General features: G+C 41.6%; 2 pseudogenes; both read left to right on the top strand.

Annotated features, from left to right (window-relative positions):
• The first annotated feature begins 53,241 nt into the window (after nt 1-53,241).
• On the top strand, nt 53,242-53,426 carry LOC102909912 (metallothionein-2-like; annotated as a pseudogene).
• Nucleotides 53,427-61,640: 8,214 nt separating this feature from the next.
• Nucleotides 61,641-63,559, top strand: LOC102910555 (inhibitor of nuclear factor kappa-B kinase subunit alpha-like; annotated as a pseudogene).
• Nucleotides 63,560-72,089: the final 8,530 nt, after the last annotated feature.

Raw genomic sequence — 72,089 nt, 5'->3', positions numbered from 1 at the left:
TTGACCTTCCTCTGGACTTGGTAGCTACCCACTCTGTTTTAATCTGTTTATCGGGTCCCATAGTTCCCTCACCAATTCCTGTCACAGAGTTGGATGGGGCCCCCTCCTTCCCATTTAAGAGAAACCTCAGATGGCCTACGTAGCTAGAAAGCTGTCTTAGTTCTGTTCACATACCCATTCTTCTCAGATCTGATGGTGTTTGATGACCAGGATTTGCCAATCTTACAGCTCTCTCCCAACCTCAAGGCTACAAGCACCTTGGTAGCTCATTAATAAGTTTCCTGTCAAAAGTACAGACAGGTGTGCCTCATTCACAGACTCATGGTACAGGATAAACTGGTTTCATATGTAAATCCAGAGGTTCAAAATGTTAACATTGATAAATGCAGTTTTGATAAATTGATAGAGCACTGACTACAGACAGTCTTGAGTGTCCTTAAATTTCTGTGGATGTTACTGGTCCCAGCTTTTAGAGACAGGTTAGCATTAGAGAGGGTAGGGAAGCCTCCCTCCTCTTCCTTCACTCACTCAACCACTTCCATTCAGTAAATTTCTTCTGGTTATAGAAATAAAGATGTGTTCATTGGGCTAAAACCAGGCCCTAAAAAATGTTCATACCTTTTAACCCAAAGCCATAGCTTTTGCTATGATACCAAGTTGTAAATCTGTTCCAATTGTTTTACAAACATTTGCAGGTTCCTGCACAGATCCACCCCTCCTGCCAGACTCATGCCAAAGCCAGACCCTTAAAGACACGCCAGATATACCACCAAGTGCTGTACGAACCAAGGATACCAAGAGAAACAGCAGATGTGATGGCGCCTGTTCTCCTGATTTGAATGCCACTTCCCCAAGATCCTGGAACATCTCTGCTAGTACCACCTCTCCAGGCTCAAGCTGGCACCTAATACCCAGCAACCTGAACCTGGTTTTTCAAGATGTCCCAATAAAGGGGATATCTGTTCTATTGTCTCACTCATTCATCCTTGACTCTTCTGTACAACCAGGGTACTTCCTTGTTCTATCCTTTCTGGCAGTTATCACTTTTCCCGTGGCTAGCCCTGATGGCCTATGATGACAATCCATTAAAAACCGCTTGGATTGGCGGCAGGTCCGATTTCCCACCTGGGCGGCCCGGCTCCCTAGCTCATTCAGTGATGTTGGTAGTACCACTCTGAAGATGGGGAGAGAGAAATGAGTGAGGAAATGACTGTGGATGGTGTTTGAAAGCCACAGGATCCTAAACAAGGATAGTAGCAAAACAACTTAAGATGAATAATTTGGGGAAGAATATTTTGGTAAAGAGTTTACGTAATTGGGCATGAGGTAGATGGAAAAATAGATATTTGTGAGTATTCATTGTTGGATTATGGAATATATATATTATGGAATATATATATATATATATATATATATATATATATATATATATATCCCTTATATGCATGTCTGACAATCCTTGAGATCATCTTGCTATCCTCTGAGGAAGCAAAAATATAGACAAATAGATAGCACAAATTACAGTTTTCTGTTTTTCTGAGAAAAATTTCCATGGAGGATGTATTTTAAGCAACTGGTCCCTCTGGGTTTTGAAACAAAAACCCCATAAAGCTGACATTCACGGGGCTGGATATGCCTTCTTTAAGAGCATGAAGTGTTCTTAACAGATTGAGTTGATTTGTAGTCCATTATATTCCCCACTGGTTCTAGGAGATCTCCCTTTGCGAGAGGTGGCTGCTGACAGGCTTCATTCTAAAAACGGGGATAAACTCACAAAACAAGGTTCAGCGTAACTTTTCAATATTTCATTATTTAAAGAAATTGCTTATCCATGACAGATCTCAATAATCAATCACCTATGCCTCACAGTGAATAACTGGATAAAAAGATTTGAAATTTATGTAACTTATAATAGTCTAAAAAAATTAAAATATATAAATATAAGTTATAAAGATCTTAAAAATTGATTTAAGATATATAACAAGGTTTAAATATGATACCTGATGTTAAGACTTCAAAATTAGTTTTAGCATATTAATCAATGGAGTTCTGATAAGCTATTAATTGAGCCTTGGGAAAGTACTGGCTCCTAATAATTATCATATTCACAGGCTCAGACTTTTAAATTTTCTTGGTTTATCCTCTAAGGATAGACTTAAAGACACTTCTCATCATACTAAAAACACCTTTGTCCAATCTATGTGTATCTACAACCCCTCAGATAGAGGGAAGAAGGTTCACATTTTAAACCAAGAATCATTTTTGGGTCCCCAAACTTTTGCTATGATTCAAAGGCATGACTATGTTCAAACTGTTTACAGAAACTTGTAAACTGCTTTTTCTACAATGGCATCTCAGTGCAGATTAAAAACAATGGCAATGATAATATATCTAAAACTTTTATTTCTTTTTGTAAACTTCAAAAAGCATGTAAGCTTCAGGTAATCGTGACTGGGATCCATCTGTCACAGGTCAAATGGACTCCAGAGAAATACTCCTGTCAATCAATAGCTTAAGCTTCCCCCTGAAGGTGAGCTCTCTCCTAATGTAAAACTTCCCCCTAAGTTCCTGAAGTTTACATTCTATCCCTAGTCTAGGTCTGTCCCAACAGATTTCCAATCAACTGAAGACTACAAACTACTCCAAACACATTAGCTTCGCATGGTCCTTCAGAACCAACAAGCCCTGGATTTGCTGAAAACGGATGTAAATGAGATGCTTCTGACAGGAATTTCCTGCCAGCTTGAGCCCCTGCTTTGACCCAGCATTCCAGATTGCTCAAAAGCAGCCTGTATTTCACTAGGTCCAGGTGGTGCAACAGAACCTGGACAGTGAACAAGATGTGCCCTGCTCCCTCCTGTCTGTTGATCAGCATCCCATCCTTCCTGGGCCCTGACACAACTTCCTAATTTCCACTGAGAAGCATTTATAGAACAGACTATGTCACCCCTTATTCCCCCCCCCCCCAATGAAAGGCTGAAATATTAAGTCCAAGGGCAGTACTGCCCCTCTACCAGGGGTTCCTTCCATTCTCTCTGGCAAAAGGGACAAATGGCTGCCTGTAGTGCCTAGTGTCATCCCAGGGCCCATGTTGGCCTCCGGACCCCTTCAGTGTCATGAATACCTGTTGAAAATCAGAGACTACAAAACTTGCAAAAAAAGGATACACTTGATGGAGGCTGGGGTCTGACTGAATGACTTACTTCCTGATTACCAATTTTACCTAGGTAAAACAAATGTTTATGTTCTCTATCTCACTGCTTTACACATTCTAATGTTCATTCATGGGTGTCCTGTCAAACACTATAGATATTCGGGGCCTTGAAATTAAATTCCCCAGATTTGACTCATTCTCCTAGAGCCAGTGGGGAATATAATGGACTACAAAACTATAGTTATGCCATCTCCTAAAAAAAATCAACTCTGTTAAAATATTAATTCTACAGGTTCAATATCAACCTGAACCTCCACAGGATCAATGATTTGATTCACATGATCTAGAGTCAGTGGAGAATGTGATAGCTAAGTAAAACTCCATTTTGTGCTAGGCACCAATTCTAAATTCCTAAAATATAAGGTCCCAGCAACTTTAACCCCAGGCTCCCTTCTCCCCTAAAAGTGATGTGAAATAATTAACTGTTTGCTCCACCTTGTGTAAATCCACTTGAAGAGGTTAAACTCTTCCACTTTCTCAACTGAATTTAGGTTCCAGGTCTCTGAGGACAAAGAGGTGTCTTTGCCAGCAAAGGCCCATTTATCCACAATGCCCTTGCATTCAGGGTCGAGGGAAGAACAAACACAGAGGGTCTAAGTCAGCCTCACAGTATCTCAAGGACAAACCCAGCAGCCCCCTTCTGAGTCATGGCCAAGCTTATGCAGATGTGTGCAAAAACGGTAAGACTAAACCTCAGCCAATTAAAAATATACTAATGTAACTGCTGCTTGCCTAACCAATTATGTAGCTGACCCTGAAACTTCCCTTAGCTGTGCTTCAAAGAAGCCTGCATGCTCTTGGGGCCTTTGCCACTTTGTACAGGTGAATGACACACATGTGTGCTGCTATAATAAATACTCTTTGTTCTTGTATACTGTTTGAGTCTGGGGTCTTCTTTCAGTGTTTCCTTAGACCCTACACACTTATCACTGTATACTAGGAAATGCGATAGCTCCTTTCTTGCTGTAGACAGGAGAGAGAGACAGCTCCTCACATCTGAGGGGAGTAAAAGCAGATTTTCACTGGGCAACACACTCCACACAAATGAGATCATTGTGATGCCCACCTTTAAAACTCTTCCTTTAGCCTCTTCTGCATGTCACACCTTTGATTTGGCTTTAAGGCTGTTGGCCTGCTAGCAGTAATTAACAAATTCATTTAATTACAATTTGAATCAAGTCGGTGGTCTTTTTTTACAGTGGATTCAAATGCATAACCCTAGCCCTGACACAATAAGTACGAAAGTGTGATGCCCTCCAGTTTATGCTGATGGAAATTTTGTAAGGTTTGTCTTAAAGGCAGTTATGGGTAGGTTAGAAATTCCCACCACTTGAATTTTATTTTTACTCAGAGGGAGAGAATTTTAACCGTGGTGGGATTTACAGCAGGTAGAGTAGTTTCAGTATCAACTAGGGCCTTTGTTTTTCTCTTGGTTAATAATTATATCTAGTCCTCCTACGGCATTATTAAGGAGAAAAGGAAAAACTCTGGATTCTCTATTCTAGTCTGCCCTTTTGTTTTCAAGATCTCTCTCTCTCTCTTTCTCTTCTCTCTCTCTCTCTCTCTCTCTCTCTCTCTCTCTCTCTCTCTCTCTCTCTCTCTCTCTCTCTCTCGATCTGACGTCTGCTGTCCCATTTGAAAGAGCACCCATTTCAGTCTCTTGAAGCCCTGTTTGAAATGTCCAGAATTTTAACAATAGTACAAATTACTTTGTCTTTTTCATGATGGAAGGAATTGGTAGGTATTTTTGTTGTTTGTTATTTGCCTGGGAGCCCAACTGTTTTAATAATAAGTTCATAATTTGGGTAGTGATCTACTACACAATTTTCTCCTGATAGTTCTTGAAAGTTGATCTGGTGAGGTAAGGATGGTATCTCTGGGAAATGAGACCCATACTATATGATTCCATTTGACTAAAGTGGCCAAATCTTCTTTTAGCCATTCCACAAATGCGTATTTTAATAAGATATCACTTCTTTGATTCTTTGATCTTCAAAGTTCTCAAGAGGGAATTATTGAGTGCTGTTAAATTTTTTTCCAAATTCCAGCCTTATATTGTTATACAATAATATATAATGATAATAATAATTATAATAATAATAATCCATGAGAATAATTTGGGTATTGCAGTAAAGTGATGGTGTCCTAATACATGACAGGAAGTTTTAGCATCTATTTCATTAATGTTCTCTGTACCATTCTGCCAAGAGAAACCATTCCTTTTACTTGCTTCCTGACACTAATGATTGAATTAGGTTGTATAAGTAAGACAACCCTGGTTCACATATAAATACAGTGGTCCTGGTGTTTTCTCTAACAAATCATTAAAGAGCCAAGTATGGGTCAGGGAACCACATAATCAAAGATTTCAGCTCTCCTTTTGTCCAGGGAGTATAGATAGTAACTGAATCCCCTCTCCTCCTGAGTTTTTCCTTAAAAGGAGGTGTGGGGGTTTTGTGGGTTTTTGTAAAGAATGTTGTTCCTTTTTAGAACCACTTAAATCCTTCTGGGCATTGCTAGAAAGAAGGGTAGGAAGGAAAGTTGGTGAGGATGGAGGAAGTTGAAATTCTTTTATTAAAGGATACAAAGTTGATATTTTGTAAGGGTGGATTATTGATTCTACTTTTAAACCAAAACAGCAAGTAGTAGTCTTAGATATTTTACATTGATATGGATTTTTGTATATTGATACAAATTTAAGATCATTTTTGTCAGAACATGCTGTACATATGTTTCTAATCTTGTTCAAGGTGTTGTAACTACACAGTTCATTTAACAACTTATTGCAAATTTCTAGTTCTTGAAAGTTATTATTACCAACTATTTAGGATAATAAGGAAATGCAGGTTAGTAGTTAATCACATATTACAATCAAACTTGTAGTCATATTATGTATGTTTTCAAGGTCAAACAGAGATATGGTTCTTTTTGATAGACAGGTCATCTTGAAACACTTCAGAAATGTACAGAATATGGCATTTAAGATGTTCTAATAACATAGGTTCATTTTTTTTCTTATGACAATGAGACATGTCTGCTCCTGGCAGCACCAATCTACTTCAGGGAAGATAATGGGCATTGAAGAAACTCCACATGGAGCTTACTTTCTTTATGGCAAAAGTTAGCCATTGGGCAAGTAAATGGCCTTGCATCGACTGCTGACAGTATGCTGTCCAAAATGGACAAGCAGGACACACAAGACAAGTTAGGAGGCTCTTTAGAAAACCCTGCTTCACAGATGAGTCTGACAGATCTGCTAAGCCTGGAGGCTGAAGATGGATGCCCCAATGTTACAGAGGAACCTCCAGGCAGCCAGCTGTTTCTGTCATTTCTCACATTTTTTGGAAGTCACTTGCTTACACTTCCCACTTACTCAGGCAATATTATTTCCTTCTTCGGTATCTGATGGAGTTGAAGACTTTATACTTATAGTTTTTTTTGTTACCATATTTAGAAAAGAAATTCATTGAAGAAATGTAAATTGTGTAAGGTTGAGGTACATAAAAAGATAGTTTTGGTAATGAAAGTTAGAATAGAAAATGAATTAGGTATAACCTTTTGGACTCACCAAAATAGGATAGATAATGGAATATCTCTGAATTTGTCAAATGTTTATGGACTAGACATTATTGATGTATTTATTGCCTGTATATATTGTATAAAGTTACTGTATTTATTGTATATAGTTTTTCTTATATTAGTTATCATTCTTTTTTATTTTAGACAAAAATGGGGAAATGTGGTAATATTTTGTTTGTGCTCTAACAAATAAAGCTTGCCTGGATAACAGAGTGCAGAGCTAGCCACTAGAGGCCAGGCAGTGGTAGCACACATCTTTAATCCTAGCAGTTGAGAGGAAGAAACAGGAAGTGATATGGCTGGGTAGAGAGAGGAAGTGAGAAGGCCGGGTGGAGACAGGAGTTTGGCCCTTTCAGTTTGAGGATGCCTAGAGGTAAGAAGTCTTTCTAGTGGCTGGCTGCTCTGCTTCTCTGATCTTTCAACTTCACTCTGCTATCCAAATCTGGGTTTTTATTATTAAGACCAATGAGGATTTACACTAAAACAACGAGTATAGAGGGTGAATTGGCTGGATTTTTGTGTAACTTGACACAAGCTAGAGTCATTAGAGAGGAAGGAGCCTCAGTTGAGGAAATGCCACCACGAGATCCAGCTGTAAGGCATTTTCTCAATTAGTGCTCAATGGGGGAGGGCCCAGACAATGGTGGGTGGTGCTATCCCCGGGCTGTTAGTCCTGGGTTCCATAAGAAACCAGGCTGAGCAAGACAGGGGGAAATAAGCCATTAAGTGGAATGGGAAGGGGAAGTAATAAATGGGGTGAATATGATCATGGCATATTGTACATATATATGGAAATGTTACAATGAACCCTCTTCCTATGTACATCTAGTACATAATAATAGAAAATATATAGTCCTCCTTAAAACCTTAAGTAATTCGGCTTCTTATTCTGAACTGTTAAGCTCTAAAATCTTCTAAAAAAAAAGTTTCCAAACCTGGTACAGGCATGGAGCAATGTCTACTTTAGAGTCGACTGAATTAGCAAAAATTGCTTGGCAAGTAATAAAGAACTTTCGTGGACACCAAGCATCAAGCCTTGGCTAGAGAAGGCCAGGGAGACTCATCAGGCTAGACCTTGGAGAAGGATGTGGGATATCTAGCTGGGTGGACAGGTTGGGTGTGTCACCGAAGAAACTGGTGGGTTGTGGCATGTAGGGTGGGTCCTGCCAGAAGTCTAGAGGTTGGCTATAGTGAAGGCAGGAATGGCCAGACAAAACAGGGACACTGAATGTGGAACCTGGGCTAGATCTGGCAGGCTGGGGAGAAGTTGCTGGGAGGTCAGGGAGACTCACAGGGATAAAAGCCTGGAGCAGGAAGTGGGAGGTCTGCCTGAGTTGGATAATGCTCAGCATCAAGGCTTAATGACTAAAGTGTGGGGCCCACAGAGGCTCTCCAGTAAGACCTTACTCAAGGTCAGAGAATGTGAGCTTGCTTTACCCAGCAGGGCTGCATAATGGGATGATGTGGCCATGGGCGTGGTTACCAGGTGTTTTGAAGGGTCAACACTTGGCTATATGTTGTGCTTTGATCTTGAAAGGGAAAGGTCTTTTGCCTCTACCCTTGGCATTATATGAAAAGCCCATTGGAATAAACCTCCAGGTGGCTGGGTATTGAGCCAGGGCTCCTAAAACTATCCTGTGTCTCTGTCTTTCTTATCATCTCCTTCTGTCTTTCTAATACTTCCTCATTCCTCCCTCTTACCCCCCAAGAACCCTTCCACAGTTCGGAGCTGGACACTGACATAAGGTGCCAGAATGTGAAACTTGGGTACAGAGGATAAAAGAGAAGGAACACAGCAGGTTAAGTGGGCATGCTCAGATAATTAATTGGAATACAGTGATTTTCTTTTCCTGGGAGTAAAATTGTAAATATAGAACAGGGTAATAGTAGACTGCAGCAAGTAACTCTTCTCATTCATTCATTCTCTCTCTCTCTCTCTCTCTCTCTCTCTCTCTCTCTCTCTGTCTCTGCCTCTCTGTCTCTCTGTCTCTGTCTCTGTCTCTCTCTCTTAGTTGGTCTAAAGTTGTATATAAGGAAGTCATAAAAGTTTTGGTGAGGATTGAGAAATGCAGGCTTTAGGTATCGTGAAGGCTTAAGCTTAATAGAAGGTTTAACTTAGAGTAGAGTGTATTTTCCCCAGCATGGGACCTGGGACACAAAAGCATCATCCAGCAGGAGCAGCTACTGCGGAGTTGGCAGTCCAAAAGCAGCTTCAGAAGCCCCCACTGCAAGCAGCAGCATTGCTGAGACCTGTGGGACATCATTGTGTCTTGGCCAGCAGATGCTGAGAGAGCCAGCTCAAAGCAGCGAGGTTCTGCACATTTTCAGCCATGAAGGAGCCATGAACACAGTCAAACAGGTTGTTTGTGAGAACATCGCTGAAGGCTATGCTCTGCAGCCTTGTTGAGAGGAGGCATACAAGCCAGGCAGTGGTGACGCATGTTTTTAATCCCAGCACTCGGGCGGCAGAGGCAGGCGGATCACTGTGAGTTCCAGGCCAGCCTGGACTACCAAGTGAGTTCCAGGAAAGGTGCAAAACTACACAGAGAAACCCTGTCTCAAAAAACCGAGAGAGAGAGAGAGAGAGAGAGAGAGAGAGAGAGAGAGAGAGAGAGAGAGAGAGAGAGAGAGAGAGAGAGAGAGCAGGCATACAAGCAGCAGCGAGGAGGTGGTGAGCTTAGGCAGAGAACCAAGCAGGCAGCTGGAGGGCAAGTGAGCAGGGCAACTTGGCTGCTGCATGAGAAACAAAGGCTCCAGAGAAAGATGCCCATGGGGCACACACCAGGAGGACACAACAGGCACCTCCAAATCAGAGTGTCTTCCAGGGACACCAACAGATCAGGAAAGGGAGCCAGGTTGCAGCAGCCGGGACTGATGGTGGCTGTTTCCCCCAGGACCTGGGGTGCATTGAGAGCCACAGCGCATAGCAGGGCCATTCCAAGAACTGGGCCCATGTGACTGTACACATTGTACATCCATGAAGCCAGCTTATTCTTTTCCCTCTGTGACCTTGACTTTGATTGAATATCATACCCTATCTCATCTCAAACACTTACTTCCTCTAAAGTAAGAATGGCCTTACTTTAAGCTAAGAATGGTCTTTACCATTGTTAGTCAACACACAGCTTACCAGCAGACATGACATTCAACCTTTGATCCTGCCACTATTTTTAGATTGAAAAATTTGAAGGGAAATTTGAATAGGTTAAAAGGCAAGCAAGGCCTGTGGTTTAACATCATACAACTTAGTGATCTTTGAATTATCCAACTTCACAAAGGGGTTTCTGTTAGTTATTTTGGTGGTGCTCTTACCCTGCAAGGAAATGTCACGAAACACAACAGAATCCACTAACAAGAGTTTTATTAAGATAAGAAAGACAGACAAATGTGCTCAGGCCTGCAGAAGAGACACGTGTGTGGAGAAGAAAAAGAAAGCCGGGAATATGGCGCCAGCTTATAAAGGCTGGGTGGCACAGGTGTACACAGGTCCATGTGGCTACTCCATGCATGTGCGCAGATCACATGGTCGCACTGCACGCTCTTATGCAACCATGCAAAGCCATGGGGTCCTGGTCACGCAAGACGCCTTGACCCAGAAATGGCTATTTTGACCCGGAAATGGCTAGGCAGAAGTGTCTAAGTCTGCCGGACATACCCAACTGTGAGGGGCGTGTTGTAAATCTATCATCCCTGACTCTTCTTTTTTTAAAAAAAGAAAAAAAATTGTGGTTGAGTGGGTATGGGGAGACGTTTCTCTCAAAAACTGCTTCCGGCTGAATAGTGGGCATCAGTTGGCTCTTGGGGGAAATGGGGAGTGTAGCTTGTAAAGTGCTGGGATGATGATGGGGGGTCCTGGAATGGAGGTCTGCCATCCCCTTGTTCTGCAGCTATCCATCCTTCATTCTGTGGCTGGGGAACCTTTTTTCTGACAAGATACTGGTGACGTAAAAAAAAGCTTAGAGAAAAAAGAATCATTATTATTTTATTTTTGGAGTTGGCATATATCTGAGGTAGATCTGGCCTTAGTACTCTGCTTGATTTTTATCTGAGACAAGCCTTATTAGAGGTAGTTATTTATGGCACCTCTTTCCTTCATTTGTTTAACATTTAGGAAACGCAGGTGATCAGTTACTGAGTATTGAACAATGATAAACTGTTATATTACATTTTTCCTTACCGCCTGGATATTTCTGATGGTCCCTTTTGCCTCCAGCTCTGTGTGGCTCTAGTTGGGACAGGAAGGGGTGATACCTTATTCCTCTGGAATTGGTGACAAGGCAGTGGATCCTGATGTCCTCTGGAGCTTGAGAGTACAAGGCCCTGTTTATTTCATTATATATGAAGATAGATTTTTCTGGGATGGAAGTGAGATAAAAAGTTTTAGATGAGACAGGTGGACCCAGTGAGGAAAGCCCTCGAGTTTAGCAGCTGTAGGAGTCACAAGAATTACCTTGAAGGGTCCCTGCCACTTAGGGGAAAAGGGTGAGGGGCACTGGCCTGGAGGAAAGAGAAGAACCTGATCCCCAATGTGGATAGGAGGTGGAGAGTTATTGTCACACACCTGAGGTAATGAATAGTCTGTGTAATTCCATAGGATAGACCTTAGGTAATATAAAAGGGGAGTTAACAGGCTATCTGGAACAGTTGGAGGGTTGGATAAAAGACCTGGTGTTAGAACAGGCCTTCCATACATTAGTTCAAATGGAGAAATTGAAAGAGGCTTTTTGGAAGAGCACTGAGCCTGAGAAGAGCTAGAGGCAATAATCTTACCCAGTCAAGGTGAAGTTCCTGTGACATCTTAGTAAGAATAATATTTAAAGACAGGTTGGTACGTTCCACCTTTCCTGAGGATTGAGGATGGTATGGGATATGAAAATGCCAAGGAATGTTAAGAGACTTAGCTAGTGTCTGAGAAATCTGAGAGGTGAACTCCAGGCCATTGTCAGACTGAAGAGAAGCAGGAACCCCAAACCGAGACATAATTTCTCAGAGAAGGAGGTCTGCAACTGTCTGAGCCCGCTTATTAGAAACCGGATATGCCTCTACCCAATATGAAAATGAGTCCACCATCATGAGGAGATATTTAACTTTCCTGATGGTGGGCATATGGGTAAAATCGAGCTGCCAGTCAGTCCCTGGAATGGAACCTCTAGCCTGGTGGGTGGGAAAAGGCTGACTCCTGTACTTGGTATTGGGATCTGTTTTGTAGCAGACCTCACAAGAGGCAGTGATAGTTCATAAGAACTGTAAGTCCTCACAGGTGGGCTACAGTTGAGCTTTTATGAATTGAGACAGAGCAAGACTATTAGGATGAAAGAGCTGGTGTAGATAGGAAATAATTTGTCTAGTGTCTGGAGTTCCCTGTGAGGGTGTAAGTTGTACTGTATGGATTCCCTGTGGTGGGCAGAGTGAGACTTGGCCCTGGAGGGCTGCTGTCCTGGCTGCATGGTCAGCCCAGTTGTTTCCCCTAGAGATGATATAGCTATCAGTCTGATGAGACCAGCAGTGGACAATTCCTATAGCCTTGGGGAGGTGGGAAGCTTCCAACATGGCCATTATTTGGCCTGAGTTAGATATGGATCCCCCTTTTGCTGCGAGAAGGCCACACTCCTTCCAAATAGCAGTGTGGGACAGGAGGATATGAACAGCATATTTGTAGTCTGTGTAAACATTTAGAGATTGTCCCTGTGCCAATTGGAAGGCACAGGTGAGAGCTATCAGCTCAGCCTGTTGGTTAGTGATGTGTGTGGGTAATTCTTGTTCCTCTATTATCTCAGTATCTGACACTATGGCATAACCCACTTTATGGGTCCCTTCATATAAAAAGGAGCTGCCATCTGTCTACCAGGTATAAGTAGCCTGAGGCAATGTGCCCTCCTGTATGTGTGAAGGGTGACGTAACAGTTCCTCTAAGGTTTCAGTGCAGGAATGAGGAGAATAGTCAGCATTAGGTTGAGGGAGGAGGCTTGAAATATTAAGAGGTGGACAAGTCCGGAAAATAAGTGTGGCACCCTCTACTAATGCTACCTGGAAAGAAAGAACCCGGGAAAGAAGTAAAGTTTGTAAACCTTTATAAGTTAAAAGATGGGACAGATTATGATGAGAAAACACAATAATGAGTGACCCAAAGCTTAGCTTCTTTGACTCCCGAATAAGGAGCTCTGCAGCTGCTAAGGCACGGATGCAAGGTGCCCAGCCCTGACTGGTAATGTATAACTTCTTTGACAGATAGGCTACAGGTGCAAAGGAGGGTCCCAGCTGATGCCCTACAGTTCCCAGGGCAAATCCCTCCTTGTCTGCTACATAGAGGAAGAAGGGATGAGTTAAGTCTGGAAGATGAAGCTCTGGGGCCTGAAGAAGAGCCTGTTGGAGCTTTTGGAAAGGTTTGGTGACAGGATGGAGGAGGGGCTCGTGTGGTAAGCCCTGAGCTGCCTCATATAAGGGGTGAGCAAGAAGAGAAAAAGATGGAACCCAAGACCGTAGGAAGCCAGCTATTCCTAGGAAAGACAGAATCTCCTGTTTAGTAGAAGGGACTGTAAGAGACTGGATTAGACGCTTTCTGTCTACAGTAATAGCCTTGTGGGTTGGAGTAATAGTTAGACCCAAATAGGTGACCTGGGGAGTTGACAGCTGAACTTTAGAAGGAGATACTCTGTAACCTCGGCTGGATAAGAAATTTAGGAGAGCAGAGGTGGTAGTTTGGCTAACCTGTAAGGATGGGCTACAGAGTAAAATATCATCTACATACTGTATTAGTTTAGAGCCAGGGAGAGACAGAGAAAGCAGGTCAGAGGCCAGAGCCTGACCAAATAGGTGTGGACCATCTCTGAATCCCTGTGGCAGAGCAGTCCAGGTCAGCTGTGTGGACCGGTGAGTGTCAGGGTCAGTCCAGGTGAAAGCAAACATATCTTGAGACTGAGGACTGAGAGGAAGAGAAAAGAAGGTGTCTTTGAGATCTAGAATTGAGAAGTGAGAGGCTCCCGAAGGGATAGTGGACAGGAGAGTATAAGGGTTAGATACTACAGGATAGAGGGGGACCACTGCAGAGTTAATGAGCCCGAGGTCTTGAACCAGGCGGTAGGATTCATTAGACTTTTTAACTGCAAGTATGGTGGTGTTAAAGGTGAAGAGGTTAGGCGGAGCAGCTTTTTCCTGAGAAGGTCAGAAATGATAGGCTTAAGTCCTCTTAGGCTCTGGAGTGGGAGAGGATACTGAGCTTGGGTGATATATCTGGTAGGATTTTGTAGCTGGATAATAATAGGCTGATGGTGTCTAGCGATAGAAGGATTTTGGGTATCCCAGACTTTTGAGTCTACCTGAGAGGCTGGCAAGAGAAAAGAATTGTTAGAGTCAGTAGAGTGAGTGGCTAGGATAAGGAGGAGGGGAGCTGCTGGTGCATCTGAGATCAGGCAAATGTGAGGAGTGAAAGAAATGGATGCTCCTATCTTAGCTAGAAGGTACCTTCCCATTAAAAGTACAGGACAGCTTGGCACCACTAAGAATGTGTGTGTGAGAGGGATGCCTCTGAAAATGCAATTAAATGGTGGTGTCTGATGAGGTAGGTAAGGCTGTCCCCCAACCCTGACAATAGGGAGATGAGCAGGAGAGGTGGGCCCCCAAAACTCTCTCAGGACAGAGTAGGTAGCTCCGGTGTCCAAAAGGAATGAGATGGGGCACCCATTTCCTTTAATATTACCCTTGGTTCCCTGTGTGAGATGGGAATGGTCAGGGCAGGAACCGGGCAGCGTCAGTCCTCGCTGTAGGCCAAGCCTAGAAGTCAGCTGGAGGGTCGTGGTTGTCTTCGTCTGGCATTCCTTTGTCGCTTGGGACATTAGGCCAGTCAGCTGACCAGTGACACTTTAGGCAACATTTTGGACAAGGCCTTGTCGGTGCCCTTTGTGGGGCGGTGGTGAAAGCCCGCGCCCAATGGCCTTCTTTCCTGCAATTGAAACAGGGACCAGATGGTTTTCGGGGAGCCGGTCAGATGGTGTTTGCCAACATCTGGCAGCTCCTTTTATGGGCTTTTTCATTCCTCCCATGGTACACCTAAATACTATCGCCAGCACATCTGCCTGTGGAGTCAGAGGGCCGTTCTCCAAATGTTTAAGTTTATCCCTCATGTCGGGGAAGCTCTGTGAGACAAAGTGGGTCATTAGGAGCTGCCTGCCCTCAGGGCTCTCCAGGTCTAAGCTAGTGAACTGAAGTAGAGCCTTGGTGAGCCGCTCTAAGAAGTGAGACGGATTTTCGTCCTTATCCTGAATTACCATTTTTCATAGTTTACTGGTTTTAAGGCAGCCTTACAGAGACCTGTCAGGGGACAGGCAATAAACCTATCTCTGGCTAGAGAGACACCCTGGGTGTTATAGTCCCAGTGTGGTTCTTGGTCAGGAACAGCCTCAGCTCCTGGGGGATGTGAGAGGTTAGTCTGGTGAATTTCGTCTGCATGGGTCCTAGCCTGTTCCCATACCCGCCTGCGGTCCTCAGGAAGTAAATATTAGAAAGTATCATGTATATATCATGAAAGGTGAGACTATAAGATTGAGTTATATATTGAAACTGTTTAATAAAGGAAGCAGAATTAGAAGTATAAGAACCCAGCTTAGTTTCTATCTGAGAGAGTTCTGCTAGAGAGAATGGAACATGGACCTTAATCAGTCCATCCACACCAGCCACCTCTCACAAAGGGAGAACAGTGGAAGGGTTTGGATGGCTGGAATCAGGCAATTTAGCAGTTCAAGAACGGGTGGTAGGAGGAGTAAAGGTCAGAGCCAGGGCAGGGCCTTTGGAAACGACCACTGCCGAGGGAAGAGCAGCTGCTGCTGAAGAAGGATTAGCTTTAGAGGAAGAGGAATCCGGAAGAGGAGCTGAAGGAACAGTCGCCCTAGAAGTAGGGGTGGGAGCCGGAGGTTGGATAGGTGGAGGTTTGTTAGCAGGATCTAGAGTCAGAGATTCCAGAGTCAGAGAATCCTCCAGTTTAGGCACAGCTAGGAGCATATGAGCAGGAGAGAAGGAATCCAGAAAAGATGGTTTAGCACTGAGAAAGAAGAAAGCGACTCTTTCCATTTGCCTGCTCACTGACAGAAATTAGAGAACTCCCGTAAAATATCGGGATCTAAGGAGCCGCTCGGCAGCCATTTTTTGTTATTTTCTAAAGCATATTTGGGCCATGTCTTAGTACAGAGATGGGTCAGCTTAGGAATCTTTAAGCAAGGCATTAAGCTGAGAGGTTTTAAAGCTTCAAGAAGACAGCCTAAGGGAGAGGAAGAACTAAAAGGGTTAGAAGCCTTGTTTTCCATGTCTGCAGCAGAGAGGCAGAAAAATAAAAAAGAAAAATATAAAACAAACATAATCCGGAGCCAAGGCCCAGGCATCCCCAAAGGCAAGGACGGATACCAGGCACAGGCTGCTAATTGGCTCATCAGACCCAGAAGCAGGGGCCCCGCCGCATGAGGCAAGGATTCCCTGGGAATCCAGACAGCGTCTACTGCTTCGTCAAGCCATAAGAACATGTCACCCCCACACAGCCCCCAGGACGCACCCAACGGCGGTGGTCCCACCTTGAGAAATATCTCAGGCTGCAGGCGTAGGAGATGGCTAGAAATTTAGGCCTGTGATAGGGGCCGACCATAGGCAATAAAGATCGTGGCTGGGGATTCCCCCGGTTTCAAGGATACTTAGTGAGGCACTGGATGCTCAATGGTCATTCTCACAGATTCAGGAAACCATTTACACTGGCTGAAAAGTGGGGGACTCATCAATCGGAGAAGCGGTGTTAGATGGATATTTTATGCGGCCAGGCTAATGGAGAGTGGTCTGTCGCGTACAGAGCAGAGTCCCAGGTTTGTGTGGAGCAGTCCCGGGTTCATGGGTTTCCAGGTGCAGGGCACCTAGAAGCGCCCGCTTGGTCACAACACCAGATGTTAGTTATTTGGCGGCGCTCTTACCCTGCAAGGAAATATCACAGAACACGACAGAATCCACTAGCAGGAGTTTTATTAAGATAAGAAAGACAGACAAATGTGCTCAGGCCTGCAGAAGAGACACATGTGTGGAGAAGAAAAAAGAAGCCGGGAATATGGCACCGGCTTATAAAGGCTGGGTGGCCCAGGTGTACACAGGTCTATGCATGTGCGTAGATCACATGGTTGTGTTGCATGCTCTTACGCAACCATGCAAAGCCATGGGGTCCTGGTCACACAAGACGCCTTAACCCAGAAATGGCTATTTTGACCTGGAACTGGCTAGGTGGAAGCGTCGAGGTCCACCAGACATGCCCAATCGTGGGAGCATATTGTGAATCTATCAGTTTCATTATGGCATTTACATAATGTACCTTGGTCCGTATCTTATTTCACCCCTTCCAGAATGGCTGCCTACAAGAAAATGAACAACAAATTTTGGGAAGGTTGTTTGGGGAAAAGGAACCCTTACACACTGTTGATAGTCACTGTGGAAATCATTATGGAGGTCCCCCCCAAAAATAACTATCAATCATAAGTGTATTCATATCAGTATATGTATATATGTATATATACATATATTTATGCATATATATAAATTATAATTTTTTTTGTTTTTTTCAAGAAAGAATTTCTCTGTGTAGTTTTGGTGCCTGTCCTAGATCTTGCTCTGTAGACTAGGCTGGCCTCAAACTCACAGAGATCTGCCTGGCTCTACCTTACAAGTACTGGTATTAAAGGCATGTGCCACCACTGCCTGACTTGTAAAATATTTTTAAAGAAGTGTGCTATAGTGTAAATGGGATTATATAGTACCATCTTATTTTCCCAGGGTTAAGATAGGTTTTATTTTGAGTTATATAATTTCATATGTACAACATACACACACACACACACACACACATACACACACACACGTATAACTTATTCAAGAAACATATATAGAGAACACACACAAATATATGTATATATCTGATAGATACAGGGAAATGTACAACAGAGATCCCTGAATACTCATGCTTTCTGTGGTACGATTTACAATATAAACATGTGGGGTGATTTTTAATGTTTTAACAAAATTATTCCAAATTCAGTTATTCCATTTTGATATTAATGAGCATGGAATAAATTTTGCAGTAATTTGTTGCATGATTTTTTCTCTATTTCTAATGTAAAAAGAGGAAATAAATTCATACAATATTACATAGCTTAATGTTATATTTTCAAATATATTGCATGCCTAAAATAAAATACAGGATACATTCATAATGCAACATAATATACTATCAAGTTTGGGGATAAACATTGAATCAGTGTTTGCATTGAAAAAAATTATATTCATCTCACTGCAGTGGCTTTTCTTTCTTCTACTGACAACAGTTGAAACAAACTGTGCAGTCTAGCAGGAAACTAAATTAAAAATGCTTACTTCTTAAAAATAAATACTCTTACCCTAGTTCATTTTTTAAATGACCTCTAAGGTGTTTTAAATAGCAAGAAAATATAAATCTTTTCAAATTAGAAATTAAAATATATTTTAGCCCCCCTTTTTAAAGATTTCTTCAAAAACTCTAGTGACCTTTAACTTACTTTACCAGGCTATACCCAAAATAATTCTACAAGCAGCAATGAGCAGGGGTCCATGCAGAGCAGCATCTCCCAAGGGCGAGACAGTGGCAGAGGCGGTGCTGGGAACCTGAGGGAAACTGCTGGTTGACAGGACACCAAGGTGGGACACAGCCCAGTGTGGAGTGTGCAGGAGAGGTTTTGAAATCCTCCCTGCAATTGGAAAGAGCATGGTCTAAGTCCTTAGTGATGGCAGGCAGTGTGGGAACTGCTGAGGGCAGCAGAGCCAAGCTCCAGGCTGAACAGTGGAGCAGCCTAAGCTCCCAGTGGCAGAGTGTAGCTGAAGCCATGGAGCTGCCCTGGGGGTGGCATTCAGCCATGCTAGCAGGACAGCATGTTGAGGAGGACCCCCAGCAAAGCAGGTAATGGAGCTGGGGTGCAGCAGCTGCAACTGGCTGAGGCTGGGTTTAATCCCAGACCTGAGTTGCTGAGTGAGAGCCATAGCTCATGGCAGCAGGTAGCACTTTGAGTCCTTGTGACATGAAGCAATTAAAAGCCGCTGGGCCTCCAGACACATGGTCTCTAGGCTGGCAGCCAGAGATGAGAGGGATGAAGGGGAAGGAGTCAGCAGCCAAAGCTATGCAGCTTCTCATTGCTGGTGGTGAACAAATATGGAGCTCATTTTAGCGATGACTTCCTGGGTCATGCTGGGTGCACAGAGCTTTTTCAGGGAGTTCTGCAGTGGCTCAGTTACTGTGACAGCTACCTTTGCTCTGGAGCCAATTACCTGGGGAAAGCTACCTGTGTCAAATGGTACGGTAACTTAGAGTGAAGTTTCAGACATTCTTGCATGAACTGGGTTGTTGCATTCAAGGGAACCGCAACAAGTTTTTGGTGTGGGTTTCTTTGTATTTGGAACTTTAAGACTGGTATCAAAACTGACTTTTTGAACTGTTCAGACTTAAGAAATGGAATGGATAGGACTGATTCAATTGCAATGGGACAATTTTGATTTCACCTACAACTTTATTATCTGTGGTGACTCACAAACTGTTTTTTTGTGGAAAATGGAACTGTTTTGTATAGAAATAGAGAAGTTTGTTTTTTTCTACCCAGGTTCAAGATGCAACTTAAAAATTGTAAGGAAAGAGGGGAGTTAATATTCTTCAGTCTCTTTAACATTTAAAAAAATATTTTCTTGTCCCTTGAGTAGATTAATGTTAATATTCATGTTAGAATATTGATGTTATCCTGTTGACGTTAATGGTGATGCTAGGAAATCATCAGATTTGATATGGTTTCATCAGGAGTTTACTGATTTATTTGACGTAGATGCATCAATAGTATATTGATTTTAAAAAAGTCTTGGTGCAGCTAAGACTTCTGTAGACATCTTAGACCCATTCAAAGAGGCCATTCTATCTTGATCATCCTCTAATCCTTTACTAGGAGACAGAGGATTGCTTTGATTATTCCAGCTATTTGCAAGCTCTTAGTGGAAAAATTGCTTCAGAGTTACATGGAGTTAGGCTCTGTACCTTCCCTTGCCAGAGGCTGGTAGTCAAAAATGGTTAAGTCCTTCCTGCTAGCCATCAACCTAAGACAGAGTAGTACACGTGGAAAGTGTATCTCAAAGATGGTTAAGACTGTCTGGTTGAAGAAGGCAACCTAATACAGGTATGGTCCATCTGAGGAGTCTGAGAGGCCCTTTATGTTATTAAAAATGGGGAACTGTGGGGGCCCAAATTACTCAAGGTCAGGGAATCTGGGCTTGCTTTACCCAGCAGGGCTGAATAATGGGATGATTTGGCCAGGGGTGTGTTTACCAGGTGTTTGGAAAAGGTCTACACTTGGCTGTATGGTGTGTTTGATCTTGCAAGGGGGAGGTCTTTTGCCTCTCCCCTGGGCATGTTATAAAAAGCCTTTTTGAATAAAGCTCTGGACAGCTGGGTATTAACCCAGGGCCCTCTTAAAGCTATCCTGTATCTGTTGCTTTCTCCTAATCATCTAGGTCTACCTTTCTATCTGATATTTCCTCATTTCTCTCTCTTCCACCTAAAAGCCCTTTGAAAGGTGGGAGCTGGACTCCCACGCAGAGTAAAACCACCAAAGTAGTGTTACAGGGCAAGATAGTGCGGAGATTCCTCCCTTTTGTATTCTTGCTGAGGTCATTTCAGGTTTAACTAGGATTTGATCTCCTTGATGGAGAATTCCATGGAAAATAACTCTATTCTAGGAAACTAAGGTCAGCTCCAGCTAACATATCCTAGTTTTTGTTAAATTGCCTGCTTGTGCAAACCTCTTCCAGCAGCTGCTGTGCAAGATAATAAGATGTGTTTTTTACTTTTTAAAGCCTCTTGGTCTAAATGCTCAGAGTTACCCTTGGGTCCTCAAATACCCAAGTGTAATCCCAGCTGGCTGGAATAAAGACTTTTAATTTGGTATAAGCTATGTCTGAGTGATCATCTCTGATGGGCTCCCTGCAACACTAGACTACTCTGTGAGTACAAAGAAAAGTTTCTTCAGGGAACAGACTGTTAACCTGCCTCAGAAAGTAGAGGACAGCACCCTTGCCAGTTTTATTGGGGAGGTAGTAGTGATGGCTGAGGGGGGTAGGGGGCAGAACAGCCTAGGGGGTGACAAGGAAACTTTGACCTGTTGCCAGCTGTTTGAGATAATGAGGAACTATATGCTCATGCTGGAGGGATTAACCATTGGGGGCAAATAAAGGAGAAAGCAGTATTTCTGGTAAACAGAACCTGTGTTATGAGATCTCTGAGTTATGCTGAGTTCAGCTTTCTGTTTACCCAATAACAATCCTCCTGTTTACTTAGACTCCTGGCTTGGGTCAGGCCTAAGCCATGACCTTAGGACCCTGTCAGCAGCATTACCAGATTGGGGGCCTGCTTTGGACCTTACAGTCAGTCATGACAGGGACAGCCCAACACGTGGATAAAGATAAATACACATTTAAAAAGGCAGACAGACAAGGGTACATTGAAAAGGTGCAGACAGACACAGATAGCAATTGGTGTAGAATCCCAGAAACAGGAAATAAAAGAAAAACAGACACAGAGACAGACAGATAGTTCATGACTGATACAGGGCTGTAACAGGCAGTGAGAAAATGGTTAGACACAGAAAGAATAAAAGAAAGATACAGAGACTCAGAAAGACAGAAAAGAAAGGTAGCAAGAGAGACAAAGCAGAGATAAATCAATAGGAATAACAGCCTCTGTATAACTTGAAAGCCATTTTGTGTCACTTGCAATAATGTAACACTTGACAATGTGTTAAGGAGTCAGCCACAAGGCAACTCTGCTCTGAGCCAGCCATAAGGCAGCTCAAACCCAAGCTTAAGGCAGCTCTGATATGGTAATGAACCAGCCCCAAGGTCCTGCTGGTATGTTAATGAATCAGCCATAAGCTGTTAACCCTGTTAGTACACAACTCTCACTAGACAATACAAAAAGTTAGAACTTTGGAGAGGACTCCAGGGAGGCACTGCTAGGCTCCTGAGACATAGCATCTCAAGCCTCTGCACTGATTCCCATCAGCAAGGGGACTTTGAAACCAGCTACTCTGACTCTGGCTTTAGCAACCCTTGAATTCCCAGCACCATGGTTGAGTTCACAAATGCCCTCCTCTCTGTGCTAGTGGCTGGTTGCCACTCACAAGGACCTTCTGGGACTTCCATCTGTGCCTTCCTCCTGGCCTGCTACAGCTAAAGGACCTCCTATTGGACACTGAGCTTGCTTCTCAAGTACCCTCATCAGAGATGATCCTCCAGGGGAAGGCTGCAGTATTTCCTGCTTGACTGGCTGTTTCTACCAGCTCACTAGGTGAGATGCCTGTTTACAGAAGATTACAGTAACTTTATAATATCTTGGTATTGTAAGGAATGTTTGTGTGAATAAATCAAGCATATTTGAAAGGCAAAAATCTCCTGTGGAAATCTTAATTGCTGAATATCTCACAGTCCACCAGCTGTGCTCTCTGTACAGCATAATCCAGAAGCAGAAACAGAGATCATAAAAGACAGACATGATTCTAATAATTCCGTTTCTTGTGCATGTAATAAATCTATATTCTTTTTCCTGTCAAAAGACACAGATGAATGACAACAGAGACAGACAGGCAGGCAGGCAGGCAGACACACATAACTAGAGAAACACATACACACACACCAAGGAGATACACACATACACACACACACACACACACACACACACACACACACACACACACACACCAAGGAGATAGCTAGAAATGTGAAAATTAGAGATGGTCACACAGAGACTGGAATTACCTGTCAGGTCCAAAGAAAACTCTAGTTCATCAAACTCCAAAGACAGTTCAAATATCCAGAAATGAGCTCAAGCTGGGCTATAGAAAAACTTCTGGTAGTTAGGTAAAGCCAGCATTCCTCAGGAACTTGTGAAGCCAGCTCCTGTCTACCAAAAAGGGCCATTTCTGCTACCTCTGGCAAAGGAGATATGGTTCTTCAATTAACATACCTGTGGTGCCTGTCAGCATATCAAGGTCCATGAAAGCCTCCAGGCTCCCTCAGTCCCTAATCACAAGCACTTGTTATTCATCTCAAAGCCTCCATGCCAGTCTCCTGGCCCTTCCCTCCCTGCAGCTACTCACCCTTCTTATAACCCAGCACATTAGGCTCTGTTTCCACTCTTGCTACCCTCTCCATGCTCCCTCTATCCCTGCTATTCTCTCTTTGCTTGCAAATATCCTGGGCCATGTCCAGTCTGCTGGTCCCATTCAGTCTACTTTCTCTCTCTGCTCTGGGCTCTTCCTGCTGCCTCTGGCTCTTTTCTCCCTCATATCTACAATAAAAACTTTCTCATATTCTTAGTTTATAAAGTGTCAAAAATAAACAGATGAGTTAGACACAAAAATATAATAATAAAAAAATATACTAAGGAAGATCTGGTCACAGACCAAAAGTCAGAAAAGTGTTAGGTCTCAGGGTGACTATATGTCTAGAGATGAGCTCAAGCTGGGCTATAGGACTAGATGTTTCTAGACCAAAAAACAAAAAAAAAATTAAAAAGGTTAAAGTTTATGTAAGTTGTAAAGGTCTAAAGTAATGACTTATGGTTTGTGAATGCAAATTGTGAAGGCCTGAGAAAGTGATTTGAGGTATGTGAAAAATCAGACTCCAAGATGATACATACAATGTTAAGACTTCAAAGTTTAGAGTTTTTAACATATTAGTCAATAGAGTTCTGGTAAGCTATTAATCTAACTGTAGATGAACTTTTCTTTGGGCTACCAGTTCACAAAAAATGACATGGAGACTTACTATTAATTATCAAAGCTCAGCCTTAGCTTAGACTTGTTCCTAACTAGTTCTTATAACTCAAATTAACCCATATTTTTTCATCAATGTTCTTTTTTTTTTTTTTTAGCTCAGTTACCTTTACACTGTATTGCCCATCCTGCTTCCTATGTGGCTGGTGACTCTGCCTTTCCTCTTCCCAGTGCTCTCTCTGTCCAGAAGTCGCTGCTATACCTCCTCCTGCATAGCTATTGGCCTCTCACCTTTTAATTAAACCAAATCACAGTGACCCATCTTCACACAGTGTAAAGGAATATTCCACAACATCCAGCCTTAATAAAACACTGGCTACAATTATTCTACTTACAGGTTCAAAACTTTAACTTTCCTTTGGTTGTTTTCTAAATATATATTGAAAAGTGCTCCTCATTGTAATGAAAACATCTCTTGACAAGGGGAAGAACATTCATGCTTTTAACCCAGAAACAACTTTTGGGTCCCAGGGCTCTTGCCCATTGTTCTCTTGCCTGCCAAGAAATTTCTGTCACATTACAAGTGAGTTTTCTGCTACTATTATGCAGATAATTTTTCAGGTTTGTTTGTTTTTGCTATGACTCAGAACCGTGAGTCTACCTCATCACCACTTGTTAACAGGTTTTTTTTCTACAATGAAGATTTCAGTGCCGATTATAGACACTGATCATTCTAATACCTGTTGTTCCTCGAATTTATCCTAGCACATTCCCACTCATTTGATAGACACCATCCAGGCCCTGAAAACTACTCCAAAATGGCCTAAAACTCACCAGCACCAGGTGGTCTTACAGAACCTCAAGCCCTGGACTTGCTGACCCCTGATGTAAACCATTCCAGTTGATGTGACTGTTCCCTGTCTCCTCAGGCTGGGTCAGCAAACCAGAGCTTCGAATGACTGGCCTCCAAGCCCAGGCTTATGACCAATATTCCAGTCTCTCTCTGGACCCCTACTATGAACCTACCATAGTGTTGAATCTGTGAGAAATGGCATCATCCTTTATCTTCGACAAAAGGGTGGGATGTTAGATTTCAGGCAGTCAATAAGTAGGTCTCATACAGGTCTCAGGCTATCTGTATGTCCAGAAATGAGCTCAAGCTGGACTTTAGAGAAACTGGTGGGTAAATAAAAGCCATTAAGCCTCGGGAACAGCCAAAAGGAGTCATTTCTCTCACCTCTAGCAGCAGGAACAGTGGCTACTTGTGGCACCCATCAGCAATCAAAGCCCATGGTGGCCTCCAGGGACCCTCAGTATCACAAGTACATGAATTGTTACACATTTCAAAGTCCACACTAGCATCCAGGCCCTTCCCAGCCCCAAGTTATTTATCATCCTTATAAACATGATTTGTCCACCCCAGACTATTTTCTCCATATCTTCATTTTATATATATTTTAATTAAAAATTATTATTGATTTAGCCTAAAAATAAGACAGGCATTATCTTATATATTTAGTTTTGGTTTCCTCCACCCTCATCTCACTCTTCTCTCCCATCTCCTGAGCTCATCCCTTCTCTGTACCCTTTTACCCCCTCCATTCCCCTTTCTAGTTCCCTATCACCATTCCCTTACCATATGGCCCAGCTAAAATACTCCTGAGAACACACCCAATGAGCTCTATCTTCCATTATGGAGATACTTGCACATCTACTTATTGTTTATTGCTACTTTTTTTCCACAACAGTGTGTAATTGATATCAACCAATCAATGTCCATCAACAGATAAACAGATAAGGTAAATGTGGTAGATATACACAATTTTTATTTTCCCATCAAGTGAAATAAGAATTATAAAATTTGCAGGGAAATTGACAAAACTAAAAATGAATATATTAACACTGACAACTCAGACTCATAAAAATAAACACATCACTCTCCTGTGGATCCTAGCTTCTAACTGTTGTATATTTGTATTTATGTGGGAGGATGTAGGGATAGAGACCTGGAAACTAGAAAGGGGCCCACAACTTCATTTTACAAAGTCAGGTGTGTTGTTTGTAGCTAGCTAGGTATATAGAATATAAGGAGACATCAGGAGAAAAATGCCAAATTAAAATCCAAAAATCAAAGGGTTCCTCACGAATACCCTCATTTAGCCATTTCATATTACTGACATTAAATTACTGGCACAGTATTATGTAGGCTGTATTACAAAGTCTTTCAAATGTTCTTAATAAGAAAAGAAAAGGAATAAAGCAATTTCTTCCCAAGAACTAAAGGTTTTCATTTAATTGGGAAGAGAAATAAAAACCCATAAAGAAAATTCTTTCTCACCTAAGGAAAACTTATAAAATGTTATTTTTATTCTTTTTCAGCTTGTGTTAGTTTTTTTTTGTTTTTTGTTTTTTTGGGTTTTTTTTTTTGTTTTTGTTTTTTGATACAGGGTTTCTCTGTGTAGCTTTGTGCCTTTCCTGGAGCTCACTTGGTAGCCCAGGCTGGCCTCGAACTCACAGAGACCCGGCTGGCTCTGCGTCCCGAGTGCTGGGATTAAAGGCATGCTCCACCAACGCCCGGCTCAGCTTGTGTTAGTGTTTATGCTCAGTGTACATACTTATTTGAATGGATTCTTAAACTGAGCTCAATTATTTTACATTGTTTAACCACAAAAACCAATCAGTGAGAAGTAGAATATATGAGGAGAAAAGGCAGAGGGAGTTTTCAGAGTAACAGTAACGTTGTTGCCAGCAGTTCTCTCCGATTCAGACAGTAACACTTTCTACTCACTCTTAGATTACTAAACAACCCTTTATCCTACTTCAGAACACAAAGTACTTCTCATTGTCCTTTAACCTCTCTATTCCAAAGATTATAGTACTATTCTTGCTCTTTAAGATGAGCATGTTTTTTCAAATACAGTGTGTTTTCAGGGCTTGGTGTTGAATTCATATCCACACACTATCGAACCACCCTATAACTAGTGGATACCCTGTCATCCAAATACAATTTTAACAGCAAACATTTCTGAAAGTCAATGGTACATGCATCCTTATAAATATTCAGACTTTAGTAAATGAATATAACTATGTAATGAAACTGCTTCCATGCATTACACCCCAAAATATAGTGCTATAGATTTTGAACTGCCTTCTTGGGAAAATGCAAGTGAAGCCTAATTAACATTACCATATTCTTAGTTTCGAGAACAACAAACCTGAAAATAACATTTTCTTTTTTCACACAGAAAACATGAAAACTAAGTGCTATACTCAGAAGGAGGAATGGAGAAACATAAGAAAGAAATGGTGAGTGGGACAGGGAAGTTATAAATTTAACTGAAAGAGAAATGAAAATATTCCTTTAAACATTAACTTAATCAAATTACAAGAAATGCATTTTTAAAATGTTTCACTAAGCAGTAGGTTAAGTTGGCTCACAGTTTCCTTCTACCATTTTTCCAGTGTTCTTAGAAATTATGTAGCTATTGGTAGGTGGTGATCCAGGATGAGTTGTCACAGTAACTGTACTAGTATGTTGTGGTAGTTTGGAGGAGCTTCTCATACATTCCGAGATAGTCTCAAACTTTATGGGCTTTCCTTTAACCAAAGCTCTTGCAAAGTAGATCATCAGTGATGACCAAGTCTGGATAGTTTCAAAGAGGCAGATGGAATCTGCGGGATGTTGCCAACCCTCCACCTCATGGAGGAGCTTCTCAGATCACTGAACTTGTTCCTGGTTCCTCACTCGAGCTACTGCTACTCTCTGCAGGAAGATACAGGAAGTTACATGCCACATAAATGGGGAATCTTAAGTCTTCGTGTTCTAGGTTGACCACCTCTAGCCGTTGATCCTTTCTCAGGGAAAGTACATGATAGTCTGTGTCCTTTCTGAAAACGGCTCTTCCAGTCTCGTCCAATGAGATCACGCGCAGACGGAAGGCAACTTTTCTCTGCCACAGTAAGCTGACACCAAGGCCGCAGGAATTATTCAGTGCACTGCGATGGAATATAATGCACTTGTTGTTGTAGTCAACCACCAAGTCCCAGCCAAAGTTGAAGCCAGACCAGCTCCAGCTGCATTGCTCATCAGTGTAAATTTGGCGTCCACACCGCATGCTGTTTCCACGGGAATCGGACACCTGGACACCCGCTGGCCCAAGTTCCCTGGACTGCTCTGCCAGAAGAAGTGTTAGCCATTGCTCTTTGTATACTGGGGTCAACCATGTAGCCGGGATCAAGGCATCCTGGTCAATAATGTGTGCTGACGGCAGGTCACAGATGATGTAGGAGAGCCTTAGTTGCTGGAACACTGGCACAAAGGCTCTCCCCTGCTCAGTCTGCAGAAAAGGGGCATCATCTACATCGCTTTTGTACTTGGCAAAGTACAAGTCGGCAGCAGCCAACAGTGCACTTGGAGGTCCTGACCATGTGGGTTCCAGCTGCAGGAACATCCACTTTTTCAGTGTCGCGTACACATCTATCTCCACTTGGATCACCAAGAGATCCGAAGAGGCAATGAGCTGCTTCATGAGATCCAGACTGATTTCTGGCAACAGCTCATCACTCTGCCAGATCATCAGGTTGTCCAGGAGCCACTGGCGGCAAATGTATCGGAGGTGCTGCAGCCCGTAATTCTCAGCAGCGTAGTAGTAGGTGCACACAGTCTTGATACTGACTGAGACCATCATCACCTCCTCACACTGCTCAATTAAGCCATCCAACTGCAGCATGCTTGCCGTGGCCAAGATGGCAATGACTCGGCAGGGAGGAATGTCCACCCGATAACTGTACAAGTAGGCCAAAGCCTGGTGGAAAGAGTCACGATCAATGTTCTTGTCGGGCATCTCCATCTCGATTGTACTCATGTTTGTCTCCCGCCAGGCACCGCTGAACATGCTGGCAAAGTACCCCGAGCGGCACAGGTAGACCCTGTGCAAGCACCACTCCTCCTCAAAGGCACAGATCTTTACGTCACTGTCCTCGCCCCTCAGGAAGAGGGACTCATAAATGGATCTGGACTTGCTCACTCCCGATCTCCTACGGGGCACTTTCGCGGGGGGTCCCCCCGGGCCGGCCTTCCGCTTGGGGCTCACCTGACCCGCGGTGGCGGGGCCCGCGGCGGGGCCGGCCGCTTGGCCTCCCTGCTCCTCATGGACGACGACGGCCGCTCCGGCGTCCGCGGCCTCCCCGTCTCTAGCAGCGCCAGGCTCCTCCACGGCGGGAGGGTTTCCTCTGAACCACATTCGGCCGCTGAGCGCTTGTCCCATGGCTTCGTCTGAGGGGAAAGAGTACTTCCTCGTCAGATGCAGAGCCCCGAGACAACACCTCACGCCAGACTGCGGCTGAACAGCGACCAACGTCGCGAAGCCTCGAAGTCGCCTCAAAGTCAAAATGGCGGCAAAGATGAACCACTCTGTCACACCATCTACGGGCTCAGCTGGACAGTGGCGCCCCCTACCTTGGAGGACCACACATTACACTTCCCTCCAAAACTTCCTGTTCTTGGGCTCAGAAGACTTCACATACCTTAGGAAGTTCTGTAACTGCACCATCAGCACAGATAGTGAAGCCATTTCCATGAAAAAGACGGTAATATTTGCTCTATATCCTGCTGCATTTTAAAACTAATTTGTTAAAATAATGTTTCCAGCTATCCAGCATTTTAAAACCATCTCAGTTTTCAAACTCAAAGCCATCTGTTTGAGGACCATACAAACATTTCCCCCAGAAACCTGAACAGTAAATATCAGATACAACCTTAAGGTACTGGAAAGATCGGCTAGTCAAAATTTAAATCTGTTGGGTATAATTAAGGTCCAGGCTTTACAGGTAAGTAATCTAGGAAGTGGCTATTTCAAAAGAAAAACTTTGGTCATAGTGTTTTCTAACCATTTCATTTCTTAGATAATGTAGCAATAATAACCTAAACAGAGGGAGCTTTGTCTCTCCTTGATACATTGAATATAAATAGTATTTTCCCCTGGTAGACAGATGCACTGAATTTATCCTAAAGGAAGACAGGGATTACCAAGTTGGTACACAAATAGTCTTTGGGAGTGAATGTTTTTATAGTGCAGGTGAAAATTTGTTTTAAACATTCCACGGTGGTACGGTTAGACTCCCAGGTTAGAATCCAAAAAGAATCATTTCATTGCATATTCTGGCAAAATTCAACTGTCAAACTTAGTATAAGGCCAAGGAGCAGGGTGATAAGATAAAGCACATAGGATGTAAGCAATCAGTATAAATGTCCAGTCAGTTTTGAATATCTAAAAATGTCCCTACTCTTTTGAGATGCATTTGTCACATAACTATTTCAAATTGCATTGGTGATACTTGCCTGGCAAGTTTTTACAAGAATGAGCAAATAAAGGACTGGGGATGTAGCTCAGTAGAACAATTGCTTAGTATGCCCAAGGTCCTGGTTTTAATAGCCATAACCAATTAAGAATAAAAATTAAATATGAAAATAGAATGAAGTATTTGAAATAGGAAGTTTGTTGTTTAGATTTTAATCATCTTGACACTAACTAGGGTCATCTGGGAAGAGGAAACCCATATCATTTGAGAAAATGCCTCCATTTGATTGGCCTATAGCCAGGTCTGTGGACATTTTCTTTATTAATGGTTGATGTTGGAGGTCCTAGCCCATTGAGGGCAATGCTACCCTTGGAAGGTGGTCCTGGAAAGTTTAAGAAAGGTAGCTGAATGTGAACCTGATGAGCAAGCCAGTAGGCAAGGTTCTTCTAGGATTTCTGCTTTATTTTTTACTTTCAGGCTTCTGCCTTGAGTTCCTGTCCTGATTCCCCCAGTAATGGAGTATGGCCTGAGAGTTATAAGATGAAACACACCCTTTCCTACTCCAAGTTGATTTTGGTCATTGTCGTAGTTTGAATGTAATTGGTTCCTGTAATCTCATATGGTATGGCACTATTAAAAGCTATGGCATCAAACTCCTGATGTAATTGTATCAAACTTAAAGACTCCCCTAGCTTTATCATTAGCATTATCAAGTTAACTTACTTCTAACATAAATATTATTATACATAATTACAATTCTTTCAATCTTACATCTTAAAGCAAACTCATAATAGAACCATTGACACTTTACAAATTTTAGCAAAAATCCAAAAGCAATTTCTTAATAGAACTATATAAAACATAACATTTGTCTACTCAAGTAACAAGAAAATATTTTTTCAAATTAAATAGACAGGAATATTAACTCTCCTATTTCTGTATAATTTTTTAAACTAAATCTCAAGCCTAGTTAGGCTTCTCCATTTAAACACTTCCATTTTTAACACAAAACCAGTTTATAAATCACCACAGTTAATAAGGCTTATATGTGTACACAAAGCTGCATCTTGAGCTTAGCTAGAAAAAACAAATTTCTCCATTTAAATAGTTCCATTTTTATCAGGTTCATAAAACAGTTCCTAAGTCATCACCATTGATAGTCTATATGCATAAGTAAATTCAAAATTGTTTCACTGCAATGAAATCACTCCTGTCCATCCCATTTCTTAAATCTGAAAAGTTAAAAAAAATAAATTCTGATACCAGCCTTCCAAATACGAAGAAACATTTCTCACAACCAAAACCTTTTTGTAGTTAACAATTCTAGTTCAAACAAGTATCTGCAACTTTTGTTCTCAGACACTTTCAGATACAGCAGCATTTTATGGCAGTCTTTCCCAAGAAACCCTTGCCTCAGGGTAAGAACTATTTGCTCCATAAGAGCTGGTTGGTACAAAGTCCTCTCAAAAGAGACTTTCTTACAACAAGCAAACAGAAAATGCCGAGCTTTTGCTGCTAGCTCTGTTCAGGCTTTTACAGATTTCACAGTCCTGGTCTGTCTGTACCTCCCATAACTGGGCCATTCCCACAACCTCTGTGTCCTAAGGCTAGGGGGCTCTCAATCGCTTCAGGCCACATGGACTCAAGGTTCCTCCAAATGCTACTAGCTGAACCATGACTTTCCTACAGCAACCCTGGCTCCGGGAGGAAACCCAGCCACTACCAACTTCAGTTTCCTTGGGTTCCATTACCTGCTTCACTGGCAGCCCAGTGCTCAGCAACCTGGGTCCCGGAAACCTCTGTAGGCTGTCCTGCTTGGACAACCGAATGTAGCCCCAGGGCAATTCCATGGTTCCAGCCACGCCCTGCTGCTGGGAGCTCAGGCTGCGTCAGTCTCAGCAGTCTGGTTCTTCAGCCTGGGGCATGGCTCTCACCTCCACAGCTCCCTGGACTCCAGTGCATCTCAGCACGTCAAGCTCTAACACCACTTCTCCACCCATGGTAGCAGTCTGGTCTCTGCAGTCTCCACTGCTCACTGCTACTCGCTGTTCACCTTTCCCGTGACACAGCATCTCTGCTGGGCTCTCCAAGCTGCTGCCTGCCAATCACCTCCCTCGAGGCTTAGCGTCTCTACTCTGCTCCTCACCGCGGCTGCCTCTTGGCAGAAAGCTTGCAGACCCTCACTTTTTGAGCTGCCTTGGGTGTCTGCCACCTGTGCGGCAATGATGTTACTCAGGTCTGTCAATGCCTGGCTGCTGATGTTTGTGCTGGCTCTGGTGTCCACCATTGTTGGTGGCTTCTGAAGTTTCTGAAGCCATTCTAACCACCAAGTTCGCAGTCTGGTATGGATGCTGCTTTCTGCATCCCAGGTTGGGAAAACCTACTCTACCCTAAGTTTACCTAAGCCTTCACAATGTCTCTATACATAAAGCATATTCTACCCTACTATACCTAAGCCTACCCAACATCCATATGCCTAAAGATTATTCTACTCCAATACATCTAAACCTACATTCCTCAAACTAAATTTAAGACTTACTTTACCAGCAAGAGAGAGAAATATAGACAGAGAAACATAGACAGAGACAGACACTTTCTGCAGCCTCACTTGGGCATCTTTCAGCCCCTCATCTTTACTCCTGAGAATAAAAAACCCTTGACCAACACGGCTGGGAGCATGGTAGCAGGCAGGCAGTTACACATGGCTTTGGGGCAGTAGCTGAGAGCTTACATCTCAATACAAGCGCAAGGCAGTGAGAACAAATTGGGAATGGCATGAACTTTTGAATCCTCAAAACCCACTGTGGTACTTTGAAAGAAAATGTCTCCCAAAGGGAATGGCTCTATTAGGAGGTGTGTCATTGTTGGAGGAAGTGTGTCACTGTGGGGGTGGTCTTGGAGGTCTCTTTTGGTCAAGCTTCATTCAGTGAGAGAGTCAGTCGACTTCCTGATGCCTGCAAGGTGTGGGACACTCAGCTATTCCTTCAGCACCAAGTCTGCCTGCATGCCACCACACTCCCTGCCATGATGATAATTGACTGAACCTCTGAAACTGTAAGCAAGCCCCCTCAATTAAATGTTTTCCTTATAAGAGTTGCTCTGTTCATGGTGTCTTTTCACAGAAATAAAAATCCTAACTGAGAGAGATGTTGGTACAAGGGACTACAGTATTACTGTGATAGGCCTGACCATGCTTTTGTTTACATTAGTATGGAGTTTGGTACTTTGGGTTAGGAAAGCAGCAGAATGCTTTAAGCACTGCCTAATGGGCATACTAGTAGGAGCATGGAAGACAATGGTGCTGATAATGATATAAAATATCAGGAGCTGGCTCAAAAGGTTTCAGAGAAGAATTTTAGTGTGCTGCCTAGAAATAGTTCTTGTAATATTTTTGTGAAGGAAGTGGCTGCCTTTTGCCTTTTTTTGAAAAGTCTGCCTGAGGCTAAAGTGAAGAGTTTTGGATTAATTCTGTTGGCAGAAGAAATTTCAAAAGAGCCTATTATAGACTCTGTCATGAAGATATTAGTGGTAATTCTAAGGAAGATTTATAATGGAAAGGATCATGCTGAGCATGGTAAATTACAGAATGTAAATTTTGAGGAGAAAAACAACACCAGAAAGTGTAATAAAGCTAAATTCTGTGTGCAAGGAGATAAACATTGTAAGAAATGGAATAAAGGGAGTGGTGACCTCAGGCAAGATCCCACTCAGCTAAATTTCCAACTGGTGAAAAGGAACTAAAGAAAAACTTAGAGTCAGGTGTGGTGGGCACACCTTTAATTCCAGCACCGGGAAGGCAGAGGTTGGCAGATCTCTGAGTTTAAGTCCAGCCTTGTCTACAGAGCAAATTTCAGGAAAGCCAACCCATGAAAGACATAAAGCTGGTGAAGATATAAATGAACCAGTGGGCCATGTTCCAGCCCCAGCAAGCAGGAGAATGTGATGGTTTTCCCCATGTGATTCTGCCTTTAGATTTATGGGTAGAAGAAAGGATTTAAGGAATAAAACCACTGAGGCCAGGCATGTGCCAGGGGTGTCCCTGAATGGAGGCCTAGTAGAGAGTTCATTGTATAAAGCTGTGAAGTTGAAGCCTAGATTGCCTTGGAGAACTGAGAGATGAGAGATTTGAGAGTCATGCGATATCTGCTGAGGAGAGCTGCTAACAGGGAGTGGAACCAACCCAAGAGAAAAATGTGTTGCAGTCCACAAAGCTGAACAGAGTTGAAGGTGTGGAAAGTATTTTAACATCATATATAGAGATGCAGAGTTTGGAGTTTGCCCAGCTGATTTTTGGTCTTGCTTTGGTCCAGTATTTCCTTCATATGCTCCCTTCCCTACATTTTGGAATGGTAATGTATATCCTGTGCCATTATACATTGGAAGTATGTTATCTGTGTTTTTAGTTTGATTTTATAGGGAATTACAGTGAAGAGATTGCCAAACATTTCAGAAGAGACTTTGGCCTTTGGACTTTGAAACAAGTTTTAGACTGTTATAGATTATGGGGGCTTTTGAAGTTGTACTGAATTCATTTTGCATTTTGATATGGCTATAAGCCTTTGGGGGACAGGGAGTGGAGTGTGGTAGTTTGAAAGAAAATGACTCCCAAAAGGAGTGACACTATTAGGAGGTGTGTCCTTGTTGGAGTATGGTGGTATTTTATTTGTACTGAAATGTGATTTTAATTGTATGTTAATAAATAAAGTTGCCCAGGCGTCAGAGCTATTAGCAAGCCATAGGAAAGCAGGGCGGTGATGGCGTATGCTTATAATCCCAGCACTTGGTAGGCAGAGCTAGGTAAGTCTCTATGTGTTCAGGGATACAGCCAGCATTGGACACACATGCCTTTAAGACCTGGAGGGCTGTACTTACAGGCAGTGATGAGGCAGTCATGTGTTTGGGTTTACAACCAATGAGAAGGCAGAACAGAAAGACCATATAAAGACAAACACAGAGGAAGTAGGTCTCTTTTGGAGAGGTAGGACCACTGCAGGAGAAAGGGTAAGGTTTTAGCTCTGAGCTCTGACCTCTCGGCTTTCTCTTTTACATTGGTTCTGTGTTTCTTATTTAGTAAGATGGTTGGTTACATCTACATTGGAGGAAGTGTATCACTGTAGTGGTGGAATTGCTGGTCTCTTTTGCTCAAGCTTCCATCAGTGTGACAGTCAGTCAACTTCCTGTTGCCTGCAACATGTAGCACTCTCAGCTCCAGCACCATGTCAGCCTGCATGCTGCCATACTCCCTGTCATGATGATATTTTTCTGAACCTATGAAAGTGTAAACAAGCTACCTCAATTATGAGAATTTATGAGAATTGCCATGGACATGGTATCTCCTCAAAGCAATAAAATCCCCAACTAAGACACCCTTCTCCAGTGAAACACCTCCTACAACAAGGCCATACCTCCTAATTCTTCCTAAACAGTTCCACCAACTGAGGACCAAGTATTCAAATATATGAGCCTATGGGGTTCTCATTCATAACTCCACATTAAACTCCCTGCTCCCCATAGATACATGGCCATATCATAATGCTATAGTGGAACTATAATTTAGTTCCACTTTAGTAAATGTCCCAAAGTCTTTCAAACTTAACATAGGTTAGAAGTACAAAGTTGCTCCTGCAACTACCCAGGCCCAGAACTAGGTTTGTGAGTTGACCCACCCCAACATCCATCCCATTTATGATTTACTTGAGCATGTAAAGGAGTGTGTCCTGAAGACCCAAAGCTGCAGGATCTCTATGACACAGAGCAACAACAGGATATCCAAGAAGAGTCCTCTTGAGGGCCCAGCATCAACAGTGTAGCAGAAACAAGAGGCCTCAAACCAAAATATAATGGCACAGAATATAATTTACCATTCCTAAAGGGAGGAAGGAGAGCATAGTGAGGAAATGCTGGACCAAAAGCAAGACTGTAGGATAACCTGCCCAGGATAGCTGCATAGAAGGAGTGGGACCAATGCCAGAGAAAGAAGTATGTTTGTTACAGTCAGCAAAGTTGCAAGAGTGGGAGATCTTAAAAGCCATCTGAGCCCTTTGACATCCAATATGTAGCTCCATGTTTCTGTCACCTGAACATCCTGGGGTCTCTAAAGCAATCCAAGCTTCACTGTCACAACTCCATGCAATGGACTCTCAGGGTTTCAGTGCAGGGAGTCTCTTGTCACAAACCTGACTTCAGTAGCTCTCCTTAACCACAGATAAAGATTCCACAATCCCTTTACTCATGGATTCTTCATGACTCCTAAGATGAAAATATGTGGCCAACACTGCCAAGATCAGCTGCCCCACTGGGAGGGAGCCAGGTTCCTTCCTCTAATTACATTTGTTTAAGTTTTGATTTGTTGTTCTTGTTTAGGAGCAGAAAATTCCACAGGATATCTTACTTTTTAGGAATTGTGAAAATTCCTTTCACAAGTTTTGGGATTAGCTGGATGTGGTCTTGCCCTGAGGATACCCCTCCCTTTATTCCATTTCTCCACCAGGCCTTTCCTTATTTCCTTCAATACAAACCTTGACTCCAAAGTTTAATTTCCTGTTTCTGCTTTTCTCCTCCAACTACACATTTTGCATTTTTTTTTCATGTCCCGCTATTTTTCATTATAGAGCAGCATGAGAGTGATTACTAGTAACCACACAACAGAGTCAATATTGGGCTTGTAGGTAATCTCAGAATTGTCTCAAGATACCCCAAGACCACATTCTCAGCAGAAAGGAGATTTATTTGTCTTGAGGGACAAAGGGCAGAGAATAAGAGACAACGACAAGATAGAGGATGAGGGAGGGGGGAAGAGAACAAGGGAGATAAGAAAAAAGGGGCAAGAGAGAGGAGGAATGGGTTATTTGTTGAGGTGTGGGAGCAAAGGACTGCTTCTGGATAGAGAGGAGACAAACATGGCCCATAGGCAAATGGTAGTTTATAAAGGTAAAAGGGGAAACTGTTAGGATGAGGAGCTGTTTAGTTTTAATTGAGCATGCTAAGATGGTCCAAAGGGGCCTTTTGATTGTTGAACTTCAATACTTTGATAGCTGGACCTTGGTAGTCAGCCTCAGAAGGAAGAAGAGTCCAAATAAGGGAACAGACCTTGGTGACTAGCTTTAGGGATGATGTTATCTCATGATTTTTAGCAAGGAAGACAGAATGGGGAAGGAGGGCAAAGCCTGCCAGAGCCAGGTTTGCCATGTTCAATCTAGGTAGAGTCCCTTCTGAGCTGTCTTGCAATCCCCTCTACCAGTGAAATTTGTCCAAAACTTTTCATTTTAGCCTCATGAAGATTCTTAAGACACAGGAAGCAGGCATCCACATTCTTTGACAAATCATCACCAAATGGTCTCTAGTCCAGTTGCTAATATTGTTCCCCTCTGAAACCTCTTAAACTGGGCCTCCAGTCCACATTGCTGTCAGCAGTACTGTCTTCAAAGCTCTCACTAGGATGGCCTCTGTCTTAGGTGGGGTTATTATTGCTGTGATGAAACACCATGACCAAAGCAAGTTGGAGAAGAAAAGCTTATTTGGCTTATACTTCCATGTCACTGTTCATTAATGAAGGAAGTTAGGACAGGAACTCAAAAACAGCAGGGACTTGGAGGCAGGAGCTGATGCAGAGGCCACGGAGGAATAATGCTTACTGGTTTGCTCCCCATGGTTTGCTCAGCCTGCTTTCTTATAGAACCCATGGCCACCAGCTCAAGGATAGTCCCACCCACCATGGGATGGGGCCTCCTCCACTGAACACTAATTGAGAAAATGCCTTACATCTGGATCTTATGGAGGCATTTTCTCAACTGAGACCCCTTTCTCTGTGATGACTCTAGCTTGTGTCAAGCTGACACACAAAACCAGCCAGTACACTGGCTAACTGTAATATGACTTTGTGGTAGTATTCTAATTGTACTGAAATGTTATTTTGATTGTATGTTAATGAATAAAGTTGCCCGGGGGTCAGAGCTATTAGAGCCATAGAAAGAGCATGGCAGTAGTGGAACACGCCTTTAATCCCATAGATCTCTGTGTGTTCAGGGATACAGCCAGCATTGGAGACATACGCCTTTAAGACCTAGAGGGCTGTACATTCAGACAGTGACGAGGCAGTCATGTGTTTGGGTTTACAATCAATGAGAAGGCAGAATGACTTGGAAATGACTGACACACAAGGAAATAGCTCTCTTTCGGGAAGCTGGGACACAGCAGGAGGAAGGGTGAGATTTTAGCTCTGAGCTCTGACCTCTTGGCTTTCTCTTTTACATTGTTTCTGTTTCTTATTTAATAAGACGGTTGGTTACATCTACATCTGGCGCCCAACGTGACAAGAATTCATTAAAAACCGCTTGGCTTGGAGGCAGGTCCGCTTTCCTGCAAGGGCGGCAGGCCGGGCGGCTGGCTTCCTAGTTCGAGCGGCGGCCCCCTAGTCCGAGCGGTTGATTTCCTAGCCCGGGCCTAGGTCTGCTTGGCCTCAGGCCGGACTAACTGAGCTGCTTGCTTAAAGCCTGCTTGCTTAAAGCTGGTGCTACAAACAACTCAGACCTGCCCTGCCGAACAGGCCCTGCCTGTAAAGCCAACGCACATGGTCGGAGCTTAAGGAAGCCAGACCCAAGCCTTGACTTGGCACAAGAGGGAACACGTGGCTGGATTTAAGCTTTAGCCGGCTACACTTTCTTGTGCGTTCTCTCTCTCTCTTTCCTTTCTCTCTCTCTGTCTCTGTCTCTGTCTCTCTCTCTCTCTCTCTTTCTTTCTCTCTCTCTCTGGATTTACACCTCGGACACTAGGTGGTTGTTTTGAAAATCCCCTTAGATTTCTACTGCTCTACGCAGATTTGGTAAATCATAACATATCAGATATTTTAAAGGAAACTATCTAAAAGAGAATTTTTTTCCACATTAAAAAAAATGGGTTTTATGTGTACATTGGAAGAAAATTGGTTTTTGTTCGAAATTTTGGGCAGTCTGACAATGGAACAACTATATGAGAAGATTAGTATTGGTGGAATTATGCAGTTTATCACTATGCTAATCCTCATTTTAATATTTAAAAAGATAGTCAATTTAAGTGCCAGGATAACAGCTTTAGAAGAACTTGTTAAACCTGTAAAAATTCAGACAGAAGAAATTAACAGTGAAGTTGTTTCAAGTCTGGATCATAAGGTTACAGAAAGCCTGTTTTCACACAGTCACCCTTAATTTATCCTGTAACCGTACAGCAGATGCCTGATCAAATGGCTACACAAAATATTTGGGCTCCAATTGAAATGTTGGATTTAAAAAGGTTTAAGGAGGCAATAGTATCTTATGGCATGCATTCCCCATATGTAAAGCAAATGTTAAACTCTTGGTCAACATATAATAGAATTGTACCACAGGACTGGCGGGACCTTGCACAAGGTGTTCTGGAACCCAGCCAGAGACTTCAATTTCTGACCTAGTTTAAGGATGAGAATTAAAACATAGAAAAACAATGGAGGGATAAAGGAATACAAGTTTGCCAGGATCAGCTTATTGGAGAAGGCCAATATGCTTCAGTACAAACACAATGTTTATATGATGTCCAAACCCTAATTTTATGTCGAAAGGCAGCCTTGAATGCATGGGACAGAGTTGAGGAACCAGGAAAAAAATCTGAGTCATTTACAAAGGTGATGCAAGGCCCAAAAGAGTCTTTTACAGATTTTTTTACAAAGACTGGCTTCAGCAGTAAGAGAATGGTCTCGGATTCAGAAGCTAGTAAGGCAATAATTGAATCTTTGGCCTTTGAGAATGCGAATGCAGCATGCAAAAGAATAAACAGGCCATTAAGGGCAAGATCTGCACCTTTGGAAAATTGGATTAGACACACAGTTAATGTTGAAGCTGATGAGCTTGATGATATGTGGGTAGGAGAAGCAATTTCAAAAGGTTTGAGAAATGTTAGATGTTTTGGATGTGGAAAGCAAGGACATTTGAAAAGGGACTGTAGACAGGTCATTCCTAGAAACAATGTTTCTTCAAGGAACAATGGCAACAGAATGCCCCTTCCTTCTGGAGTATGCAGAAGGTGTGGTAAGGGAAAACACTGGACCAACGAATGTAGATCAACAAAGGACAGACAGGGTAATCCTTTGCCTCAGTCTTTGGGAAACTCCCAGAGGGGCCTCACGCAGGCCCCCATTGCAAATCCAGTTCAAACCTTTCCTGCAGCCATAGAGGAAATCCCTGCTCTGAGCGACTAAATAGCCAAATGCCTATTGGAATAAATCATGCTGGTCATGATGATGAAACAGAGAGAATAGAAAATTCAGGAGAAAACATAAAGAAAATTTTTTGGCAAACTTCTATTAATGAACAAAGACCAAAATTAACGATAAAAATAAATGGTGTTTTGTTGTCTGGTCTGGTAGACACGGGTGTGGACGTTACCATAATTGCACCAGAATTTTGGCATCCAACTTGGCCTCTTCAGGAGGTAAACGTTCAACTGTTAGGAATTGGGACATTATCTCAGGTGAAACAGAGTGCAAGATGGCTCGAATGTATAGGTCCAGAAGGACAGAGAGGAAAATTAAAACCATATGTGGCTAACATAACTACGAACCTGTGGGGTCGAGACTTGTTGCAACAATGGAATACTCAGATTAACATCCCTCCAATCTCAGAAACAAATCATAAACCAGCACATGTTACTGAGAGAAATATTAGAAGATATTGTTCTAATGAGTGGTCACCAGCCATCCATATTATACAAGAACAGGGCACAATAACTGATGATCTTCCAAAGACACCAACAGCTCTACCTTTAAAATGGTTAACAGACAAGCCTGTATGGGTCCAGCAATGGCCTTTAACAACAGAGAAACTCCAGGCTTTAGAAGAGCTGGTAGAAGAACAGTTAAATGCTCAGCATATTGAAGAATCAACCAGCCCTTGGAATTCTCCTGTATTTGTTATTAAAAAGAAAACTGGTAAATGGAGAATGGTAACAGACCTTAGAGTAATTAAGAAAGTAATTCAGCCAATGGGCTCTCTACAATCTGGGATGCCTTTGCCTACTCTGTTACCAAAAGGATGGCCTCTCATAGTTATTGATTTAAAAGACTGTTTCTTTTCGATACCCTTACAAGAAAAAGACAGAGAGCCGGGCAGTGGTGGTGCACGCCTTTAATCCCAGCACTCGGGAGGCAGAGCCAGGCGGATCTCTGTGAGTTCGAGGCCAGCCTGGGCTACCAAGTGAGCTCCAGGAAAGGCGCAAAGCTACGCAGAGAAACCCTGTCTCAAAAAACCAAAAAAAAAAAAAAAAAGAAAGAAAAAAAAGAGAAAAAGACAGAGAAAGATTTGCTTTTACAGTACCTACTTATAATAATTCTCAACCGGTTAAAAGATTTCAATGGAGGGTCCTCCCACAGGGAATGTTGAATAGCCCAACTCTGTGCCAATACTTTGTACAACAGCCATTGGAAGTGATATGTAAAAAATTTCCTAAATCTATAATTTATCATTATATGGACGATATTTTACTAGCTGACTCAAATGCAGATACTTTAGAAATAATGTTTGAGGAAGTAAAGAAAATTTTGCCTTGCTGGGGATTACAAATTGCTCCTGAAAAGATACAAAGAGGAGATTCTATTAATTATTTAGGATATAAAATAGAGCTACAAAAAATTAGACCCCAATAGGTGCAAATTAGGAGAGATAGACTACAGAATCTTAATGACTTTCAAAGATTATTTGGAGATATTTCTCATCTACGAACTATTGTTTGGGTAAAAAATGATGAACTGACTAATTTGTTCAAAACCTTAGAAGGTGACAAGGACTTAAATAGTCCAAGAGAATTATCACCTGAAGCTGAGAAAGAATTAGCCTTGGTAGAAAAGAAAGTGCATGAAGGGCATGTGGATCGTATTGATCCAAAGCTGGATTGCATTTTGGTTATTTTACCTTCTAGGCATTCTCCTACTGGAATATTAATGCAGAGGGAAGACATCATATTGGAATGGATATTTTTACCAAATAAACCAAATAAAAAATTAAAAACTTACGTGGAAAAAAATCTCTGACTTGATTTGCAAAGGAAAATTGAGACTTTGTCAATTAGCAGGAATAGACCCAGCAGAAATTGTCGTACCATTAACTAAGGAGGACATTGAAAAATTATGGACAGAAAGTGAACCTTGGCAAAGAGCTTGCAGTAATTTTTTGGGAGATATTAACAGCAAATATCCCAAAAGCGATAGAATTGATCTTATAAAGAGAGCTGATTGGATCTTGCCTCGAATTGTACGGCAAAAACCCATATCTGGAGTTCGTACATTTTATACAGATGCCGACAAAGAAGGAAAGGCAGGTTACAAATCAGAAAATTTAAGTAAAGTGGTTCAAAGTCCGTATAATTCAGTTCAAAAATCAGAATTGTATGCTATTCTGTTGGTATTAATGGATTTTTCAGAACCTCTCAACATAGTAACTGACTCTCAGTATGCTGAAAGAGTGGTGTTACATATTGAGACTGCAGAATTTATCCCTGATGCTTCAGAATTAACTTCACTATTTATTCAATTACAAGATACAATCAGGAAAAGGAATCATCCTTTATATATAACTCACATTCGATCCCATACTGGTCTGCCAGGCCCTCTAGCACAAGGCAATGATGAGATTGATAAATTATTGATAGGAAATGTGCTGGAGGCCCCAGAATTTCCTAAAAAACATCATGTCAATAGTAAAGGCTTAAAAAAGGATTTTTCCATAACCTGGCAACAAGCCAAAGAAATAGTAAAGAAATGTCCTACTTGTTCCTTCTACAATCAAACGCCATTACCAGCAGGATGTAACCCAAAGGGTACTCAGAGAAATGAAATCTGGCAGATAGACGTGTTTCACTTTGCCGAATTTGGAAAATTGAAATATGTACACCACACCATCGATACTTATTCAGGATTTCAATGGGCAACTGCTTTGAGTTCTGAAAAAGCTGATATTGTAATCACTCATTTGCTAGAAGTTATGGCCATCATGGGTATACCTGCACAAATCAAAACTGACAATGCTCCATCATATGTCTCTGTTAAAATGAAACAGTTTTTTGCTTATTACAATATAAAGCATATTACAGGCATACCACATAATCCTACAGGTCAAGCAGTTATAGAAAGACCAAACAGAACTCTAAAGGATATGCTAAATAAACAGAAATGGGTAACAAAACCTCCCAGAAATAGACTGCATAATGCTCTTTTAACTTTGAATTTTCTGAATGCCAATGAGAAAGGAACAACAGCTGCAGAGAGACACTGGATAATAGAAAAAAAACTACAGAATTAAATCAGCCTATATACTTTAAGGATGTGCTGACCTCAGAATGGAAACCAGGGTATGTATTACATTGGGGACGAGGTTTTGCTTTTGTTTCTACAGGAGAAGATAAGCTGTGGGTACCATCAAAATTGATAAAGGTTCGATTTGAACAAGAGAGACCTCTTAATTAGAGGAGGTGATAGTTCATTAACCAGCATGAACATCCAATTTAAACTAACTTGTACCAGTAACACATGCCTTTTCTTTTTTTTTTTTTGGTTTTTCGAGACAGGGTTTCTCTGTGTAGCTTTGCGCCTTTCCTGGAGCTCACTTGGTAGCCCAGGCTGGCCTCGAACTCACAGAGATCCGCCTGCCTCTGCCTCCCGAGTGCTGGGATTAAAGGCGTGCGCCACCAACGCCCGGCTATGCCTTTTCATTTAATCAAATAATAATTTGCCAAAAAGGAACATCCCCAAAATTAGTCTTGGGGAAAGGTTTTTGTTTTTGTCTTTTAGGAGAATGAAGGTTAAGGAAGCTGAAGAACACTGGACAAATGAGACAACTGAAGAAAAGGGACAAATCATCTATCCCAAGAAACAGAGTGAAACGGTGTATGGGTATATATTATCTAAAAGAATTTTTATGTCTTCCTAAATGTTTGTTTCTGCTTTTCTCTAAAGATTTAACCCTATTGGTCTTCCAACAGTCCCAGTTCAATTAAAATTTAAAGCTGACTTTTGAGTTGGAGAATGGCTCTCTCCTTCTTTAAACTCAAGCATGTTGTTAAAAGGAAAATGTAAACTCCCTGTATCATGCCAGAATAAAAGAGCCATCTTCTGCTATGGGACAGGACAAAACCAAATTAATTAAGGGACTATTCTATTACTAATCTCAACTCTTTGATCCTATTCTGATTCTTTAAACTTTTCTTAAAGTATGAATTTTATATCAAAATTTACAAGATTAATATATATAGATATATAGATATACATATATTTTAAGCTTTGTTAAGATATGAATGGTCATATAGAGTACTAACTAATTCTAGAAAAAAAAGGCTTCAATTACCTGCATATATATGTCTTTGTGTTCGAGTCTCTTATCAGTTTTCTGCAGGAAATCACGGCCAGGCCTAACATCAACTAAAGTCTCCAGGAAGAAGATGGGGCCCCACAACAACAACAATTCCACGTGGACAATAATAATATCATTAAGCTGACAAACATCATCCACAGATCAGCTTTGAACTACAAGGTGCTCAGAGCAATTTTGAGATGACTAGCTGAGATGATCCAATCACAAAGACTACTTGAATAAGGACTTGAGATAAACCCTGAACTTTGGCATTATACACAGACTGGATAATGAAGGATATATTTACCTTTCCTAGAATTTGACAATTAACCTAAAATTTTTCTTTCAGGATAAAGAAAACTTCGCCCATACCCAGCAGGAAGCAATTTTAAGAATAAGACGCCCACATTCCCAAAGAGGTGGTGTGGGGCGGGTGGTTTTTTAGTCTTTTTAATGGGTTTTGGGTCTGGGATAATTTTCAGTGTTTAGGGGGGTTGGTTACAAGTTATTGTCAAGGGTTAGGAAAAAGGCTAAGCAAAGGAGATTAGACTTAATGTTCTTATTAAAAAAAAAAGAAAGAAAGAGAAGAAAAAGACAATTACTAGTTTTAAATACTTTACATTGGATTGGATTGTTTTATATTGTAAACAAATTTGAAATTGCTATTGTTAGAAAATGCTATATGTATATTTCTAATTGTATTTATACCATTCATTTAACAATATAATGCAATTTTCTGATCCTTGAATGTTATTATTACCAACTATTAGGATATAAAGAAATGAAAGTTAGTAGTTAGACATTACAATAGAACTTGTAGTCATATTAGATATGTTTTAAAAATTGAGCAGAGATGTTTTAGACAGGTCATCTTCAAACCCTTCAGAGATCTACAGAATATGGCATTTAAAATGTTTTAATAACTTAGAAAATTTTTCTTTTTTGAGGCATGTCGGCTCCTGGCAGTACCAATCTACTTCAGAGAAAATATGGGCATTGAAGAAACTGCATATGGAGTCAACTTTCATTGTGGCAAAAGTTAGCCACTGAACAACAAATTATCCTCGAATCAACAGGACAAAAGGGACAGACAGAACACGAAACAAAGGACTACTGATTCTTGCCAAAACAAGTGTGGTTATGGCTTTATCAAAAGGCATCTTCTGAGGCCAGGACAATATGGTCCCATCCCTGAAGTGGCCTTCGCAATCCAGAATAGGTACAGTGCCCTTTTCTTCGAAGGCAGCTTAACAGGCAGAGGGCCGATGGCTTCTGTTGTGCAATGGAACAGCAGCTGAAAGCTCATGCCTCTCGAAAGTAGACTGGCATTTAATAGAGGGATGTGGAGAAGAAGGGGATGCTGAGATGAAGCCATATATACACAGCCAAGAAGAATGGACAGCTGAACTCAAAAACTGTCAACAATTTCCAGAATTTAAAATCCTGAATCATGACAGGACACTAGTGGAATTCAGGTGTTTCTGGTACATGGACTGCTCTCACCCAATGTGAGGTTGAACTATTGACCTGTGTACATCCTACTTCACAAATGAGTCTGTCGGATACGCTAAGCCTATAGGCTGAAGATGATGCCCCAACACTGCGGAGAAACCTCAGGTGACTGCCCAGGCAGCTGGCTGTTTCTGTCAACTCACAAATTTTTTGGAAATTTCTTGCATGCACTTCCTGTATTTTTGTTAGCTAATATTATTTCCTTCTTGGGTCTCTGAGGGAGTTGAAGATTAGTTAGTTATGGTTGAATATTAGTTAGTTATAGTTGAAAATTAATTAGGATAGTAAGTGCATTAGATACATCTTGGATTTACCAAAATAGAATAGATAATGGAATTATTTTCTCTGATTTGTCAAATACCTGTTTAGGTATTTATTACTTGTATATATTGTATATAGTTATTGTACTTTTGTATATAGTTTTTCTTTTGTTAGTTATAACCTTTTGCTTTTTTTCTTTTTATTAAAATAGAAAAGGGGAAATGTGGTAGTATTCTAATTGTACTGAAATGTTATTTTGATTGTATGTTAATAAATAAAGTTGCCCGGGGGTCAGAGCTATTAGAGCCATAGAAAGAGCATGGCGGTGGTGGCACACACCTTTAATCCCACAGATCTCTGTGTGTTCAGGGATACAGCCAGCATTGGAGACATACGCCTTTAAGACCTAGAGGGCTGTACATTCAGACAGTGACGAGGCAGTCACGTGTTTGGGTTTACAACCAATGAGAAGGCAGAATGACTTGGAAACGACTGACACACAAGGAAATAGCACTCTTTCGGGAAGCTGGGACACAGCAGGAGGAAGGGTGAGATTTTAGCTCTGAGCTCTGACCTCTTGGCTTTCTCTTTTACATTGTTTCTGTGTTTCTTATTTAATAAGATTGTTGGTTACATCTACATGACTTGGTACAAGAAACAAATTATTTTTAGTCCCTGAGACAGGCCTTCAATTTTAGGGCCAAGACTATAGAATTCAAGCAATGATATCTGTTGGATTGATTTCCTGTTTTAGTTGGCTGTGTCCCCTTTGTTAATTCAAAGACAAAGTTGGAGTATGTCTGCCAGCTTTAATTTATCCTGTCTGAGGACTGCAGGACTGCCTGCATGGAGAGTGAATAATTGTGTATTCCTTGGAATTTTCTGAAAAAATTGGTTAAAATCTTTCTGAATATTTATCCCTTTATTGCTCACCCCAGAGAAAGAAACATTATATCAGAAGTCCTATGTCCTATGTGACATAGACTTTATTTTCAGTATATGTGTCACTTATCACAGTATAGCAGAGCTCCTTTTGTGTTGCTTGAGATGGACAATGTCCTCAAGAGTGTTAACAGGTTTCATAAAGCAGGTTATCATGGACAAAGTAACTACAGTTAGCAAAATGTGTTAGAACCAGGATACTCTGTATGTTAATGGCTAATCAAGATTGATTAGCTTTGCTGTTTGGATGCCAACAGAGAGATATTTCACTGTGTGTGAACATGACCCAGTTTTTCTGAGTGAATGATGGGATTGGTACTCCAAGGGAAATGTATGCATCAGAAAGAGACTTCCAAATGAAGCCTGCCTTTAAAAATAAAGTAAAGCTTTGAAGGGCAAATGACAGAAGAAAACATAGAAGCTCGATCTACAACACAGCTTTCTTCAGGAGGCTTATTGCAACTGAAGTTAAATATTCTTGTCTGACAATCATAACAAAGAAATGTCTGAACAAGCCTGGCAGTGGTGGCACATGCCTTTAATCCCAGCACTTGGGAGGCAGAGCCAGGTGGATCTCTGTGAGTTCGAGGCCAGCCTGGTCTGAAAAGTGAGTTCCAGGAAAGGCGCAAAACTACACAGAGAAACCCTGTCTCAAAAAAACAAACAAAAGAGAGAGAGAGAGAGAGAGAGAGAGAGAGAGAGAGAGAGAGAGAGAGAGAGAGGCCCAATCTAAGTCTCACATAATCTATCTACTTATACATATTTAAAGGGTGTCATGGCTGTGTGTATTTATTTCTATATAGTTTAATGGACTGATTTTTAAAAATAATCATAATAAATGGTTAAATCTTGCCAAAATGCTTAGAGTGAAAGTATCTTCTATTTGGTGGCTTTTTCTGTTATTTTTGTTTGTTTTTAAATCAACAGGTTCACATGTCTGTTTTGAGTTAAATGTCAGATGTAGACCATAAGGTAGGAGTAAAAGATAATGGTATAAAGATAAAGGATGCTATCTTAGTGTTCCTGAAAAGATCACAAGGGAATCATAGGTTAGGATATGATCAGACTATTTCTACTTAACTTGAACAGTTTTAGAAAACTAACAAATTTTAATTGTATTTCCAAAGTGTACATAAGACTGTGAGTTACATTAAGAAGCATCTATCGTAGCTGGGCATGGTGGTGTACACTTTTCATCCCAGCAATCAGGAGGCAGAAGCAGGCAGATCTCTGTGAGTTCGAGGCCAGCCTTGTCCACAGAGGGAGTTCCAGGACAGCTAGGGCTATACAGAGAACCCTTGTCTCAAAAAAGCAAGCAAACAAAAAATGAAGCATCTATTCTATCTGTCACTGTAATTTATTCTCATTTTATTAGTGCTAGAGTATAAATGAGAAAAGGTGTTGCAAATCATAAATTAATTTTATTCTATCATCTTGGGAGGAATCTGCCCTCTTCTGAAGTTAAGTCACTGTCTCCTGAAAGACTGTTAACAATCCTTCCTTTGTGTTTTCTAGGTGGAATAGTATCCATTAGATAGGTTGATGTGATGGCAGAGATTAATTTAGGGATAAGAACCTTGGTGTTCCACTGCTGACATTTGTTAATAGTACTTGATCATTTTTATCTTGGATCAAGGGCAGTTTATTCTGATGCCTATTTCAGAAGACCAAATTTCTAGTTGTAGGTCATATAAAGTCTGTTTACACGATGGTTTACTAAACATAGTTCATCTCTTCTGGTTACAACTGGAAGAGTGAGTATTATGAAGATAACTTTTGGTTTCCATATGGGGTTGAGCTTGTGTACATTAAAGTAAGGGCAATATTTGGGGCCATGGAGCACTTTCTAGTTGATTTACTAATTTTTGTATTAGAATTTACTATTTGTGATGGATAAGATTAATTTTATAGAAATGATAAGGCTATTTCTACTTCATCTAATTTTGGTATGGCATACGTGTCTTGGAGGAGTTGAAGTAGGAGAAAAACATGATCAAAATATGTATGAAACTTTAAATAAAACAACTAAATGTGAAGAAAAATTTGAAAATTCTATTTTTAAATTGTACTTTCAACATGTGTTCTACCTTTAAAAATGGTTGTACTAGTCTGTAATCATGACTCATTTTTTTCTTTATATCTCTTTTATGTTCCCTCTCTGTCACTGTCTCTGTCTCTCTCTCACACACACACAAATACACACGCATTTATGTGTACACCATGGCTGAACTTTTATGGATATTTATTTGTAATATTTCCTAATAAGCAGTTGTTGTGATTAAACTTATTTATGAATATTTATTTGACCTGTATGTATATTCATTTATCCTGCATGTGATTTTGATAAGTATCTTTCCATTTCACTTTCTTGCATCTATTTTGTTATTCTAGTTTCATAATTTGGTTGCCTGGTCTATAAATTTGTATTCATCCCTTTTTCTGAAATAAACTTCTTCTGTTATAAATCTTCCTCAAATTATTACTCTTATGTATTCCATATGGTTTTATAGGTACTTTTAGGTATTATTTTATTATTATTAGATGACTCTATTATTGCTTTTTTATTAATGTAATGTTTTTGTTAATTCTTTGAGAATTTCATATACATATGCCATGTGTTTTTATCATATTCCTCATCTCCAAACTCCTTTCTATAATTCCTCTGATCTAACCTCTACTTCCCACTCTCTTCTCAACTTCATGTCTTCTTTTAGGGGAGGGTAGGAGGAAGAATTGGTTTTCTATATAGGTTTGGTCCCTGGTTGATTGACCATGCTCCATTGGATGGTCATTTATGCATATATATCCATGCATATTTAGGAAGCACAAGTTGAAATCAAAGTGTTATTTTTAATGGGGTTGATTGATTAAGTATTTATTTCCTCTAGTGGTTCTGAAGTTATATATCTCTAACATGTATATATATATTATATATATATAGATAGAGAGAGAGTCATATATCTCTTATATAACATATATACTAGATATATGAGAGTCCTATATCTCTAAGTCTAATATAAGAGTCACGTATCTGTAAATCTAACAATTTCTACTTGTTAAGTCATTTAATGTTTCCATAATTGTTGCCTGAGCAGGTATGATGTTAAAAAATTCTGAAGAATGTTCTACCCTAAATTGGTAGCTATTTGAGTAAAATTTAATACCGAAGTGTAATGGCACTCTAGCCAAGAATTAAACTCAATTGTTTTGCCTTGGGAAGATTCTCCTACAGCACAATCTACAATTTATTAAATAGCATTGATATACTAAAGTTGCCTGTGGGTGTTTTCTTTATGACCAGCCTTAACAAACAATGTCAGGTGTTCATTCTAAAACCCTTATTCAAAATGAGAAGAATGAGAATCAGAGTGCTCAAGTAACCTTTCCAACATGCCACAGCTTATAATTTGTGCATTGAGCATTTAAATCAAAGTTCCTTTAGATATAAACTTCAGGAATCTTCCTGCCATTCTACATTTTCCTCAAAGTTATATATTTAAATGTTAACCACTTATGAACTCTCATCACTGAACAACTCAATCTGTTAAGAACACTTCATGCTCTTAAAGAAGGCATATACAGCCTTGTGAATGTGAGCTTTGTGGACTTTTTGTTTAAAAGTGCAACTTTATTTTGTGTCAGAACTACCAGAGAAACCAATTGCTGAAAATCCATCCTCCATGGAAATTTTTTTCAGAAAAACCAAAAACTACGATTTGTGCTTTTCTATCAATTTGTCTATCCTTTTTGCTTCCTCAGAGTATAGCAAGATGATCTAAGGGATTTCAAGCATGCAAATAAAGGAAATATATATATATACAATCCATGATCCAACAACTAATACTTGCAAATATCTATTTTTTCCATCTACCTCATTCCAAATTATGTAACCTCTTTACCAAAATATTCCCCCCAAATTATTCATCTTAAGTTGTTTTGCTACTGTCCTCGAGTTGGATCCTGTGGCTTTCAAACACCATCCACAGTCATTTTCTCACTCATTCTGTCTCCCCATCTTCAGAGTGGTACCACCACCACCACTGGATGAAGCAAATGAAATTACAGATAGAAGGGACTATTCTTTCTCTATGAGCTAGGCTCTCAGTAAATGGAGAACTGCTTCCTAGTCATTAATAAAATATTTAATTGAAGCATTGCTTTTTGGAGTATTTTTTCACATTGAAAATCACAGTATAATTTGTACTTCAACCCCCAAACAGAATTGAAGGAACTCAACAGGAGAAGCAAATTCCATTGTATTTACACATAGTTTTACTGTTCTTGTCGGTCCCTTCTTGGGGCTTCATGGTCCCTTCATTTTATTAATTTTTCTTTCAGGAACGTCCTTGAGCCATCTTTAATTCTCTGCTTTCCTTTACCTGAGACTGTTTATATCAACATCCCACTCCATCACCACCACATACACGTGAAAGATTCTTCCACCATTTATTGGGACCTGGAATGACAGGATATTTTTTTGCTCTATTTCCTTTTCTGTCGGTACTTCGGCAATGTTGGGCCACTTCTCTCTGGTCTCCATGGTTTTAGAAATCTTCTACGAATGTACCAAATGACAGCAAGTGTCAAATCTTTTGCATGATCTCATAAGTTGCTGCAGATTGTTTTAGTTCACTTTCTCTCAGGCAAAGTGTGTAATCTTTCTTCTGTCTTGAAGTCCACTCATTGCTTTTCTTCTATCATCTCCACTTTACAGCCAAACATATCCATTTAGATTCTAAAATAACCAATCCCTTTTTAATTTTGACAATTAAAAAAAAAGTATGTGTCCATTGGACTTTTCTTTGTATCTTCTTTATCTTTCCTGAGACTTCCTAGTTTTTTCACTTGTTTCAAGTATATTCGTAGTTACTCATTTAATCAGTTTAATGACAGCTAGTTCAAAACCCTTTCTGGGATAGTCTCCACATTTTATGGTCTCAGTTCTGAACCTGTTGATTTTTTTTCACATTTAAGTAAAGTATTTACTGGTTCTTGGCATAGTGAGTCATTTCTGTTGAATTTGCATGTATAGGGTCTGCATATTATTCATGCCTTCTGCTTCAACAGACCTTTTGGGACACCATGCCAGAGGGTAAGAAAAAAAAGGCCATTGCTTCACTACTACCAGATAAGGGTGGACATCCAGGCTCTCCACAACTATGTTGTTATGTTTACACCAGTGGCCATAGAGGTGCCACATTCCTGCTCCTGAGGCCTCTTTTATTTTTATTTTTTTTATTGGCCTCTTTTAAAAGTAAATGTACATAGAGAGAAAGAAGATTAAATTGGGTGGGTATGAAAGTGGGTAGCTTCTGGGAGGAGTTGGGGGAAGGAAAAGAATATAATCAAAATACAGTGTATGAAAAATGCATTTTAAATAAAATCTTCAAAAATTTTAATTAGAAAAATGTAGACAGGGCACATAGGGTTTTATTTCCCATTGTTGCTCAACAAATGTACAAAAGTTTGTTTGCGTTTACAATAGTAAACACTTAGTTAATTTTCAGGCCAGAAGTCTAGTACAAGTCTGCGTGACCTAAAATCCAGGTGTTTTCTGGCTAAATTCCTTTCTGGAAGCTCTTAGGGAGAATACATTCCCTGCTCACTTTGAGTTGGTGGCAGAATTTTATTCCTCAGAAGGGTAAGCCTGATGTCTTGTTTTTTCTTGGACCTGAACGCTAGGGGCTATTCTAAGATTTAGAGGTCGCTCCATTCCTTGACTCATGGTCCCTTTCTCCAATGTTAAAGACAGAAACGATGTGTCAGAATTTTTCCCGTTCTCTCCAATGCCTCTCAAAGGTTTTGAGAGCTCAGGTCTATAGCGAGAAATCCAAGGGAGTCTGCTTAAGGGGTACAACAAATTTATTAGGACATAAACTGCAGAAGACAACTCACTAAACAGAACAGGCGAATCGTCACAGAGTCCTGGAAGGCTGAGGTCCTGTCCCACGCTGCTCCTGCCACCTGAGTCAATCCACACCATCCAAGCACACGAAGGAGAGATGGGGCCAGCATAAGTGCCTCTCAGGTCTTAAGGGTTGCCCCAAGGCCACGCCCCAGGGGCTGGTACTTCAAGGTCATAATAAGAACAGGTACCCACTACATATCTAGGCGTTGGTACTTCAAGGTCATAGGTAGAACTGGTATTCACTACACAGGTCACCCCAATAGAGCCAACAAGATGATCCAGGAAACTCTCTTCTGTCTTAAAAGTGGCAAGAAAAGATCACACCTTTTCCTAGCACTCCAACTTCAGTTTCTCATCACTCTTCAGCTGTCGCCTCCAATCCTCATGGACCCCAAATGCTCCTGTGCCACAGACGGATCCTGCTCCTCCACGTCTCCTGCAAATGCAAAGAGTTCAAATGCACCTCCTGCAAAAAAAGCTGCTGCTCTTGCTGCCTGGTAGGCTGTGCAAAATGCTCCCAGGGCTGCATCTGCAAAGAGGCTTCGGACAAGTGCAGCTGCTGTGCCTGAAGTGGGGGCATCCCCACAGCTGCCTGTAAATAGAACAATGTGCAGAAACATAGTTTTTTAACAGTCCCAGCCTGTTCTCCACCCCTCTTTCTATAAAGCTTGTAACTGATAATAAAAGCACTCACTTGATTTAAAAAAAAAAAAAGCTGCAAGAAGAAAAAAAGTAACAACTTCAAGGCTACTCACAACCTCAATTCCATTTCAGTATCTGAATTGATACCCATTCAGTTACAATAATGTAACATATTAATGGGTTCTAGGGACTAGGCTGTGGACATTTCTGGGAGACATTATTTTGCCTGTCTCAGCACAGGTGGTATAAGTCCTGAGTCCACTTGGTCTCTTCCCGCCCCATCCCAGAAATTGTTGTTTGAATGCCTGGCTTCCTGTCCAGTCTTCTTTGACATCACCCCAGTGGGGAAGAGAATATTGGGGCACTTCACTGTGGATACATGGGGGTCAAAGTCTGGCTCCTTTGCTTTGTGTTTGTAGGAGGGAATAGACAGAGTGATTTTTCTGTGATGGTTGGCAGCGGTCACCAAGAGCTTCTCCGTGCTGTTAAGCTGCCCTTTTCATTTATCTTTGATTAAAGAGGGAAGAATTTTGCAGGATTTTTTTCTCTGCCTAGTTTCATTTCTAGGTTGCTGCCTTTTCAGCTCTCAAATCCAGCTCCCAGGGTTCACCAGGCAGAAAGAAAAGCAGGGCAATGGCCACCCTTTTGTTTCACAGGTCCCCAGGTCCCTCGATGGTTGATCTCTTTCTCAATACTTTTCAGAGCTTTATTATATTTCAATTGCATATGCATATGGTTCAGGAGTTTTTAGTGCAAATTGTGGTAAGAATAGGAAAAAGTTAGCCCACTCCATATTGTTCTAAAAGTAGAATACTATAAAACATTAAAAGTATTATTTCAATACACTTTCACTTTGGAATTATATTTAAATTCTGATTATTAACATTGTAAAAACGTGCTTTGGAGATATTATTCTTGGGCAGGTGAGATGACTCAGTGGGTTAAGGCACTTGCTGCCAAACTCAGAGACCTGGGTTTCATGATTTCCCTAAGTTCTTCTCTAGCATCCACACCTATGTCATGGGGATGTGTGCCTGCTGCATGCACGCACATGTGCACACACACACACACACACACACACACACACACACACACACACACACACACAGAGTCAGTGTTGGTTATGGATTCTATTGCTGTGATAAAGCACTATAGCCATAAGCAACATGGGGAAGAAAGACTTTATTTCATCTTCTAGTGTTACATCATAGTCTAGCACTAAGGTAAGTCATGACAAGAACTCAAACAGGGCAGGAACCTGGAGGCAGGAGCTGATGCAGAAGCCACAGAGGAGTGCTGATTACTGCCTTGCTCCTCACGGCTTATTTAGCCTGCTTTCTTATACTACCGGGACCACCAGCCCAGGGATGGCACCATACAATGAATTGGACCTTCTCACATCAAACTCCAGCCAAGGAATGTACCATAGTACCACAAGTCAGTCTGGTGATGGGATTTTGTCAAATGTGGTTCCATCTTCCAAAATGACTCTACTAGCTTAACTCAAGTTGATATAAAAGTAGCCAGCAATAAACAAATAAGTGAGTATCAAATATACACATCTTTTTGTTTTGGGTTTTTTTTGTGACAGGGATTCTCTGAGTAGCCCTGGTTGTCCTGGAACTCATTAAGTAGAGCAGACAATCCTCAAACCTGGAGAATTGCCTGCCCCTGCACCTCAAGGCATGTACCACCACCGTCCAGCAAATAAACACTTTTGTTTAAAAAAATGATATTGCTATTTTCCCTTTTTCCTACTGGCCTTAATGGAGACGTGACAACAGAATTCAGGAGCAGAAAACTTCACGAAAACTGGCAGTAGTTTGGCAGTACTGTATAGCAGGAGGTGGCACAAAGCACATAGAAAAAGCTCAGACTGCATCAAGTTCAGATGCTGTACTTTCCTGCTGTGTGATTTCAGAGAATTCCTCAGGCTTCTAAATCCATCCACCTTAAAAGGGGGCAGAGGATGCAATGTGTCCTTCCAAGTCCACTCACCTAGAGAGGGCAGAGGATGTGATGTGTCCTTCTAAGTCCACTCACCGTACAAGGGGGCAAAGGATGCAATGCGTTCTTCCAAGTCCACTCTCCTTAAAAGGGGACAGAGGATGCAATGTGTTCTTCTAAGTCCACTCACCTGTAGCTAGAGTTTTCCTGCCTTGCCCACAGTCAGGACAAATCTTTGTCACCTGCCAGTCCCACAGCTGCTCAGACCCAACCAAGTAAACACAAAGACTTATATTGCTTACAAACTGTATGGCCATGGCAGGCTTCTTGCTAACTGTTCTTATAGCTTAAATTAATCCATTTCCATAAATCTATACCTTGCCATGTGGCTTGTGGCTTACCGGCATCTTCACATGCTGCTTGTCATGGTGGTGGCTGGCAGTGACTCTGACTCAGCCTTCCACTTCCCAGAATTCTTCTCCTCCTTGTCCCACCTATACTTCCTCCTGCCTGACTACTGGCCAATTAGTGTTTTATTTACTAACCAATCAGAGCAACACATTTGCCACACAGAACATCCCACAGCACTCACCTTACAAGGGGGCAGAGGATGCGATGTGTCCTTCCAAGTCCACTCACCTTAAAAGGGGACAGAGGATGCAATGTGTCCTTCTAAGTCCACTCACCTAGAGAGGGCAGAGGATGCAATGTGTCCTTCCAAGTCCACTCACCTTAAAAGGGGGCAGAGGATGCGATGTGTCCTTCTAAGTCCACTCACCTTTAAAGGGGACAGAGGATGCAATATGTCCTTCCAAGTCCACTCACCTAGAGAGGGCAGAGGATGTGATGTGTCCTTCTAAGTCCACTCACCTTACAAGGGGGCAGAGGATGCAATGTGTGGAATCCACTGGCTATTTCGGCAAGTGGGAAGCACTTGTACAGAAACGTTTTGTCTCTTTATGTTTACCAGCTTCAGAGAACACTGGCTAACTGACATGGCAAATGTGCCGTTCCTGAACTGAAACTGGACCTTTCACAGAGGGCATCTGTCAGGGATCATGAGCAGAACAATGATTCACATCCCTGTGACTTTGGACTCTGGGTACATTTCAGAAACCTAGAAATCCGAGGCCAACTGACTATTACCATCTCTCTTGTCTCCCAGTGGCCCTGGCCCCAAGGCGAAATGAGAAAATGGAAAGTCGGTGCAGTATGCTTGTGATTAAGCAAGGTTGGACCACTCTGCTCACTGGTACTCCATGTCTGGTCAGAACACCAGCATTTCTTCTTTCCCCACTCGCTGCAGCTCCGCTCCTATCCAGTACAGGCTATGGCTCAGAGCTCTCTTAACCTTGTTCTGGCTGCTGCACTGTTGTATTTAGTAAGGAGAGAATCTCACCATGGTCTAACATGAACATGAGAACTTCCTCTGTTTCTCTCTCAACTTCTGGGAACTCTTTTATAAGGTCCAGGCATTGCAGTCTTCAGAGGCAGGCCACATGTTAAGACAGCACAGAGGTATTTTGAAATTGGTGGTACAGATACCACTTCCAGGAGCTAATCTCCTTTCTTAAGTATAGCCATCACGACTAGCCACATGTTTGGAGATGATTTGAGTCTGTCACATGGTGAAGGAGGAAAAGGCACAGATGTGGCAGCAGACTTTTTTAAAAAGTACTTTTTGTGTTTTATGATATTGACACACTGTGGAAACAATGGTCATCTGGATATTTTCTCCATTCTCATTCTCTTTCTAAAATTGGATGTGACTAATCTTAAAGTTAATGAAGCAAAGGGAAAGTAGTTGGTTGGGGACTATGCTTAAGAGGTTGATGCTATTCATGTCTGATTTGTACAACAAATTGAAAACATTCTGGTTACCCTGGATCATTCTTCTGAACCTTGAGAAAACTTTGATCACAAGCACTGTGTTCTGAAATTTTACACACAGAGAAATCTGGATATGAACTCAAATTACATGGATTATGAAGTCACCAAGATGTCTGCCAAGTCTCTCTAAACTCTTGAAATTGTATCTTGGTGAAAACCTTGCACGCTATGACCATTACAGTGAACCAATTTGAAAATAATTCTCAGATATCAGTGGTGAGGAAACTTTAACAGACAAGCAGAGGAACCTCCCAGGCATGTTCTATACCTACTTGCTTCTCTAAAATTAAGTTTTTGTGAAAGGACTGAATGTTGGGACTTTAAGAAGATCCAAGAAGTCCTAACTCTGCTGGCTTCCCTGTGGTGACTGGGAATCTTGCCAGGGTGTAATTCCATGCAAACAGCCATGTATTCAACAAATACTTCTGAGCAGCTAATCCATGTGTCCGTTTGCAAAGTATGGAAAGAGTGGAGAATAAGAGATAGCCATTTTTTTTGAGACAGGGTTTCTCTGTGTAAAAGCCCTGGCTATCCTGAAACTTACTTTTTACTTCATAGACCATGCTGGCCTCAAACTCACAGAGATCTGCCTACTTCTCCCTCCGAGTACTTGGATTAAAGGAGTGCACCACCACTGCCGAGGCCAAGATACCAAATTTTTACTTTCAGAAATTTGAATTCTGTTTGCAAGGGTGGGGGCATGTTAAAATATAAGCCCACAGGATACTGAAATGGGCAATGGAGTGAAAATGACTCTTTTAGTTTGCCTTTGATTGCTGTGATAAAACACTAATGAACCCAACTTGGTAGGGAATGATTCTGTGTCCTTGCACTGAGGAAATACACTCAGAAGATTTTATTTCAGTGATGCTGGTCTCTTCTTCACCATGCCTGATGTCTTAGTATCCTCTAACCAGCATCAATTGTCCCACTAAAGTTTTTACTTTAGTATTATTCATTGCTTGTTAGTCACAGGTGGTGTTTAAGAACCAGCTGACCAGAAACCGGATTCTCAATTCAAAATATCATATGAACATCCCGATAGTCTTTTCCTCTTTCTGAAACTACAAAATCCAGGCCTCAATTGTCTATATTTCTTTCCAAATTCTTATTTTCCAAGCTCCCACAGAATAGCCCATTAAGATCTAAGCACCAGAGGAAAAGGGGAAGTAATAAAATATGTTTAATTAAAAAAGAAAATCCTCTTCCAACCCAAAGGTCCAATGTCCAGCCAAAAATCCCCATTAAAACAACATGGTCATGTCTGTGAACAGCAATACCCTAATTCTGGAACCAATTTCTGCTTTAGTTTGCTTTCCATTACTGTGATTAAGCGCCAACCAAAATCAACTTGGGAAGAAAATGGTTTACTTGGCTTACACACCACAGTCCATCATCAGGGCAGCCAAGGTAGGATGCTGGAGACAGGAACTTAAGCAGAGACCATGGGTAAATGCTGTTCACTATCATGTTCCTCATGTCTTGCTCACGTTGCTTGTTTATGTGCTCTAGGACCACCAGCCCAGGGATGGTACCACCCACCAAGGACTTGACCTGTCCACATCAGTAATTAAGTGGAGACTGCTACACAGGCTTGCCTACAGGCCAGTCTTATGGAGCTCTCTTGTTCAGTGTTCTGTTGCTGTGAAGAGAAAACACAACTATGTCAACTCATAAAAGAGAGCATTTAATTAGGGGCTTGCTTACAGTTTCAGAAGCTTACTCCATTAGCATCATGGCAGGGAGCATGGCAGCACACACGGTGCTGGAGCAGTAGCTGAGAACTACATCCTGATCCACAGAAAGCAGTCAGAGAGAGACTGGGCCTGGCATGGGCTTTGAATCTTTAAAGCCCAGCCCTGGTGATACACTTCCTCTAACAAGGCCATACCTCCTAACCCTTTTAATCCTTTCAAAGAGTTCCACTCCCTGGTGACTAAGCATTCAAATATATGAGTCTATGGGGGGCATTCTAATCAAACCACCATAGAAGCCATATTCTCTCTATTGTTCCAATTTTAGTATATATGCTGCTGAAGCAAGCACTAGCCATATTCTCAACAGAAGTTCCCTCTTTCCAAATGACTCTATCTTGAGTTTAGTTGAGAAAAACTAGCCAGTATAGTGACACTTTGGACATTGAATGACATGTGGCGTTTGAGCTCAGTCCTAAATGAAGGAAGGTGACACTCATAAAAAACTGTGGATTCCAATTTCCAGGTATGTCAGAACTGAATAAGGACACTGTGTTCTATGACCATAGCAAAAGGTCTGTGTGGTTGTTCAATATTTAAATGCAGGAGGAGTAGCTGTCAATGGGTCCAAAAGGTAGATGGGGAACAGCTTTGTAGACCAAGGCATATGGACTGAGATTAATTCTTAGTATGAATATAAGCTATTATTAGATTTTGTTAGGCATGGCAATGCCTTTTTGTAAAGCTCCTCCATTTTGGATAAATGATAACAATTTCTTTTTTAAAAAATATTTTTATTTTATAATTAACTTAATTTCACATATCTGCCACAGATTCCCCCGTCCTCCCTCCTCCCACCCCCATCCCTCCAATCCACCCCCAATTCCCCACCTCCTCCAAGGCAAGGTTTCCCCTGGGGAGACAGCTCAGCCTGGTAGACTCAGCGGAGGCAGGTCCAGTCCCCTCCTCCCCACACCAAGGCTGAACAAAGTGTCCCAGCATAGGCCCCAGGCTCCAAAAAGTCAGCCCATGCACCAAGGACAGGTCCGGGCTCCACTGCCTGGGGGCCTCCCAAACAGTTCAAGCTGAACAACTGTCTCACTTATCCAGAGGACCTGGTCCAGTTGGGGGCTTCTCAGCTATTGGTTCACAGTTCATGCGTTTCCACTAGTTTGGCTATTTGTCCCTGTGCTTTTTCCAATCATGGTCTCGATATTTCTCACCCATGTCTTAGTTACTTTTCAATTGCTGTGACAAAACACCATGACCATGGCAACTTATAAAATAGTTCATTGGCCTTACAATTTCAGAATTAAGTCCAGGACCCTAATGGCAGGGAATATGGCAGCAGGTAGGCAGGCATAGTATTTGAACACCTACTGAGACCTTACATGCTGAGACAATAACCATGGGGCAGAGAGAGATAATTTGAAATGGCATACATGGACTTTTGAAACCTCAAAGCCCACCCCTAGTGACACATCATCTCCAACAAGGCCATGTCTACTAATCCTTCCAAAACAGTCCCACCAATTGTAGACTAAGTATTCAAACACATGAGCCTTTGGGGTTTATTCTCATCACCACAACCCACAACCGGAGAATGTGCAGAGAGCTAGAGACTGCGAAACACTCAGTCTGAAATGGGATGTCTTCACTAACCCCCTCCCTTCAAGGATCAGAGATCTATGTGGAAGAGGCAATGGAAAGAGTATAAGAACCAGAGGTGGTGGATGACTTCAAGGAAACAGTGTCATCCCAGACATAACAGTACTGATGCACATGTGAACTCTGGTAGACCGTGGCAGCACACATAAGACCTGCACAAGTTCAAGCCAGACAAAATCCCAGCACTGCAAAAGGGGAGTGGGTGCAAAGTCCCACCCCTAACCAAAAAGTTATTTGTGATTGACACCCATTGGGAAAGGGAAAACCAGTTTTACTCAACTGAATGCCACAGGGTGTATTCCAGGGCAGGCCCCATGTCCAGGAGTAGTTGGCCAATCCAAAGTCTACTCCATGTGAGGTTTGTTTGTCAGGGTTTTCTTTTGTGTGTGTTTTTGGAGGGAGGTGTTTCACTTTGTTTTGTTTTGGCATTTTTTTTGTCTTATTGGTTTTTTTTGTTTTGATTTTCATTGTGTGGGTTTTTGAAGGTTCTTTTGGAAGAGAGAGAAGGAAGGAGGCTGAGAGAGAAAGGACATGAAGTTGGATGGGTCGGGAGGTCGGGGAAGGGGAAAGCCATGATAAGAATATATAATATAGCTTGGACGGGCAGGGCACAAGCGGCCCCTAGGAGATGAGGGAGCAGCTTGGCCCCGGCAGCTTCAGAAACATCTGTCTGTACCAGCACCGGGAGTGGAACACAGGGCCTTGCATATGCTCGGCAAATGGTCTACCACTGGACTACATCCTCTGCCCCAGGACCTTGATCTCAAAATAGCAATTAAGTCTTGTCGCCTAGAGTTAAGTACCAAAAACAGAGAACGATGGGGCCATGAAATCCAGATCACGAAAAAGTGGAAGCATGCAAATGTTGTAAAGGCCTGTGATGCTCCAAAAGAATTGAATTTTTTAATTAATGATGTGCCTCTTCTGGCAATGGAGGTTCTGGAGGAGATCTCTGGAAGCTACTCAACAAACTAGAACATTGTTGTGGACTTAAAGAAAGCCAGATACTTTCTTTACTGAGTGACATAGGATCTGGGATTCGAAATTTGCATGAAAACAAAATTATACATTGAGATCTAAAACCTAAAAATATAGTTCTTCAAGATGTTAGTGGGAGGATAATGCATAAAATAATTGATTTTGGTTATGCCAAAGACGTTGATCAAGGAAGTCTCTGTACATCCTTTGTGGGAACATTATAGTATTTGGTCCCAGAGCTCTTTGAAAATAAGCCGTACACAGCCACTGTGGATTATTGGAGCTTTGGGACCGTGGTGTTTGAATGTATTGCCGGATATAGGCCTTTTTTTTTTTTTTTGCATCATCTGGCATAAGAAGATTAAGAAAAAAGATTCACAGTGTATATTTGCATGTGAAGAGATGACCGGAGAAGTTAGGTTTAGTAGCCATTTACCTCAACCAAACAACCTTTGTAGTTTAATTGTAGAGCCCATGGAAAGCTGGCTACAGTTGATGCTGAATTGGGACCCACAGCAGAGAGGGGGACCTATTGATTTTACTTTGAAGCAACCAAGATGTTTTGTATTAATGGATCACATTCTCAACTTAAAGACAGTGCACATCCTAAATATCACTTCTGCAAAAATCATTTCTTTTCTGTTACCATGTGATGAAAGTTTTCATTCACTAGAGTCTCATACAGGAATAAGTACCGGTTCTCAAGAACTTCTGTCAGAGACAGGAATTTCTCTGAATCCTCGGAAACCAGCCTCTCAGTGTGTTCTGGATGGAGTTAGAGGCTGTGATCGCTACATGGTTTATTTGTTTGATAAAAGTAATACTGTATATGAAGGACCATTTGCATCCAGAAGTTTATCTGATTGTGTAAATTATATTGTTCAAGACAACAAGATATAGCTTCCAGTTATACAGCTGCATAAACTATGGGCTGAAGCAGTGCACTGTGTGTCTGGGCTAAAGGAAGACTACAGCAAGCTCTTTCAGGGGCAAAGAGCAGCAATGTTAAGTCTTCTTACATATAATGCTAACTTGACAAAAACAAAGAATACTTTGATCTCAGTATCACAGCAACTCAAAGCTAAACTGGAGTTTTCTCACAAAAGCATGTGGCTTGACTTGGAGAGATATAGTGAGCAGATGACTTATGGGATATCGTCAGAAAAAATGCTGAAAGCATGGAAAGAAATGGAAGAAAAGGCCATTCACTATGCTGAGGTTGGTGTCATTGGATACCTTGTGGATCAAATTATGTCTTTGCACACTGAAATCATGGAGCTTCAGAAGAGCCCCTATGGAAGACGCCAGGGAGACTTTATGGAATCTTTGGAACAGCGTGCCATTGATCTCTATAAGCAGTTCAAGCATACACCTACAGATCACACCTACAGTGACAGCGCAGAGATGGTGAAGATCATCGTGCACACTGTGCAGAGTCAGGACCATGTTCTCAAGGAACTGTTTGGTCACCTGAGCAATTTGTTGGGCTGTAAGCAGAAGATTATTGATCTACTCCCCAAGGTGGAAGTGGCCTCAGTAACATCAAAGAAGCTGGCAATACTGTCATGTTTATGCAGGGAAAGAGGCAGAAAGAAATATGGCATCTCCTTAAAATTACCTGTACACAGAGTTCTGCCCTCTCTCTTGTGGAATCCAGTCTAGAAGGCACAGTAACCCCTCCAGCATCAGCATGGATGCCCCCTATGTTAGCAAATTGTGAACATCCTCTGACATGTATAGTAACTCCTCAAGATGGAGAGACCTTAGCACAAATGATAGAAGAAAATCTGAACTGTCTTGGCAATTTAAGTACTGTTATTCATGAAGCATATGAACAGAGCAGTAGTATGATGAGTCTTGATTGGAGTTGGTTAACAAAATGACTTGCTATTTGTTTACTGTCCTCAAGCCTATGAAAGTTGTTCCTGTGCATATTTGAAATTCCTCTTTGTTCCCTGAAGCCATTCTTCTCACATACCAGTCAGTGGAAGAAATGGCTGTGATGAGAAACTATGAATGACTTTACAAACACAGACTCTTAATTGTTTTTATAATGATTGTGACCTCTGAACAGATAGAATTGTATTAGAGATTAGTGAAGCTAATTATTTTTTAACACTGAAGCTATCTAGGGAGATCTTAGTGACTTACTTACCTTTAAAATTGACAAAAAAAAAATACTATTTGTTTAACTGCTGAAAAAAATCCATTTCTCAAGATAGGGTTTCTCTGTGTAACAGCTCTGGCTGTCCTAGAAATTGCTTTGTAGACAGGGTGGCCTTGAACTCAGAGATCTGCCTGCCTCTGTCTCCTGAGTGTTGAGATTAAAGGCGTGTGCCATCCCTGCCAAGGTTGTCTACTCACATTTCTGTGGAAGAGACTGCTCACAAGTAAAACTGTGCTTCTTAAAGACTAACCTGCCTCCTAGTATTGCTCTCAGCAAGTGCTTTACCTGACATCATAAGGAGTTAGATGAATCCTATCTTTAACCACACATGTACTAGTGTCCTTTTCTTACATAAAGGATTGTGTGTATGTGCCTTTGATATCAACTGATCATAGTGGTTTGTGTTGTGTGCTATATGTATATGTATTCAAGGTGTACATTTAATAATACCAAAGAGGAGATGTCTGTTAATTTATACTGTATTTGAAGGTTGTATGTTTTTGCATTTGTAAAAATGGGTCACTTGTTAAACAATCTTTTGTGTCTTGTCATACAAGTTTCAAAAGGTCTGCATTCCTTTATCTGTAATTATAGTCTCAAAATCCAAGAACTTTGTTCTGAAAACAAAGTTTTCCTGTGCTTGGTAACGAAATTCATTTGTTTCTGGATCTATGCTGACTTGACACTGAATTTGTTTATCCCATTTAGTGTGAATATTCATTTATTTTGTAGCATAAATATTAATGTGTTTGATTATTGGGGGGTGCTGCCACAAACTCTTTTGAGAGTTAATGTAGTCTGGTATATGCACTGAATTACCTTTATAAAATCTGAAAATTTCATAATTCTGAAACATCTGGATTTAGGGGTTTCAGATAAAAGATTGTGGATTTCTGCCTTCTGCTAAATAATTTAGAAGGTGTTATTTTGTTTTAAAAAATGTGAAATGCTTTTATAGCCCTTGTTTTCACTTTGCATATTAAATGATGATTAATTGTAAAAGAGAAAGAATAGACATCCCAGCAGGCAGCTGCGTGGAAGCAAAGAGATCTGTATACAGAGTCAAAAAGTCCGAAGTGCCAGAGAAAGCATACATAGGCTCCTGCCAACACTCAAAAGAAAAAGCAAAGAAGAAAAAGGAATAGCATACAAACATTAAGCTGAGAGAGACATACAGGTCCGTTGGTGGCCCGCAGAGGCAGACAGACCCAGCGGCAGTTGACAGGGACATACAGGCCCGGCAGAGACAAGCAGACTCAGGTAGGCCTGTGGCAACAGACTGCAGAGGTAGACAGGCCCAGGGACAGAGACAAGCAGACGCAGCTTGGAACAGGGACGCCCCTAACCCCAACACCTGGGGAAGAAGCTATCTCCATGGGTCGGAATCTGAACACTCCGTCTGAGGACAACCCAGGGCCCAACTGCTGATCCTGTGAAACCCAACAACTTGGAGGTGTTGGTGAGACTACCCTGCTCAGCTGAAACCCATCTGGGAGAGGATTCAGATGCCTACAGTTTGAAGTCTGAAGAAACAAGATCAGCTGAGGAGTTGACAAATGAACAAAACATGACCTGGGAACACAGAAGAAGGCGCTACCCAGCCACCAAACCAGATCACTAGAATCATAAGTATATAATTCACCGACTGAAATCAGCTGTCCCTGAAGAAACAGCCCAATAGCACCAATTTAACCAAGAACCCCTACTAAACCAAGACTAAAAATTAGAACAAGAGAGGCACTCTCAGACACAGACACCACCTGCACTGCACAGAGGAAGAGATGAGTAGACGCCAGTGCAAAAATACAGGCAACAACATAAAGACCTATATGGCAACATCAGAACCTAGTGATTCTACACATGCAAGACCTAAACATACCATGACAGAAGAAACAGAAGAAATCAACCCTAAAAATGACTTTAAGAAGATGATAGAGGCCCTTAAAGAAGAAATAAAACATTCCCTCAAAGAGGAAATAAAAACTTTCCTTAAAGATGAAATGAAAAACTACCTTAAAGAGGAAATAAAAAACTCCCTTAAAGAAATGGAAGAAAAAACTAACAAAAAATGGGAAGAAATCAAATCAAGCCAAGAAAAAGCAATTAAACAGATGAAAGAAACATTCCAAGATCTGAAAAATGAATTTGAGACAATAAAGAAAACACATGCTGAGGGAATGCTGGAAATAGAAATCCTGACTAAACAAACAGGAACTACAGAAACAAGCATAACCAACCGATTGCAAGAGATGGAACAGAGAATCTCTGACACTGAAGACACGATAGAGAAAATAGATTCGTCAGTCAAAGAAAACACTAAAGACAAAAAAGTCTTAACACAAAATGTCCAGGAAATTTGGGACACCATGAAAAGACCAAACCTAAGAAGAATAGGGATAGAAGAAGGAGAAGAATACCAACTCAAAGGCACAGAAAATATATTCAACAAAATCATAGAAGAAAACTTTCCTAACCTAAAGAAAGAAATACCTATGAAGATACAAGAAGCTTACAGAACACCAAATAGGCTGGATCCAAAAAAAAAGTCCCCTCGCCACATAATAATCAAAACACTAAACACACAGAACAAAGAAAAAATATTAAGAGCTGCAAAGGAAAAAGACCAAGTAACATATAAAGGCAAACCCATCAGAATAACACCAGACTACTCAATAGAGACTATGAAAGCTAGAAGATCATGGACAAACCTCATGCAGACACTAAGAGATCACAGATGCCAACCCAGACTATTATACCCAGCAAAACTCTCAATCACCATAGGCGGAGTAAACAAAATATTCCAGGATAAAACCAGATTTAATCAATACCTGTCCACAAACCCAGCCCTACAGAAAGCACTAGAAGGGAAAATTCAACCCAAAGAAGCTAAACACATCCATGAAAAATCAAGCAATAGATAATCCCATACCAACATACACCACAGAAGGACAACACAACACAACCACAAAAAATAACAGGAATTAACAATCACTGGTCATTAATATCCATCAATATCAATAGTCTCAACTCACCTATAAAAAGACACAGGCTAACAGAATGGACAAGAAAACCGAACCCATCCATCTGCTGCATACAAGAAACACACCTTAACTTCAGATAGACACTACCTCTGAGTAAAGGGCTGGGAAAAGGCTTTCCAAGCAAATGGACCTAAGAAACAAGCTGGTGTAGCTATCCTAATATCTAGAGAAAAAGGATGTTTCAAAAGAGAAGAAGTCTTGTGGCAATGCCTCAGTGGTCCAGGTAACTACCAGAACTCAGAAATCCGAGACGGAGACTAAGGCAGCAGAGACGAAACACATAGATGTACACACAGGAAATAATAAAGAAAAAGTCAGTAAAGCCAAGAAGAACAAAAGAAAGGTGGATCCTGAAGCCCATCCGTCAGATGAGCCTGTGAACGAGGAACCAGTGACAAAAAAGAAAAAAAAAGATGGAAAGCAAATCCAAAAATAGTACCGAGGTGCCAAAGGATGACAGCAAGACAGAGGAGACTATGGGGGACAATAAAAAGCAAAATACTTCCATTTAAAAAGGTGCAAAGAAGAAACCTCAAAAAGGTGAGTCAAGTGGGAAGGGCAGCAGACCTGCTCGGGGGGGGGGGGGGGGGGGACTCAGAAGGAGACGGCTCCGGCAGAGCCTCCTTCCATGGAGCTGGCTCAGGAGGGGCTCTCTTCCAGTCCTGCACTCACTCAGGTGGTGGTCACCCCTACAGGCTCTACTCAGCCCGAGCTTCCTTCTCCCATGGATATTGCTCAGACTGGGCCTGCTCAGATGGAGCTGCCTTCTCCCCTGGAGCCTCCTCAGAGGGAGCCGCCTCCTCCCCTGGAGCCTGCTCAGATGGAGCTGCCTTCTCCCCTGGAGCCTCCTCAGAGGGAGCCGCCTCCTCCCCTGGAGCCTGCTCAGAGGGAGCTGCCTTCTCCCCTGGAGCTTCCTCAGAGGGAGCCGCCTCCTCCCACTGAGCCTCCAGGGATGGAGCAGCCTCTTCCCATGGAGCTTACTCAGATGGAACAGCCTCCTTCCATGGAGCCTGATCAGATGGAGCCTCCTCCTCCCATGGAGTCTCAGCTGGGACATTGTCAGAAGAAGCTGCTTTGTCGTTTGGACCATGCTCAGGTGGAGGTTGCTCAGACAGGGCCTCCTCACATGGGATCTGTTCAGAAGGAGTCTCCTGCTGTCATGGAGCCACCTCTTCAAGTGAAACCAGTCACCAAAAGGTCTTCTCCCCGAAAAGAGAGTACCAAGGAGCATCTGAACCGGCGTCACCATTGCCTCCTGTCCCATCACCAACCATAACGGCCTCGCCTCCTATCACTTTGGCTGAAAACGAATCACCGGACATTGATGAAGACAAAGGCCTCCACAGCCATGATGGAAGTGACCTGAGTGATAATATGTCCGAGGGAAGTGATGATTCTGGGCTGCATGGGGCTCGGCCAGTGCCACAAGAAGCAAGTTCAAAAAGTGGGAAGGAGGGGTTGGCAGTTAAAATAACCGAGGGAGAGTTTGTTTGTATTTTCTGTGATAGGTCTTTCAGAAAGGAAAAGGATTACAGCAAGCACCTCAATCGCCATCTGGTTAATGTATACTTCCTTGAAAAAGCAGTCGAGGGGCAGGAGTAGTGAGCCGGCCGGTGGAGGGCGGCTCGTCACAGTTTGTAAGCAATGCCTCACTTTTAGTTTAAGGCAGTAGACACACACAAGCTCGCTTTCATTAGTGTCCAGTGCTGATTTTTAAGTGACATTATTTCCTTAGGACTGTATGTGTTACCTAGTGACTTGCAAAAACCTTAGCAAATCCTAGGGAGTTAATGTAAGAAAACAGATACTTAATCTGTTAGCTTGTGCAGTGCAGTGAAGAAAGGCGGGATGGTAGGTGACGTTCTCCGGGGTGTCTACCTGTGTGGAACCTGTCGGGTGTTCTGCCCTTTTCACTTCACTTGCTATTTTTAGTTCCTTGTTTAGGCTGATAAAAATTGGCGTAGCAAATTACTTGAAGAATTTGCCTGCTTTATATAAGTAAAGTTAGCACTTTAAGGTTTCTTTAGAGATGAGAAAAGACATTTAAATGGAAGAAAAATTCTTTCAACAGTGGACATTGTATCTGTCCAGGTAATTGCTTCCTGACTTATGGTCGATATTTTGTGCTTCTATGTTAATCATTATGAAAAGTGATTTTTGGTGGGTTTTTAAATTTTTTTTTATTTTGGTGCTTTACTGGCTTAAGATGTTGCACATGGTTTTTTGTTTTTCTTTTTTAACCTATGCAGTTAATTCCCCTCCTAGAGATAGCATTGTGTTTAATAGTAACACTTTATACATATATGCATGTTATTTTTTTTCTTTTTGGGGGTTACTTTTAGGCTTGTTTGCAAAAGGGCCATTTTTCTTTGCTGCAGTTGTCTTTTTTGCAGAACAATAGTGTGTGCAAGTTTATGAGCAATGGAACATGCAGGTTCAATCCATTGTTTTTTTTTTTTTAATCTTAACCTCTTGATCTATGCCAGAAGCAGTTTCATGTAAGTTATTTTGATGGTGAGCATATGTGTAATTCTACAGCTCTCCGGGTCTAGTTTTTGCAGTAAGCCACTAGATCCCATATTGAACACAATTTAATCTCAGTATCAGCCGTTAGAGTTTTTTTTACTTTGCTGTTTCTAGCTTATTTCTTACAGAGTGAGAAGTCATTCTTTGAAGAGTTTCTTTTTTCAGTAGATGGTTGATGTTGGGATGGTTACTCAAATCAAGTGATGAGTGATGAACTCCAAGTCATCCTTGGAAATAGCAAATCTGTAGCCCAACATAATTATCCTTTAAACTAGAGAATATCACTTGTGAGAAAGCCATCATGGCCACATGGCTGATCTAGAGTGGAGTGCTGAGTTCTGGCAAACAGCTGCATCTTTCTTCCATTAATTACCTGAACAGGGCTGATGTGAATTATGTACAGTCCAGATTTTAAGAATCATACTTTCTCAGGGATCTCCACAAACCAGTGTGTGTCCTCGCTGCCCCTGTGAGACAGCCTCTGTACGGGAGAGGCTTCACGTGACTTTGTCCCTGGTGTTCCTCTGGGGACACCTGTGTGAGAAACTGCATGCTCCAGAACCAGCTCTAGTGTCCTTTGGCCAATGCCGGAGTGTGAAATAGTCCAATGTGGGATTTTTCTTACTGGTAGTAAACAAAGGATGATCCCAATCGGGAATCGTGACATTTTTTTTTTTTTGATGGTCATGTTCTGTTTTGAAATAACCTCTGTGTATTTCATTTATTTTCTTTTACCTGTCGATCTCTGAGCAGGCTTCAGATTTTGACAGTTGATGAAAGATAAGACAAGCATTAATGTGTGGGTGAAAAGCTTGGTGAAATTCTGAGTGAAGTTTTAGTTAAAGTTGGTTGAACTTGGGATTGACTGGGATGCTCTCTCTCTGCCTTTTGGTTAGTCTGGATAAGGGCTTGTCTATCTTGTTGATTTTTTTTCAAAGAACCAACTCTTTGTTTCATTGATTCTTTGTATTGTTCTCTTTTATTCTATCTTATTGATTTAAGCTCTCAGTTTGATTATTTCCTGATGTATGGTGATATTGTGTTCCCCCAAACATTGTGCATCCTAATAAACTTATCTGGGGTAAGGGAACAGAACAACCACTAGGTATAGAGGCCAGAAAGTGGTGGCACACACACCTTTAATCCTAGCATTCTGAAGGCAGAGATCCATCTGGATCTCTGTGAGTTCAAAGCCACACTGGAAACAGCCAGGCATGGCGAATCATGCCTTTAATCCCAGCAAGTGATGGCAGAAAGCAGAAAGGTATATAAAGCGTGAAAAACAGGAACTAGTGTGGTTAAGCTTTTAGGCTTTTAGCAGCAGCTCAGTTGCGATTTATTCTGGATGAGGACTGAGAGGCTTCCAGTCTGAGGAAACAGGATCAGCTGAGGAATTGGCAAGGTGATGTGGCTGTGTCTTGTTCTGCTTCTCTGATCTTCCAGCATTCACCCTAACACCTGGTTCCAGGTTTGTTTTTATTAATAAGAACTTTTAAGATTCATGCTACATGACAATTAATAAATGGGACCTCCTGAAACTGAGAAGCTTTTGTACAGCAAAGGACACTGTCAATAAGACCAAATGACAGTTTACAGAATGGGAAAAGATCTTCATCAACCCCACATCTGACAGAGGGCTGATCTCCAAAATATATAAAGAACTCAAAAAACTAGACATCAAAATACTGAACAATCCAATTAAAAAATGGGCTACAGAGCTTAACAGAGAATTCTCAACAGAAGAATCTCAAATGGCTGAAAGGCATTTAAGGAATTGCTTAACACCCTTAGTCATCAGGGAAATGCAAATCAAAACAACTCCGAGATACCATCTTACACCTGTCAGAATGGCTAAGATCAAAAACACTGAAGACAGCTTATGTTGGAGAGGAAGTGGAGCAAAGGGAACACTCCTCCACTGTTGGTGGGAATGCAAACTTGTACGACCACTCTGGAAATCAGTATGGCGGTTTCTCTGAAAATTGGTAATAAGTCTTCCTCAAGACCCAGTTATACCACTCTTGGGCATATACCCAAGGAATGTTCAATCTTTTTTTTTTTTTTTCTTTCTTTTTTTAAAAAACATTTTTATTCATTTTACATACCAACCACAGATCTCCCTCTCATCCCTCCTCCCGCTCCCCCCATTCCTCCCCAAGTGCCCCCCCATCCTTCTCCAAAAGTGTAAGGCCTCCCATGGGGAGTTAGCAGAGCCTGGCACATTCATTTGAGGCAGAACAAAGCCCCTCCCCTCTGCATCAAGGCGGAGCAAGGAGTTCCACCACAGGTAATGGGCTCCAACTCATACACCAAGGGTGGATCCTGATCCCACTGCCTAGGGCCTCTCAAACAGACCAAGCTACACAACTGTCTTCTGTATGCAGAGGGTCTAGTCTGGTCCCATGCAGGTTCCACAGCTGTCAGTCTAAAGTTCATGAGTTCCCATGAGCTTGGTCAATTATCTCTGTAGATTTCCCCATCATGAGCTTGACCACCCACCCTCCTTGCTCATATAATCCCTCTTTCCTCTCTTCAACTGGACTCGCAGTGCTCGGCCTGGTGTTTGGTTGTGGATCTCTGCATCTGCTTCCATCAGTTACTGGATGAAGACTCTATGATGACAGAGTATTAACCAATCTGATTCAATTGTTTAGAGCATGGCCTATGGGCTGTAAGGCA

The sequence above is a fragment of the Peromyscus maniculatus genome, chromosome X (assembly GCF_049852395.1).
Source record: "Peromyscus maniculatus bairdii isolate BWxNUB_F1_BW_parent chromosome X, HU_Pman_BW_mat_3.1, whole genome shotgun sequence".
NCBI lineage: Eukaryota > Metazoa > Chordata > Mammalia > Rodentia > Cricetidae > Peromyscus > Peromyscus maniculatus.
This window is presented reverse-complemented; position numbering and strand designations above follow the sequence as displayed.